General features: G+C 43.4%; 1 protein-coding gene across 1 annotated transcript; it reads right to left on the bottom strand.

Moving 5' to 3' along the window:
• Positions 1–33174: 33174 nt before the first annotated feature.
• Positions 33175–34392, bottom strand: LOC147625591 (mitogen-activated protein kinase kinase kinase 20-like). The gene has a single exon (XM_086817009.1). It carries the CDS (start codon positions 34390–34392, stop codon positions 33175–33177), a length of 1218 nt encoding a protein of 405 aa, XP_086673135.1.
• Positions 34393–72089: the final 37697 nt, after the last annotated feature.

Below are 72089 nucleotides of genomic sequence, written 5' to 3'. Positions count from 1 at the left end.
CTCCAATCTCTGAAAAACTATTTTCTAGAAATGTCTAATAAACTTAAGTCCTTATCGCTCACGATATCAGAACACAACCCATAAAGTTTAAAAAGCTGATCAACGCTAATTCAAAGGGTATTTCTATTTTGCCCATCTTGGTTAGTTGATCAACTACTACCCAAACAGCATCATGTCCTCTCCTGGATCGAGGACTCCATGGAAATACTTTCCCGTTTACCACTCCGGATATCCAAAGGATGTAACAATCCTCTGTTAGAAGTCATCTCCTGTGTTTCTGTAGACACCAGGGCCTTTGTTGTGGGTGTGCCCGACCTTGTAGGTGTTGTTCTCATTTTTCCTCACTCCCCGTATTTTTCCTATTTTTTTTGTGGCTTGGGAGGCAGCCATGAGGTGGCAGGATGTCCTTGTTTGTAGCCAACTGCATCAGTCCTCTTAGTGGTGCTGGCCGACTGTATGTGGACAAGTCGTGGACCTTCTTGGTGCTGGCCGAGACACCCCTATGAGCCAGCTGACTGGTGATTACAGTCGTGGGCACTTCTGGAGTCTTGTCGGCTGCCTACAGCAGGCCGACTGCTGTTTGGGGGCCATATAAAATGGCTCCACAGCCCCTTGCCATTTGTGTATCATATTCGGGATCTTCTTTGTGTATATAGAGCATAGTTACACGCCTCTATCTCTCTCTCTCTCTCTCTCTTTCTTGTGCTGTTTTTCTGCATTGCGTTTGCTCGTGTTCCCAGATTTGGTCATCATCTCCGCTGCGTATTCTGACATGGTATCAGAGCCCTAGGCTCTTGATAGTTCTTGGGATTTGTGTGAGCAAGAGGGGGACTGTTGTGTTGTTGATTGGTGGACTATTCGGGACTGTTCGGGAAGAGGAGAAGCAAGAGGATGACGGGTTGATTTGCTAGACAGCCACTTGCAGGTGTAAGTTCTTCTTTGTTCCCACCCACCCACCCTTTTTCAGAGTACTCCCTGCAATGGCAGATTTGTTAGAGATGGCCGAGAGGCATGTGAAGATCCCTACACTCCCCACGTTCCCGGTGGACCGTCAATTGGACGGGAGTAACTACGCCATATGGAAGGTTATGATGGAATTTATTCTGGAGTCTTACGACCTTGTTGATTTCATCGTTGTTGGGGTTCCACGGCCGGAAGTAGAGGAAGAGGAGTTACCGTCGATCCGAAAGGACCAGGAGGCACAGGCACAGTTGTGGGATTGTGTCAACGCCAGGGTCCGTTCATTTATCTTCCTCAACTGCACACCGCAGGTAATCAATCATGTAAAGCATATGACGCTGGCCAGAGGTATATGGCAGCATTTGGCTTCTCTTTACAACAGGGTATCACCCATGAAGAGGATTTCCTTGGAAGTATAGATGCGGGTTATGAGCCTTGCAAAGTCGTCGACGATGCGGGAGCATATTAACAAGCTGCAGGCTCTTCAACAGGAAGTTCTTCAAGCTGGGAAGGAGATATCGTCAGAGGACATGGCCATAACATTGCTGTCGCACTTGCCCTCTCAATACTCAGCATTTTACTCGTCTTTGATTACTAGTGGCAGGCTCAACACCATCACGTGGGAGGAGCTTGTGCCCATCGTCTTGGACCAGGAGGAACGATTCATGAACCCTCCACAGGGCGAAGGTTTGGAGACCTTAACTGGCCAACGGTCGAAAGACCGTAACACGGGCAAAGGAAAGGTTTCATCGGAGAAGTCTTCTGAGAAGAAGTCCGACGCTGACCGCGAGAAACTAAGGCAGAGAGGACCTGTAATGATTGTGGCGAGAAAGGCCACTATTGAAGGTAGTGTCCCAAGCAGAAGACCGAGAAGGGTGAAGATTCCTTAGCAGCAATCATGAAGACTCCGGCTTTTGTGCACTTGGAGGTGATGGACACCGATGCTTCATTTTCTTCAGGGAGAGTTGGAGGACTCGCCGCAACGGATACTTGAGAGTGGATTCTAGACAGTGGTGCTTCCAGGCACATGACTCCTTCCCGCTCAGATTACAGGATCTCTGTAGGTATTCTGGTCACATTCTTACTGGGGATACATCCACTATCCCAGTTCACAGTGAGGGCAGGTTGGAGATAGTTCCCAATGGCAGAGGGGGGAAGCATTCCTCCCAGGTGTTCTATGTTTTGTCACTTGCTTTTCATCTGTTGTCAGTGCATCAGGTTTGCAAGATTGGCATACGGGTGGAGTTTGATGAGCATTTTGTTGCTCTCCGGGACAAAGCAACAGGCCCGGTGGTTTGGAAAGGCGGAGTGGAGAATGGAGTTTACAAGCTTTTAGCACTCTCTCTCAGATTTGTGATGAGTGGTAGTCTGGTAATGGCCACTTAAGTTTTGATACGCGGCAGGTGCAGGCTTTCCAGGACCAGATGGTGGATAGCTTGCCAGTTGATGGCAGCAGTTGGCAGGAACTTTCCAGTATTGATGTTGGTGGTTCTTGTGTTTGTCAGTCAAAGGAAACTGAACAGGTAACGTATGCTTTGATGTCTCGTAGTATTCGGGACAAAGAAATTCTTGTAGATGAGGATGTTCTTTCCACGGGAACCTCTCAAAAGCCAGGCAGGTGGCAGTTGATTACTTGCAGAAGGAGGTGGATTCTCTAGGCTTTGTGGTTCCGGATTCAGAGGGGGTGGTTGACAGGTTTCAGAAGGCCTTGCATGGTCTTCAGCAGATTTCCAGGACTTGGCTTTCCACCGTAATAGGTGTAGATCCTTGTGAGCAGTGTGAAGCCTCTTTGACTCAGAAGCAGAATGGTTCATTGATTTGGTTGATGGACACCAGATTGGACGTGAGCTTCCTGATGAGGCAGTTGAGGCAGTTGAAGGACTTGGCTTTCCATCGTAATAGGTGTAGATCCTTGTGAGCAGTGTGAAGCCTCTTTGACTCAGAAGCAGAATGGTTCATTGATTTGGTTGATGGACACCAGATTGGACGTGAGCTTCCTGATGAGGCAGTTGAGCTCATGGTTGCAGATGACTCTTTGGGAGGCAAGACTGCGTGTCTTGTGGTTTCTGTGGCATGCGAAGGATCATGGACTCTTTTACACACAGGAGGGGGATTGATGGATGGAGTCCGACTCCACGGTTGGAGTGACTCAGATTGGGGAGGAGATAGAGACACGAGGAGATCTACTTCAAGCCCAGGAGCGGTTTTATGGAGCAGTAAGAGGCAGTCATCTTTTGCCTTGTCATCGACAGAGGCAGAGTACCGGGCTGCTTGTGATGCTGTTTGTGAGGTGGTAAGGTTGCAAAGGTTGCATGGCAGGATTGGGCTTCCACCGGAGGAACCCACGGTCATCCAGAGGCATTTTGTTCGTGAACAGTTCGTTGCTGATGACATCTTGCTAGAGTTTTGTTCGATGGAGGACAGTACGGTGGACCTCCTCACGAAGTCGCTATCTCAGGATTTGCTCAGGCAGCACCCCAGTTCAGGGCCTTTGTTGTGGGTGTGCCCGCCCTTGTAGGTGTTGTTCTCATTTTTCCTCACTCCCCGTATTTTTCTCCCATTTTTTCCATTTTTTTTGTGGCTTGGGAGGCAACCCTGAGGTGGCACGATGTCCTTGTTTGTAGCCGACTGCATCAGTCCTCTTAGTGGTGCTGGCCGACTGTATGTGGACAAGTCGTGGACCTTCTTGGTGCTGGCCGACACCCCTATGAGCTGGCCGACTGGTGATTACAGTTGTGGGCACTTCTGGAGTCCTGTCGGCTGCCTACAGCAGGCCGACTTCTGTTTGGGGGCCATATAAAATGGCCCCACAGCCCCTTGCCATTTGTGTATCATATTCGGGATCTTCTTTGTGTATATAGAGCAGAGTTACACGCCTCTCTCTCTCTCTCTCTCTCTCTCTCTCTCGTGCTGTTTTTCTGCATTGCGTTTGCTCGTGTTCCCAGATTTGGTCATCATCTCCGCTGCGTATTCTGACATCCTCTAGCCCTAAGGCGTTTGTCCTACTTGACACTGAGGATAGGTCCTAGACATACACCTTCATCTCAGGCCAGTAAAACATGATTTTTACTAGATCATAGATCCGTTGTCCCCTGGGATGACCTACTGGTGGAGTATCATGACATTCAATGAGGATCCTTGTAGCAAGCTTGGTTGCCCGGCACACTAAGGTGGTGGTTCTTCTCTGGATAGTATGTTCGTAGTCCTCAATGCTCACAGCACGGCACACACATGAATGGACAGATTAGAATTGAGCATAACACAAATGACAAGATTAGCAAGAGTGACAAGAATACTTGAAAACACTTGTATTACTTGAAGACATTGTTATATGCTCTTCACTCTAACAAAAGTGGTCACAGTGAGTAGGATGACACACAGGCTGAAATATACAATTGACTACAACACTCAAGGTGAAGGATAGGGTGTAGGACAAAGGATGAAGCATGAAGGATGTCCTCAAGGATGAGACGAAGGACCATTTAAAGGATTCCTGCAAGTTATGATAGAGTCAATGGAGTAGTTGGAGTCAGCGGCATCTCCTATCTTTGGTAGATGCAATTGGAGTGACACGCCTTTAGTGGAATCGCAGATGCCTGTTGGAGTGTCGGTGCGGTGCCTTCAATGCCTGCGCATGCACCTCTCATGTATCCGTCGGTGGTGTGCCTCCGTTTCTGGATAGTCCACCGAATGCTCCGGAATGGTTCCTCTAGGGTTGATCCATTGTGGCGGTGTGATGGTGTCACACCCTGAGATGGTCCGGTTGGAAGAATATAGTGTTTGGGCATCCTTGGTGGCTACATGTCACCCACCACTAGAGTGCTCACCGTCCTCGGTGAGGAAGATAAAAAACACTACGAAGGGAGAGATTGTTACGAATGAAAAGATGCACTATGCTGTTTATACGTCATGAAAGATGATGGGTACAAAAAATATAATGCTGACATCATGAAAAGATGGTATATACAATGATAAAATAAAAACTAAAGATTCTCCTCATGATGGGGGAAAGCTTTAAGTGCTGCCCGATGGGTAACCCCAGTGGATGAAGAAGTCTGAGAGCCAGAGAAAAGTGACTGGAGAGGACGGAGGGATTGTTGAAGGGCATCCAAGACGGCTGCTCGGGCCTGTAAAGAAACAAGCTCCCTGGTCTGTTGTGCCACCTGGTCACGTAACTCTATCACCTCCTCTATGCTGTGAGAAGATGACGTACAGAGGCGAGTGACCTCTGATTCTGCTTCTTGCAGGTGTTGCTCCAGACTGGACACCCGAGTCTGAAGACCTTGAATGGTGTCCTCAGCCTGATGAGTGTGATCCCTCTGGCGATAGCGATCCCTGAAAAGCTCAAAGATGTAGTCAGTGAGGTAGGTGGAGTAGATGCAGAGAGGTTGTCCAGACCCCGAACTATGCAACGAGCTCGACGAGGATGAGGCAATGACAGCTGCTCTGGAGGGTCTGGGAACCGCAAGCAAGGGAGATCACCCACAGAGATGTTCAGAGCGCTGTAGGAAAATGGAGAGTCGGAAAGCTCGATGCGCTCGTTGCCATCCTCCTGATCTACACGAAAGGTCACCTCATGTGGAGAACCCAAAGTAGATGTAGGCAAGGAAGGCCCTCTAGATGTGATAGTAAAGGTAACTGCAGGGATGGCGGTGCTCACCATGGTAGTAGGAATGTCGGGAGGGAACCTGATATGACAACCTCTTGCTGCTGGTGGAGAAGTGGGGAGGGTGATGTGGATGGTTGGCGAGGTGGATGGAACCTACTGCTTTCGAGGAAGGAGGGGAGGATACACTACTGTCAAGGATGGGGTGCAGCCAGATGACGCCACACTGCTGATAGTGGAAGAAGACGGGACTGTAGGGGTGGTGGGAGGAGCAGTGCGCTGACGGGATGAGACACGGAGATCCCTTTGCACCTGAGGTCAGATGCCGGATGCCGCCAGGGTTGACTGGCGAGGCAGGTGGGTGGTGGAGAGGTAAGCGGAATAGGAGGTTGCTGCAGAAGGTAGGTGAGGAAGCGTGCAGAGGCCCAAGTGAAGGGGGTGATTTCGGGCTTATTAAGTTGAGGCTGAAATCATAGAGGAGATGATGGAAGGGAATGGGCGGCTGGTGTAGAAGTAGTGGAATGCCTCCATGTAGTGGGTGGAGATGAAGGGTAGTAGTGGCTCTTGGAGCAAGAGAGAGTAATGGAAGAAAATGTAGAGATGGATGGTACGGGGCTGGGTGAGGGGTGGGGGCCAGCAGAGCAATGGTGGTGGCAGAGAGCTCGGCTGGTGGAATTACTAGTGATACGAGTGTCGAGACCGAACTCTCCGCGGGGAGCAATTAGGTGGGCGAGGGAAGCGGAACTGAGGCGCTGGCCATTGGGCATCACTGGAAAGTTGGTAAGGAGGGCAACCAAGCACAAAGGGAGGCATCCATGTCAGGTAAATGTGGAATGGAAGCTAGACCTTGCAAGCCCAAGGTGGTGAGTTCTGCTGGAGTGAATAGAGTGGTAAGCTAAGGAAGGTGGAAGGGGGATGGGTCGATGAAATTAATGGTGAAGGGAGTGGGGCGCGAGGTTGAGGTAGGAGGCAGGTGAAAATGGTGTATATAGACGGGTGGAAGCTGGTGGGGTGCGGGTGTGGTGGCTGTGGTGTGGGTGAGCAAGTAGGACAGGTAAATGGGCAGCAAGTCGGCGACCAAGAGGTGTTCAAGGTGAAGATGGTCAAGGGGGGTGAGCAGCAACCGAGAGGTGATGCAAGGCGAATATGGCCAAGGGAGCGAGCAGTAACCGAGAAAGCGTGCGAGCAGGAACCTCCAAAAAGCATGAAGAAGGGGAGCGAGTATGAGTTGTTTGGAGTGGAGGGAAGCCAGTATGACGTTGAAAGGGAGGGAGGCAAGAAGTTTTTTTTTTTTTTGGGGCCCCAGGGGGAGTATGAAATCTGCAGGGAAGGCGAGTAGGAAAGTTACTAGGGAAGTGTTGGGGGATAGGGTTTCAGAGAAACAAAGACACACACAAAGATGGTACACAACAGCAAGCTCTCAAGAGAGAGATGGTGAATGCTACTCAAAGTAGATGAGATGCAGAGTTCTGTTCAGCGGCTGTTCCACCGCCACTCCGGGCCGGTGGAGATGGCGATCATAGCTTCGCCCGCCACCACTGAGTTCTCTCCAGCCTCCCCTGGGGGGCCCCCGCGAGTGATGGGCTCCCAGTGGATTATGGTTTTTTCAGGTGTCTCCAGCTGGATGCTGGCCCGTTTGAGACACTGGTCGCGCCCTTGCGAGTTTGCGTGGTGTGCCATCGCTCTCGCTCTCCTTCAGTGGTGAGCAGCATTGTAGCCTTCTCCTTTCCTCTCAGTGTTGCCCCAGACACAGCATGGGATTGCAACTCTGTAGAGGAAGTTCTGTGTGATCAAATACTGGAGTTTTCTCACCACTTCAGTGACCTGGGGCTCACGGACATATTGCAGACCCGATTACACTCAGCCCGCATGAGCTTGTTTGGCATAGGAGATTGGCGGGCTGATCCAGTCCACACCTCCGTTGAGGCGGTGCTACTGATTCTCCTCCACGCCGCCCCGAGGGTGCAGCCTACCTTTAGATACATATATGCAGAGGATTGGTCTCACGCCTATGCCCTGGACAGGGCGAAGGCGGAGTGGGGCTGGACACAGAGACAGGTCACCCTTTTTTTGGAGAGACTCCGCACCCGGACTGACAGTGACTATTCTCCCTCCAAGCCGGCGCCCAAGACTCACAGAGTGGAGGGCAGCTCATCCGGGCCGGCTGAGAGGGGTGAGCCAGTGGCGGTTGCTTCACTTGCCATAGCTCATCCATGAGGATCCTCTCATGGAACATCCAGGGTCTTGGTGGACCTCGCTGCTACATTGGTAGGGGCAGACTTCGCCAGGAGATCCAGAGGGCTCTCGTTGGAGGACCCATAGATATCCTTTTCATCCAGGAGCACCACCTTTCTGCCGGGCGCACCCGCACCTGCGGGAAGATCTTGCTAGGCAGGAGTCACACTTTTTGGTCACCGGCATATGGTTCCCAGGGGAACCAGGGTGGAGTATGCATCTCAGTCAGCGACGAGCGGCTTCTATCCGAGGTTGTGGTTTCTGGCACTCTGGTCCAGGGTCGAGCGCAGTGGATCATCCTACGGGTTGGGGAAGACCGCATTGGCTTCCTCAACTTCTACGCCCCTAATGGGGCGACCGGGAGAGCTGAGTTCTGGAGCACCATTAGGCAGTCCCTCCCCATGGCAGACCATTGGTGCCGAGGGGGGGATTGCAACATGCTGGAGGACGCAGAGGACAGGATGGGGGGCAGCCAAGAGACCATTCATGGGCCGGAGCTCGCTGCCTGGGAGGAACTAGTGCTGCAGGTGAGAGGCCAGGATCCGTGGACTCTCTCGGAGTTTGGCAGGTTGCAGGGGAGTTTATCTCTCTCTCGCTCGGATAGACGGGCCACAGGAGTTAACCTTTCCCGCATCGCGACAGGTTTTACATTGATGAGTGGGCTTGCGATAGAGGTGGCACTGTGGGTATACTTGCAGGCTCCTCGTTTTCAGACCACTTTCCCGTGCTTCTCCAGATCGATGACCCCACGAGAGGAGAGCGAGGCCAGAGCGTCCGGATTCCAGATTGTCTCATAGAGGAGCCCGAGATTGCGACCAGAGTTGAGCAGGTCTGGCAGGAGCTTCAGTTCAGGAGAGGATCGGCAGCCAGCGATCTTGACAGGGGTTTGCAGGAGATCAGCGGGATGCTCAGACAGGCTGCCCTGGACCGTCTGGAGGCTTTCAGAGAGCAGGAGAGGAGCCTGCGGAGGAGTCTAGCTTCCCTCCAGAGACTTCAGGAGAGGGAGCCTATGAGCCCTTGGATTTCAGAGCAGATGGAGTCAGCTCGCACAGAGATCAGATCCATCGAGGAGAGGAGGGTGGAGTTCCGATTCCATGCTCGGGTTTCTTTTTGGACACAGGCTGGGACTCAAGACTTCTTTGAGGCGACAGGACCCCGCTTCAGACGAGAGGGTCTCAGGCGTCTTCGGCAGGCTGATGGCCAGGTGGTGGTGGATCCCCCCAGGGTTCGGGCCATCGCCACAGATTTTTACAGGGATCTGCTCTCTGCTGAGCCAGCAGATGACAGGGTGAGAGAGGCTCGGGAGGCAGTCTGGAGCTTCACGAGACCGGTTGTGCCGGCCCATTTGCAGCACTCCCTTCTCTCCCCCTTCTCGGATACAGAACTGGAGGAGGCTCTTCAGGCACTTCCTCGGGGCAAATGCCCTGGTGAGGACGGTCTCTCAGTGGCTTTCTTCCAGAGGTACTGGGGTCTCTTGCATAGGGGCTTCAGATTGGCATTCCAGGAGATCATGGAGTCGGGAGACATGCCGGACAGCATGGCAGAGGGGTTGATTCACCTGATCCCCAAAGAGGGAGGAGACAGACTGGAGATTAGACAGTGGAGACCGATCACCTTGCTAGGCACGGCCTACAAGGTCCTAGCTAAGGCGATCAGCAGGCGGCTTCAGCCTCACCTTCTGGACATCATCCACTCCACGCAGACAGGCTTCATCCAGGATAGGAGCATCCTGGATAACATCTTCTCTTTCTGGGAGGCTACGGCTTTGGCTAGATTTCGGCAGGAGGATCTGGCAATGCTCCTTCTCGACTTCAAGAAGGCATTGATCGGGTGGACTGGGCCTTCTTGGAAGGCACTATGGAGAGGATGGGCTTCCCCCCTCAGTGGATCCGTGGGGTCTCTGCACTCTACACATCGGCCCATAGCCCGGTGCTGATACAGGGCGTGCGCGGAGAGAGGTTCCAGCTCTCGCGCTCGGTGCGGCAGGGGTGCCCCCTGGCGCCCTTTCTTTTTCTTTTTGTGGTGGCGGAGGCCATGAGCACTTTCTTGACGGCACAGGACACAGGTTTGCGGGGCCTCCAGCTCCCCATCCGCACCTCGGAGGAGCTCCTAGACTCGGAGTTTGCGGATGACACTGATGTCTATCTTCAGGGAGGGGAGGAGAACCTCCGCCGCTTCGCCTCAGCCATGGACAGGTTTTGCAGAGCTTCGGGCGCTTTGATCAACTGGCACAAGTCGTGTGGGTTGTGGGTCAGTTCCGTGCCCCCCCCCCCCGACTTGGAGGCCAGTTGATGGGTTTCAGTGGCTGCCCCCCGGCACTACAGTGCGCTATTTGGGATGCTATGTGGGCATTGACATATCTCCGGAGTAGCAGATAGCGCCCCTTCTTCTGAGCATTCGGAAGAACCTTCTGTATTGGAGTACCGCTTGTTTATCCCTGGCTGGCCGAGTGGTTGTGGCCAACTAGGTCCTGCTTGCTACCATGTGGTACATCACTTCTTGCTGGGCCTTCTCGTCGCGGGCGTGTATTGGCCAGGTGCAGAGGCTCATCAGGAACTTTCTTTGGTCCGGTGGCGACGAGCGGCCCGCCAGGGCCAAGGTGGCATGGGCTGTGATCACCCAGCCGAGGGAGAGAGGCGGCCTGGGCATAGTTGATCCTATTTGTCAGAGCCGAGCTTTGCTTGGCAAGTTGGTGGTTCGTGGCCTCCTACCAGGCGCTAAGCCGTGGAAGGAGTTTCTTGTTGCCAGGATTCTCAGCCGCACTCCTTCTCTTAGCGGCCCCTGGATCCCCAGTATCAGGTGGATCTTTACAGAGCAGCGATCCAGAGGAGTGGGCCTTGGCTTCGAGGAGCGTTTTGCAGCTAGCCTTCTGAGGGCCTGGGAGCATCTGAGGCCGTCACTCTTCCAGACTCCCCCGGGCACCGATGAGGAGCGCCTGAGGCAGCCATTGATCTGGAACCCCTTGATCCGACTTCCCAGTGGTCATATGGTTGGATCGCGATCTCACGTGTCGTGGGGCCCTTTGAGCTCTGGCCCAGCCTAGTCCCTAGACGACTGGATATGTTTTCAGCAGCTGCCTCTAGAGGCTCAGGAGAGGAGACTCAGCGGGATGAGGGGCAGAGAGTTGATGAGGCAGGACATTGAGGCGGCCATCCCCCGGGAGTGGCGGACTCCAGTACAGGACCCTCCACCTCCACAGTGGATGGGCGTCTTTACTCGGCATGAGATCCTTCTAGCGGTCTGCGGCTCAGCAGAGAGAGTCGCCCCACTCACCTTCGAGGTGGGAGAGGGAGGCCAGCTTCAGAGGACCCGACTAGTTTTGGATGAGTTCCAGGGTTGTATCTTTCAGAGGGTGCGGGTGGTCGGCTTTCATCAGAGACAGTGGCATGTAGACCCCTCACCGGCCTCGATAGGGGAGGACTATTCTTGGAGATTATGGGCTTGGGACAGCAGGCCCCTTATTCGCCTTCAGTGGGATCCAGGCGAGTGGCTTTGGCGAGATCCCTACTCGGCCCCTACCAGCCCAGGCACCCCCTTTTTTCAGTACACAGCGAGGCGGGTGCGGCGGATCCAGAGGCTTGTTACATTGGTTGTCCATCATGGATGGAAAGTGCATCAATTGGACATAAAATCAGCTTTTCTTAATGGGAATTTGCAGGAAAAAGTGTATATAAATCAGCCCATTGGTTTTGTGTTGCATGGTCGTGAAAACAAAGTATGCAAGCTTCGAAAAGCACTTTATGGTCTCAAACAAGCTCCTCAAGCTTGGTATGAGAAGATCCATACTTATTTGACTACGCAAGGATTTTGCAATAGCCCAACTTAGAGCACCCTGTATGTGAAAGAGGATCATGGTACTTTGATTATGCTCATTCTTTATGTGGATAACATGTTGCTAATTGGGAATGACATGGATAAAATTTCAGCATTTAAAGCTGAATTGCAATCGTCATTTGAGATGACAGATTTGGGATTGTTGCATTATTATTTGGGCATACAATTTGTGCAGACAGATGTTGGAATTTATGTACACTAATCGAAGTATTCAAAAGCTGTTGCACAAATTCGGGTTTCAAGATTGTAAGTCCATCTCTACTTCGATGGAGCGAGGACTGAAATTGAGCATGTATGATGTTGGAGAGTCTTTTGATATGAGTGTTTACAGTCAAGCAGTAGGTTGTCTGATATATTTATGCAACACATGCCCAGATATTCAGTTTGGGGTTTCCCACTGTAGCAAATTTATGCACAACCCAAGTACAAAGCATTGGCAAGCAGTGAAGCGGATCTTCCGCTATCTTCACGGCTCCCTGGATCTTGCGTTGGTATATCCCAGGGGGGGCAATTTGCAGTTACATGCTTACAGTGATTCAGACTAGGCTGGTGACTATGATACACAGTAGTCCACCAGAGGGAATTGTTTCTTTTGGGCATTCATGCATATCATGGCTGAGCAAAAAGCAGCCCATTGTTGCCACATCTACTTGTGAGGCTGAGTACAAGGTAGCCTTTACAGCCACAGTAGATTGTGTATGGCTGAGGAGATTGATGACTAATCTTCGTGAGTGTTAGCGACACCCACCACCATACTCACTGACAGTCAGAGTGCTATAGCTGTGGCACAAAACCCAGTGTTTCATGCACGCACTAAGCACATAGAGATTCATTATCACTATGTCAGAGAGAGAATTCATGCAGGTGAGATCAGATTATCTTACTGCTCTACATAGGACAAAACTGTGGCCATATGAGAAGTGGGTGCAAAAGTCTCATCATAATCAATGCCTTTTTCCTGGGCATATTCTTTGGCCACTAGCTTGGCCTTGTACCTATCAATGGTACCATTAGACTTTCTTTTTAACTTCTAAACCCACTTTGTGCCAATGGGCTTCTCGCCAGCAGGCAAGTCTACGAAATCCCAAGTGATGTTTTTATGGATAGAATCCATCTCATTTTGCATGGCTTGCATTCAATGCTCATCCTCATGAGCCTCTTCAAATGAATCTGGCTTATCTGCATCACAAAGTGTACTCATGCAAGCAACATCTGCGTGTTCTCTTGCATTTGGTGAACCAGCCCGTGTCCTGCTACTAAGTGGAGCTGAAAGTTTGCTCTCCTGTAAAGTACGGAGCACCCAACGAGGCACAACTCTAGCCTCCTCCGTTGCTGTTCGCTCTTGCTCCACTACTTCCTCCACATTTTGAGGTGTAATGAACTCATTCATGGGCTGATTTTGAGCACCCAAACGCTGTCCATTGGGCAAAGTAGATGGCTGATCTGTTTAGCCATCAATTCCCAACGGGACAAGTCCTTCAAAAATGTTATGTGGGCCCGAGGGTGACTGTCCAAAAAATTCAGCCAATGGTTGGTCTGAATTTTCGGCAATACAATATCTTTGCTGTCCAAAATCCTTTGTGTGGAAGGATTAAAGAGACGGTAGCCTTTACTACCACTGCTATAACCCACAAATATGCACTTAGCAGCTTTGTCATCAAGCTTACCTCTCAACTACTGGGGTACATGTGCATATGCTATACATCCAAAAACTTTAAAGTGATCAACTTTAGGTTTCCTTTCGTGCCATGCCTCATATGGTGTGATGGTTTTCAATGCTTTGGTAGGGCATCTATTCAACACGTGTAGCACACATTATTGCCTCCATCCAGAATTTGTGAGGCAATCCTTTGCCTTTAACCATGCATCTAGCCATTTCCATCAAAGACTTGTTCTTTCTCTCAGTAACACCATTTTGCTGAGGAGAATATGGCATCGTGCATTGATGCTTTATGCCTTTTTCTGCCATAAATGCTTTGAAAGCAATGGACATGTATTCCGCCCCTTGATCTATACGGAGGATCTGCATTTTACAACCTGTTTGATTTTCATCTTGAGCCACAAAATGCTGAAAACATGCAAATACATCAAATTTAGCCTTCAAGGGATACACCCATGCAAATTTGGAGTAGTCATCGATAAAGGTTACAAAGTATAGATGCTTTCCAAAAGATGGTGACCGCATAGGACCACAGACATAACTGTGCACAAGCTGTAATTTCTGGACAGCCCTTGTTGATCCATCTTTTGGGAATGCATTTCTGTGCATCTTACCCAATATGCACCCTTCACATACATGTTTTGGTGGCAACTCTACATGAGGCATATCCTGTACCATATTATGCCTTTGCAATAGCATCAAATTGCCATAATTAACATGCCCAAACTTGGCATGCCACAATTCTACCTCGTGCATGGCAGGCGTAAGAGTGGTAACCACGTGAGCATCATGCTCTCTCCTGTCAAACATGTCAAGCTGATATAACCCATGGTACAATGTGCCGAAAGTGACCAATGGATAGCCACCTTCACGGTCTTTCACTGTGCATCTCTCTTCCTCAAAGTTCACTGCATATCCTCTTTTAGCAAAAGATTCATGGCACATACAATACATTTGAAAGACATAAGTCTATGCACCATCTACTGTTGTGATGATCACCTCACCAACACCCTGAACTGGATATTACGAAGAATTGTTTGCACATGTTACCCGCTTGCCTTCTGGGGCAGCCATAAGCTTCTTAAACAAATCCCTCCGAGAGGTGATGTATTTAGAAGCACCACTGTCGAAATACTATGTGTTGTGTGTTTCATTGACATTGAGAGACATATTTCCCAAAGATGCATCATAACTGCAAGTGATGAAAGTCCACTCATCCTGCACAAGATTTACTGATGCATCATCTTTCCCTGCAGGTGATGAAGAAGAATCTACAGCCATGCCGCTTTCCTTTTTCTTCTCCTATGCAAGCCTCGTTCTGCACTCTTTCAAGTAATGACCTGGCTTCTTGTAGTAGTGACATTTTCCCTTCTTTTTGGGCTTGCCTGCATCATTTTTAGCCTTTTGTGAAGGTTGTCCCGAATCAGCCTTTGGCTGAAGTGGACGAAGTCGGCGGACGGAAGCTTCACGGGACGACGATTGGACGGAATCGTCCGTCAAGTGCCACATAAGCCCCAAGTGGGTTTGAGCGCCGTCGGGTCGCTCGCTCTCGTGCGAGCGTTGCTCCTAGGCGGGGTGGTCGTGGAGCCCTCTCCACTATCGCCGCTCAGCTTGGTGGCTAAAGAGGGCGGCGACAAGGAGAAAGGTCGGAAACGTGGACGGACACCGAAATTTTGCAAGCGATGGATAGAAGGCATGACTGTCGGACGGACTGTACAGGCAACAGAAAAATGCACGAACCTCGTTCGAAGTTGGGCGCCAAAAACTGTACTGCAAGAGGGAAGCAACCCAGCTCTGATACCACTGTTGGGGGTTAGGGTTTCAGAGAAACAAAGACACACACACACAAAGATGGTACACAACAGTAAGCTCTCAAAGAGAGAGAGAGACGGTGATTGCTACTCAAAGTAGATGAGATACAAAGATGTGTGGAGCAAGGGAGTTGACTCCATAATATCATAATACAATAAAATAAGTGTGGTGTCCTTTCACACCTAATATCCAAGGGGAAAAACCCAAAGGGAGAAAAGTGCCCTTCGTTAGTCCATGTTCACATGTGGCACTACTCATAGCATATGTGGCATAACTCATAGCATATATGCCAATAGGAGGCGAGTATTAAGTTTGTAAAGAGAGGGCAAGTAGGACAAGGTGGCACTTATGGAGATGAGGGAGTATGAAGCTACTTGGTGGAGAGGAGGTGACTATGAAGAGGAGGATGACGAGCATGAAAATTAGTTAGAAGGCAAGCATCAAGATTTTCTTTTGTCTTTTTTTATTTCAGGAGGAAGGCGAGGATGAAGTTGTGAAACCACTAGGATCATGGAGAGACACACCGTCCAACCAAATACCAAATGATTCATCACTTCAATCAAATTATCATAATCGAAAAATTAATAAATAATCATAAAAGCATAACATAGCATAAAAACACAAGAGAGAATCATTGGGTGCAATCTATCCCCCCTCAAGAAGTGTCGGCTTTCTTCCACTTCTTGAGTATTTATGCTTTATTAATAAAAATAGCCCATAAGCCAAAAATAGATGCACGCTTTTGCATGGGCTTGCCTTTTAAAAAAATAGGGGTTGCTTTTAACACAAGCTTAGGTAAAGTGTTCCTATCTAACTACTAAAGGATAATTACAAAAAGAACCCCAAGGGCTAATTCACGTGCAAATAAATAAGTCCACGTCCAATATAACAAAAGTGGACGGCTCAATAGGTCCACACCCGAATACATCAAAATGGGGCGACCAATTATAATACAAAATCTCATGGTAGACACTACGGTAAAAATATCAAAATGAGAACCATCCCGGTAATAGCTCGCACCATATTGCCGCCATCACGTCCCAGCCATTTTCGGCTTACGACGAGCAAAAGGCTCGTCAATCTCACTAACCTACAAGGTTGTCCATTCAAACACACTACAAGTTAACAACACATGCTACAAGTCCACGACAACACATAAGTAATAAATCCAACACTTAGTTTCAACTATCCCTAATTTCATATGTCCTACACATGGAATATTCGGAATCACCCAAGTGCCATGCTTCAAACCATAGTAGTTAGGAAACGCGTTTCCTACAAGGAAAGAAACTTTGAGACATTTTTGAAACGTTTCCTTGTAGGAAACACATTTTTTTTAAGCAATTTTTTTTTGCCCCAAATCTAACGTCGAAATGTGTGCAACTCTTTTGATAAAGTTTTTTATGTAGTGTCATGTATGTTTTTTTTTTGTGGCATGAAATGATGGATGATTGGATCATGGACCATGGTCTATGAATCATGATCATTTGACATTGATGATGGATGATTATATGGTTTTTGTTATTTGTGATTTAAAGACTGTAGACTTCAAATTGATGTTTCCATGTATTCTATGCATTTAGTGTTATTTTTACATATTTTATACAGTATGTATTTGAAATTTTGTACATGCAAAAACCTGTAGGTAGGAACATTACAGGAAATTTGGATTGATTTTACGAAACCTGTTTGAAACTTTTAGGAAACTCGTTTCAAACAACCCCCTAACTACTATGCCTCACAACCTAAATAATGGGATAAGTATATCCATATTTTACAATTTGCATATAACAACACACCGCATTTATCCACTGGAAAATCACCTTTTGGAATTGTGTATGGAAAACTTTTACCTACTCCTATCACTTGTTTGTCACACTATTGAAGCTGTAAATCAATTCACCATTGATTTCACTTCCATTCATGATCATGTTCGTAAAGCTATTTCTAATGCACTTCCATTCATGATCATTGATTTCACTTTCATTCATGATTATGTTCGTAAAGCTATTTCTAATGCACAAGAGAAATACTCTAAACAAGCTAATAAGAAAAGGAAGCACATGATTTTTCAAGAAGATTAATATGTTTTGCTTCGTATTGAAAAGAGAAGTCTTAAAAGTGTTGAGACTTTTAAGACCGTGACAAGTTGGGAGGGAGGTCGGTATGGAAATTGCAAGGAGGCGAGTATGAAGAGTTGAGGGGGGAGTCAAAAGAAGGTGAGGATGAAGTTGGGAGGGAGGCCAGTATGGAAATTGCAAGGAGGCAGGTATGAAAGTATAAAGATTGGAGGTGGGAGGCGAGTATCAAGATAGAGTGGGCGCATGGGCAAGCAGACGAAATGTGAAGTGTGGAAGGTCAGTAAAGTGTTGAGGGTGGTGTCCGCTTGTAGCTTGTAGGCATCTGACAGGATGGAAGGATGGTTGCCAAGAGGGCGAGTAGAAAGATGGGGAGGCAAACACGGTGGTGGGTCAGAAAATCGGACCACAGGATGGTTGACGGGGAAGCAGTCCGCAAGAAGGTGGTTGAGGGAGGCGTGAGGAGGTGGACATGAAAGAGAAAGCTTCATGAAGGGCGTTGAGTGTAAATGGAAGGGCAACTGTACACGCATTAGGAACTCAATGGAGTCTTTTTGGGCCCTTTAATTTGCCATGAGGTTATGGAAACATTTAACTTTTTGACAAATAGGAGCCCGCCATGTAAGCAAAAACCAATGGTTTGTAAGAGAGGTGTAAGAGTGGTCAAAGGGTGCACTTTTTCCCCCAAAAAGGGGAGGGGGCAATTTTACAATTTTCGGACCTCCATAACTTCTACATACAAGCTCCGATTTGAGCGGAGATTACAGATCCGTGATCTAAGCATCAAGAGCTTTCCATAGATATGTTACATGATATGGTTTTATCCGCTAGATTTTAAATTCCATTTTCCCCCCAAAATTCAAATTCGAATAAAGTATCCGTTTTGAAGCTTCAAATTAGAAAACGTTTCTTCTTAAGAGAAAAGGTTTGACTCCCTTAAACTGCCAAATAAAAGGGCCCAAGAAGACTCCATTGAGTTCCTAATGAAAAATCTTATCAATCATGAAATCTGAAAACACACATAAGCATGCCAGATAAATCAAGATGACAAATCTACATAGTACACCACACTAGGGGCCAGAAGATGGGTTGACCCCCCCTCCCACCCCCCCCCCCTTTATGGTTAAATTACCAAAAAGGAGTCTGCTTCCAATACAACTTTGTAGGTGCCTAGTTCACCACTGGTTGCACTTGTTTCTTTCAATATAATATGAAAACAAGAAAACATAACATAAACTAAATTTGCTGCTAATTCTCAGCACAAGTGAGCATTCTCGGCATCAAGCACATGCAGGACAACTATGGACAGTCCATAGCACTTCCACATCAGCTTGGGACAACTCAACATAATCGTCTTCTTCCTGTCTGGCTCATAGAGCAAGTCGACCAGCCCTCAAAGGCTGTTTTCAGTAGTCAACCAACCCTCACCAGTTGTACACAAGCCTGCAAGTCCCCGGTCAGAAGAAAAATTGTCTAGATGCCCATGACCAGCTCTTCCTCTCTGTTTTTATCCTCTGTCCAGCCTCTGTTCAAAGCTGTAAATCAGTTGGCCCCAGCAGTGGAGAACATGCAAAAGGGGTCGACATACACACACATATATATGCATGTTGGGTGTATGCATGCATGCATGTTTGAATGTGTGTGTGTGTGTGTGTGTGTGGAGTGTACGTAAGTACGTACACATGTATGTAACATTTGGATTTTATATGTACATATGTAGGTAGGTATATATGTATGGACATACATACATACACATATATATGCATGTGGGGCGTATGCACCATAATTCTTGTGGATAATGGGGATAAAAACAGTCTCATCTTAATGGCTTAGTCTAAGACTTGCTCTCTATTTAAAAAACATTATACTATACAACCTTTATAATATGTATGAGCATGTATATATGTACATACGTAGGTGGGTATATATGTATGTACATACATACATATATGTGTATGTACATACATACATACACATATATATGCATGTGGGGTGTATGCATGCGTGCATATTTGAATATATATATGTGTGTGTGTGTGTGTGAGTGTGTATGTATGTATGCATGTGGAGTGTACGTAAGTATGTACACGTATGTAACATTTGCATTTTATATGTACGTATATGTGTACATATGTAAGCGGGTATATATGTATGTCCATATATACATACATACACATATACATACATGTAGGGTGCATGCGCCATAATTCTTACAAATAATGGGGATGAAAATAGTCTCATCTTGATGGCTTAGTCTGAGACTTGCTCTCTATTTAAAAAACATTATACTATAAAACTTTTATAATATGTATGAGTATGGATATATGTATATATATATGTACATACGGAGGTGGGTATATATGTACATCATGTATGCATGTGGAGTGTACGTAAGTACGTTCCAGGAAATAAATTAAAACTTAACATGCTTTTGGAGCTAGCTCATTAGAAAGTCTTTGGACATCTTTTGGGCCCTTTGCTAATGATCCTCATTAGCAATGGACCAATGGGAAGAGAGTAGTGTGCACATTTGGTCTCCTGGGGACTACTAGGCTTGTCTCCATCCATTAATACAAGTATGGGGTTGAAAACGTAGGGGATGGCCTTCAGCAATTGGGGGCATACTAAAAGTAGGGGGCTCCATCACTTTCACCCCCATAAATCTCGTGGGTAAAAAAACCCTATGTTTGTGCCGTATAAGAGCTAAGTATTTTCATGTGTTAATTTTTAAAGCTTGGTTTATGTTGAATTTATAGCTATATCTTAAGTTGAATGGTTAAATAATTATTTTGCTTAGAGCATATGTTGCCTAACACTACTACATGTTAGCCTAATACCGGGGCTGGTACCGGCGCTATTTAACGGGGTGTAAAAAAGCCACGTCATCGGTATAAGCGCCGGTATATGCGCCGGAAACACAGCGTCGGTATAACCGTCGGGCAATACACCCGGCATCTATACCGACCTGTATACCGGTCTCTATACCGGCGTCTATACCAGCGTCTTTACCGACCTTAATACTGGCGAAAATACCAATGAATATAGCGACGTCTGTACCGGGGCATATACCGACGCTGTAGCAGAAATTTTTTTTTGGGCAGAATAGTGCTGCCTGGCTGTTGCCTAGCTGCCTGCAATGAGCAGGATCAACAACAGCAACAGACAGCACCATTCTGTCTACAATAGAGCACAAAAACAACCGTGCTCGTTTGCATATTCTCTCTTCAAGATTGAGAGGCTCCATCTAGCAGGATAACATGTACATGCAGCTCATTAAACACAAATCAGCTTATCTCCTCTCCATACAAAATTAAATAGAATTTGAACAAGGATGGAGAGAGAAGCTATCTCTATTCATAAATAGCTGTTTATAAAGGCCTTATGCAATAATCTAAATGCATATTATAAGTATAAGCTTGCATAATAAGGCTGCAAGACTTATGCATAAGCTCTATGCATAAGCCTTATGCATAAGTCTTATGCATAAGCTCTATGCTATGCATAAGCCATATGCATAAGCCTTATGCACACGCTCTATGCATAAGTCTTATGCATAAGCCATATGCACACGCTCTATGCACAAGTCTTATGCATAAGCCATAAGCTCGGACCTAATCCCAAAAACCCTAGGACTGAATTACGGTTTTGTAAATTCCGCCAGAGTCTCCTTTGTAATTGGAACCAAATCTCATCCTAAACCCTAAACTTCTTAAAACTTGTACGCAATACTCTTTGTATCCCACATTGTCATGAAAGATCATATGCATTTGCAATATCCACACAATATGATGGAAAAGGGGCCCATTGCCCAAATGCATCCACAAAGTCGATGGTGAGGATTGTTGAGGACGCGCGTTGAAGCTTGCCGATCTCCCGGCCAAGCTCTTCTCACCCCTTCACCGAGTTTTCCTCCAAGGTGAAGGTTGAGGCCATTTCTTCACATCGGTGTACCTAATCCCCCTTCGTACCGCTTTACCAAGCAATCACGGCACAAAGAGTTCAAGCCATTCTCCCCTTGGCCTCTCCAACCAATGCCAAGGTACCCTCACACATTGCTAGATTCTATAGAAACTTGAAGTGGTTGCAATGGTGAGTGTAGGTACAAAATGATGTGGATAATATCAAATGATAGAACAAGTTTGTTGGCTTACAAGTATTGAGCATGACTCATGCCCTTTTACAATTTAGAACTCATCAATAAAGCATGGACTCATGCCTCAATCCATCATCCAAAAGCTCCAACACAAACCAACAATTCACAATGCCCTCACCATGGCATTTGCATAAGCATTTGTTAACCACAATCAAAGCATTTGCAATTGCATATCAACAATCCCTTTCACATAAGCCTTATGCACATGCTCTATGCAATTACGCTCTATGCAATTACGCTCTATGCATAAGCCTTATGAACACGCTCTATGCATAAGCCTTATGCATAAGCTCTATGCATAAGCCATATGCATAAGTCTTATGCATACGCTCTATGCATAAGTCTTATGCATACGCTCTATGCAAGACTTATGCATACGCTCTATGCATAAGCCTTATGAACACGCTCTATGCATAAGCCTTATCCATAAGCTCTATGCATAAGCCATATGCATAAGCCATATGCATAAGTCTTATGCATACGCTCTATGCATAAGTCTTATGCATACGCTCTATGCAAGACTTATGCATAAGCTCTATGCTATATGCCTTATGCACTATGCTAACCCTTAATCCCTTTCACATAAGCCTTATGCACACGCTCTATGCAATTACGCTCTATGCAATTACGCTCTATGCAATTACGCTCTATGCATAAGCCTTATGCACACGCTCTATGAAGCTTATTATAGGTTTTATGCATAGATATTAAATTAATCCTATGTGTAAGCTTACAAGAACCCAAAACTAACCCTAAACCATAAAACAGGGATGCAAAAATTCATAGAAAATAGCATAAACAAGAAAAATCGAAAGAGGATCTACCTCTTTTTTGCAAAGCTGAAGGAGAGGATTGGTGAAAGATTGGTGAGGTGAAAGAGCTGCAAAACAAAATATTAAACAAACTAATTAGTAAATTAAACACAAGAAAAAGAACTAATACAAAACCCTAAAATCTCTATGCATGCATTAGGAGATCTATGCATACATAGAGAGCTCTCAACATGCATAGAGAGCCAAAAAAACACAAAACCCTAAACGTCCTAATTCTTGAATTAAAAACTGAAAGCAATTGCAATAACATGTTAGGAGAAGGAGAAGAGGAGAAAAGAAGAAAGAAGGAGAAAAGAGGAGAGAGGAAAAAAGAGGAGAGAGAGAGAAAGAGAAGAGGGAGAGGCTCCACCTTAATTCGACCCTACCTGCGCTTCCTCTGCGAAAAAACCAGGAAATAGGCTCTCGACTGTGAAAAACTTACGAGCGCCGGTATATGCTCCGGAATATGCGTCGGAATATACTACGAAATATGCGTCGGTATAGGCGTCGGAATGAGCGTCGGTATAGGCGTCGGTATAGGTGTCGGGACATGAAAATTTAAAAAAACCCCGCCATGCTTGTCTCCTCCAACATGACGACGGACATACCGACGTTCGACATTTGCGTCGGTATTTTGGCGTCGGTATGTCCTCAAGCTCTTGTAGTGTAACAACCTAGTTCATGGGATAAGTACATTTATCTTCTATAGCCTACATATAATAATACTCCTCATTTGTCTATTGGTCGATCACCGTTCAAGATCATATATGGAAAAGCTTTTCCTATTCCAATTACAAGACTTTCCCACAAAATTAAAGCTATTGATCAATTCACAATTGATTTTAGTCATATTTTGAGTGAGGTAAAAGACTCTATTGCACATGCTTAAGAGCAATATGTTAAGAAAGCAAACAACAAACGTAAAGCTATCTCTTTTGAAATAAAAGATTATGTACTTTTGAGAATTGAGAAATGCAAATTTAAGAGTGTTGAGAAATTCCCACCTATTAAAATTGCCCCAAGATTTTATGGACCTTTTAAAGTGATTTATAAAATTATTGATGTTGGTTATAGATTAGAATTACCTTCTCATTGGTAGATTCATAATTAATTTGATGTTAGTTTTCTTACCCACGCATTCTGTGTATGGAGAAAGAAGTCTTGATTCTAGATACTTTCATTGACCAGCAAATTACATTGATCCGTATTGGTATCAATATAGCAAATATTTGTTGACTTTAAAACGTCATGCTCATGAAGATGCGAGATGAGTTCTCAAGAAATATTTATGTGCATTCCTTGAGATTCTCCATTCTTTTTAACCAATCTGCAATTGAGAGACATTGCAAACTCAAGCAATAGGGAATATTATGAGAATCTATTTTAAGCCCTCTTAAAAGTATTATTTTGCCCTCTTAGATGATTCAGGATGCTTGGATTATCTTTGTGTCATGCCAAATGATGTTAATATTGTGGGTGATGCCATTTTAAATATTAATACATTTGGTGCATATTGTTGACGTATACTTGTAACACTGTTTGCGGACAAAGTAGGTAATATTTCTTGAAAACGAGAAACATTTTGCATCTTTCAAAGATTCCATAAAAAAAGTTTAGTTTTTTTACCTATTTTTAAAAAGTAGTCTGTGTGCGCACAACACTGCCAAAAAACGATAATATTTTGGGCACTTTACACGTTTCTTATAAAAATTGACATGAAAAAAAGACTTCGTTCTGCTTACTTTTTGAGATTATAATTGAAAATCTAACAATAAGTTTTCAAAAAACATGTCAAAATCGAGACAATGTTTATTATTTCCATCTTCAATCCATTAAAAAAATAATACAACTGTAAAAAGAATCTATTTTCTAAACATATAGCTTATGGCATAGGTATGGTTCCTCATAATCATTGCTACACCATCACTAGTTGATGTGCCTTTTCTTGAGAAGGTAGATGAGGCATCCTCTTCTTCACTATCCATAAATATAATTTTTTTCTTCTGTGTGTACACTTGAAGCTTAGACTCCTTGGGTCATCTACCATGTTAGCATGATTGAGGATGCAACTATAAAAAACTATTTGTATAATTATATTACAAAAGCATTATCTTGATACAATTAGTATCTTAATTATAAAACTCTATTTTGTACTTGATGAGAGTAGTATTAAAATCCATTTTGAAGCTCTTGAGTATCAAAATTTCTTAAATAATAAAATATACCTTTTTAAAAAGAGTTCGTTACGTACATAGGAATTTTAAAATATCATGAATAAACTATTTAAAAGTTGTTTAATTTTGAAAAATAATTCCATACTCATTTTTAAAGAAGATGTGTCCTTGACGTGACAAAAAAGAGTTAAATGGTAATTTTAGTTATTAAATGAGTTTAGAAAGTATGAAAAAGCTCTCTTTAAGAAACAAAAGTTTATACTTTCCAAAATACTTTTTTGTAAAATATCAGGCAGGGACTTAGGTTCGAATCCTACTGGTTACTACACATAGTAAGGATGCTTTAACTACAACATTTGTAGCCAACTTAATGCTGAGTCATAGAACTTCTCAGCTAAGAGTTGATGTTTTCCATTAACTTGATAAAAAACATCAACTTTTAGGAAAATTTGATGTAGTGCCTAGACTTGTAGAGATGGTCATGAAGCCTCTTGCTCTTGAGACTGATCGTAAATCGATTGAGGAGTGATAGATCATCTAGTCTTTCATGGAGCTACATCTCATGTGGCAATACTTGGTTCTAGCAATGTAATCCTGCATGCTTTGCCCTCCTCCTCCTACTTGAGGTTATAGATATGTGCAATAGGGCTCCATCTGGCTTCACTAGACAAGAATCGCACTATGGAAGTGTGTCTCAAGACCTCGTAGCTTGCCTTTTCAAGTGGGCTTAGTGACCTAAACCACAAGCTTTCTTTTCCTCTAAGGCAAAGTCCGAATGAGCATCAAGTTGATGTAAAACATTAACTTTATATTTAAAACATTAACTTTCTATACAAAAATCAACTTTTTTACAATACTTGATGTTTTGTATCAACATTATGCAAAACATCACAACTTCCCACAAAACTTGATGTTTTATATCAACTTTGATGCAAAACATCAAGTTTTTTGGAAAAGTTGATGTTTTGCATCAAATCGATGTAAAACGTCAACTTTTTCATAAAACTTAATGTTTTACATCGAGTCGTGTGGAAAAGTTGATGTTTTGCATCAACTCGATGCAAGACATCAACTTTTAGCCTCAACTCGATGCAAAACATCAACTTTTAGTCTCAACTCGATGCAAAACATCGAGTTGATGCAAAACGTCAACTTTTCCACACAACTTGATGTTTTGCATTGAAGTTGATGCAAAACATCAAGTTATCAACTTTTTCATACAACTCAATGTTTTGCATCAAAGTTGATGCAAAACATCAACTCTTCCATAAAACTTGATATTTTGCATTAAGTTTCAGATGCTCCGGAGAAGAAAGTTGGAGGATCAGAGGTCGAATTTTACAAACAGCTAGTTTTAGCGATTCTGTTTGCGGAGGCATGCTGAGACGACCTATTCCATAAATTTTGAGTACCAACATGACTATGTTTCGATGCGATATACAGATGTCACAAAGCGATTTGCTGATGCAAAAAAATGCTTTATGACTCTGTGTATCGCATCGAAACATAGTTGTGTTGGTACTCGAAATTTGTGGAATAGGTTGTTTGAGCATGCCCTTGCAAAACGGAATCGCTAAAGCTAGCCGTTTGTAAAAATCGACCTCCGATCCTCTAACTTTCTTCTTAGAGCATCTGAAACTTGATGTAAAACATCAAGTTTTGTAGTAGAGCTGATGTTTTGCATCAACTTTGATGCAAAACATCAAGTTGTATGGAAAAGTTGATGTTTTGCATCAACTTCGATGCAAAACATCAAGTTGTGCTGATGCAGCAAATCGCTTTGTGATGTCTATATATCGCATCGAAACATAGTTGTGTTGATACTCAAAATTTATGTAATAGGTCGTGTGAGCATGCCTACGTGCACGGAATCGCTAAAACAAGCCGTTTGTGAAAATCAACCTCCGATCCTTAAACTTTCTTCTCCGAAGCATCTGAAACTTGATGCAAAACATCAAGTTTTGTGGTAGAGTTGATGTTTTGCATCAACTTTGATGCAAAACATCGAGTTGTGTGGAAAAGTTGATGTTTTGCATCAACTTTGACGCAAAACATCAACTTTTAGGGGGCTATTTTCTTAACTTTGAAATATTTTTACATTTTTATGAGAATTGTTTAGGTTGACTTAAATCTCTTGAATAGCTCCATCTACATGAAAGAGAAATTTTATGTCATGAGAGAGCTTAAAGCATGAAACAACCATTACAATATGGGAAAACAAAATAAATGGCATTTGAGACAATCAATAGCTGCTAACAACAACAAAAAACACTTGTTTTGGAGAAGCCTCAAATCTGCGAAAGTGCTTTTGGAGTGCTTCTAGCACTTTCAGCAGCAACAATAATAGCACAAAACACTTATGGGCTTCTCGAAAGTGCTTGATTTAAGATGAAAAGTGCCGAGGTTGTACGTATCAAGGTCCACCTTACGTCGCGTGCATATAATGCCCAAGCATTCATCCATTCTCAAGCTAGCTACCTTTTCAAGGTCATGATGAAGAAATAAGTATTCTTCACCTTCCACCAAAATGGTGCTCAAGAGATTGATCTCAAGCTCTGGAAGCACCTTGTTGTCCTCGTGTGTGGAAGATGGTCCCGCACTTCTACTACAGTGGGTTCATGTACAGATTGTGCACCCTCTGGAAAGTACTCTAATGCAAGCTACTCTTCCACACCAGCACACGTATCTAGTGCCTTCACTTCCTTTTTGTCATCCCTCAAATACCCTGCCAATTGCAATGCAGGCATCTCTACCTCCTCATCCGAATTCTCATCGCTGTGAGGAATGCAAAAGTGGAGAGCCACGAGAGGAACCTAGTTCCTAAATTGCCCTTCCCCAACCTCTTCACCTCTTGCTTATTGAAGGTACAGTAAGCTCCTGCGGGGATGCAGATGTCGATGAAGCATTCAAGGCACTAGATGTAGAGGCGGGCATATTGTTGAATGTACTTAAGCAACTCAACAGGCACCCATCGATCATTAGGGCAATGGGGAAAGGAGATGGAGTGGGGAAAGGAGATGGAGTGGGGAGCCAAGTATTGCTCCATGTATGCAATTTGCGTCTCATAATGTTGGGATGACGCAAGGGTGAGCGACTTTTCAAAGTCGACCTCGTGAGCGAACATGACAAAGAGCTTGCTCTTGCCCACCCACGGGGTGGTGGGTGGAGAGGGACTCACAGAAGTTGTCAAAGCCATGTGAATGCAAAGAGGCTCGTGCTTGGTTTCTATCACATGAAAATGAGAAAGAAGGCACCTTTGGAGTTAGAATTTAAAGTTTGGCCTTTTCACACTAGACCGTTAGACCAAAAAATCACAGTTTGCAAAATATTAAGATTTCAATTAAATAAAGATTGGTTAAAAAAGAGCTTGCTACAAAATTACAAGCATGTCATCTAATCTAAAATTGTTATAATGTCTTCATTTTTTGCCTCTCATGTAACATTTACTTCATGTTGATCTCCATCTCCTTGTTGACTTGAAAGCTCGTCATCATTGCCTTCACCTCGATCGTGAAACTCTTGCCCCTCACGTGCATCAGAAACAGAGGCTATTTTTCCATATACCCAGTTCATCTTTAAGCTCTTCTACAGTCCTACTATGTGTTGGTAGGACTATGCATCTTGCTACTGAAAATTCAAGGTACCCCATTTTCCATGATTCTGAGACCATGGTTATCCCCTCCTTACGCTTCCCAATCTGTAAAAATATAGAAAGAGGCACAATAACCAAAAAGTGTAAGGGTTAATTCTAGACATGTAGTGGAATCAGATATAACTTTCTTCTCATCAACTTGAAACTTGACTCTTCCACATTGTCAAAGCCCATGATGCTAAAGTGTTGATGCATGTCTGCTAGGCTCCAATGCTTGCTTGCTGCCACTCAATCAATCCATCCATTTTGCATCATCACAGCTATCTCAATAGGCATAATTTCTTCTTCTAAGGCTTGAAGTGGGATCCATGTTCCGTGCTTTTGCATCCATCTTTGGTAGTGCAGACGCATGTACAAAATAGAGTGTGCCTTCAAGAACGTGAAAAACACTGTAGAATCTACCTCATTGCACTTGTACACATCACCTTGATGTGACCCCTCATTAACATCCCAACCCTCTCCTAGACTGTACCTCCTTACAAATATACATTGTTTTTGTTTGGTGCATTGGCATATGGAATTGAACATGTGCACAAAAACATGTAAAGGACAAAACCAATTTAGCCTTACTGACCTAGATGCCTTTGAAAACTTGAGTGATATCTTGATATCACTTAGCATCTTAAACTTTAAGCATAAGATGGTCCAAGCATCAGGTTTGGGCCATTCGGGATTGTTAAGAGAGGGGTTGGGGATATCTTCTAGCTTGCCAAATAAACTTGGTTTTTTATCTACAAAATATGAGTGAGAAAAGAAAAGGTATTGTTCTGTGCAAGATTACTTGGGCTTTGAGATACAAACATTGCCTCTCCAATGGATGCATGCATAGCATAGAAAACTCCAGTGAGGCTTTGGAGTGGTTGTTTCTCAACATAATTAGAGGGAAAAATATCTGCAGATAGAGACATAAGAAAATGAAGAATCATAAGAAAATTTGAAATAAAAAGTCCAATATTAGCATGTTGTTAATGCTGTGTTTATATTACACTGACAATTTGAAGGAAACCTTGGTCGTTGGCCTTGAATGTACAGGTCTCCAAGGGTATACACATGTTGCATTATGGCCAACCAGTCCTTCCTTCTTAGTATGCTTGAAGTCTTGTAGCCACCCCTTCCAATGATGTAGCATATTCCCCAGTTGACGCACTCGATGTGGTCCCTTAGAGCTTGGCTGCATGTAGACCCAAGCCCCAACCTTGAATCTTGTTGGAGCCCAACCTCCATTCTCATCTCTTGTGTTATGTATCACAAGCTCTTCCACCTTCTCCCTAGGTCTTCTCACATTACTGGAAGAGGCCATGGTGGTAAGAAAAGAGAAGGAGGGAAAAGAAAAGCTTGTTTTACAACAGAGGAATGGAGAGGAGAGAAAGGTCCTAGTTTTCAATGCAACAATGGAAAGCTTAAAAGAGGGTTAGAGTTTGAGAATAGGCTTCCTGAACCTAGAGTAGACTAAAGAGGGATAGAGTTTTTGCAGCCAATGGAGAGGGAGGGAGCTTGAGAGAGAGAGAGAGAGAGAGAGAGAGAGAGGGAGGGAGCTTGAAAAGGAGGGAGAGCTTGAGAGGGATGGAGTTTCTGTAGCAATGGAAAGCGTAGAAAAGGAAGAAAGAGGGAGAGGGAGGTTGAGACTGAGGGAGCTTGAGAAGGAGGGAGAGCTTTAGAGGTATGGAGTTTTTGCAGCAATGGAGAGCTTAGAAGAGGAAGAAAGAGGTTCAAAATGAGCTTTCCACACCTAGAGTATCTTGGGAGGAAGTTTGAGAGGGAAAACACACTTTTGGGAAAAAATTAAAAATATTCAATTTTTAGGGTTTTTAATCTATGCGATTCTAGGTGGGGAGATCTCTAAGTTTGGGCCCAGGAGGTAGGGGAACAAGATTAGTAATTAGGTCCCATTAGAAAACCAAAGTCTAGGTCCCCTAGGGTCAAAGAAGTAAAAAATGTGCACCCAACCCTCTTCCTATTGGTCCATTCCTAATCAAAAGTTAATCCAAGAGGCCCTCTTTGGGTCCAAAAAATTCCTAATGTTACTCAACTTTTCCACTGTTTTCTAATGATCCTCACCTTTTAATGCAACACCCACCCACTCAATTTTCAACGTAACACACATTTACTCTTAATTTTTAACTTTTTCTAATGGTTCTCACCTTTTAATGTAACACCTATGCACTCAATTTTATTTCCTACCATTTCTAATGGTTCTCACCTTTCTTGATGCAACAAAAACAACAAAAAAAACAAAAAACCAAAAACTTTCAACAAACAATAAAACCTTTCTTTTCCAATTCATGCACTCCACAATGTAGTACCATGTTCAAATGAACACAAGAAAATGTCCCTCCAAGAGCTACCTAATAGGAAATGAAAGGAAATCGAGTAGATTTTACCTAGCTCCCACTCCAACCTTGTTTAAGATGAGATTGCAACTATCATGGAAAAACCTACCATTTATCCTTGGTTACCCATGTCGAGCCAAGCTGTGAGAGCCCATAGTGCTGCGTACCAAGCATTAAGGTTTGCAAAATACGAGTTACTAAAATAGGACACTATTGCCATAAATGCAATCTTGCCCATAGTTTATAAAAAGGTACCCTAGATGGCGATGCATCAGTCTGCATCATGAACAAATATTGTTGAGAACAATGGGGTAAACAACAAAGCTAGTTTGGTGGTAAAATTGGCAGATATAGAACAACCTCAAAACCCTCGGGTATTGTTGAAGACCTCAAAGCTTCATACAAATTTTTGTGGTACTGAACTTTAGGCAACAACTGTGTTTATAAGGATGTTCTGACATGCGTGAGTCTCAAGACTAGGCTTCACTACCACATCTATACAACACGACAATCAACATACATCTCATCATGGCCATTCCCCTGGCATGTGGCTATGACCTCGGAATTTTTATTGTCGTTTACTAGACGACATATATCTCATCATGACGCCATTCCTTTGGCCTACAACGAGCGTGTATCTAACTCTCTCTCACTCACAAGAAAATGTACGCAATCAAGAGGCACAATACACAACAAGATCTCTCTCAAGCACTCTCTCTCTCTCTCTCTCTCTCTCACACACACACGCACACACACACACACACACACACGAGTTTGCGAAGAGCTTCCTTCATAATGTGTAAAACCTTTCTATCACCCAATGTGTGGTAGATTGGTTAGCTCATGGAGTTGTTATTCAACACGTCTTGTGTTCGAATCTTACTCCCGATGGATAGATCATATTTGGTCTCTTGGGATTGTTCCTACAACGTTAAAAGAGCTTCTTCATCGGGTGTGTGGGTAAACTAAACAAAATGGGCTAACCTTTCTATCACCCAATGTGTAGTAGATTGGTTAGCTCATGGAGTTGTTATTCAACACGTCTTGTGTTCGAATCTCACTCCCGTCGGATAGATCATATTTGGTCTCTTGGGATTGTTCCTACGACGTTAAAAGAGCTTCTTCATCGGAAACTAAACAGAATGGGCTAACCTTTCTATCACCCAATGTGTGGTAGATTGGTTAGCTCATGGAGTTGTTATTCAACATGTCTTGTGTTGGAATATCACTCCCGTCGGGTAGATCATATTTGGTCTCTTTGGGATTGTTCCTACGATGTTAAAAGAGCTTCTTCTTCTTCTTCTTCTCTCTCTCTCTCTCTCACACACGAGTTTGCCAAGAGCTTCTTTCATAATGTGTAAAAGTATCTACAATAAGTGCCATAAGACGTCACTTATATCGCAAGGCCATGTGTTCACACTAGGCCGACTACTACATGGACTAGTTACACAATGACTCGTTGTTAATTGCCCAGCATGCATGCAAGCTTATTACATCAAAGTACTTCATGGACAAAAAAAATTATTACAAAACTTGGAGTTAAAATGGCACTAACATTTTTGAATACTAATGCAAGATCAACATTTACAATCACTAGCGCCGAGACCAAGAAGAGAGAAACTAGAGGCCGTCCCGCCTTGTAATAAGCCAAATAACTAGAGAGACTAGAGCTCCCCTCTATCTGGCACTGCGAGAAGCCCTGGGCCACATTATGGTTGTTGCTACCTTAAGATTTCAAGGACTGCACAGCCCACCAAAGAGGTGCGACCAGATAAAAGAGGTGCCACACTCACCACCTGCTGCTGCAGGGGAACTCACTACCACCTCCGACTACTCTTTGTCCATCATCAATATCCTTCAAATTTTCTTTTATGTAAGTGGACTGGAAGGATGGTGGTGGGGTGTCCGGCTATCTCAAAGAGATGATGATGATAAGGTGCTGCTCTGCTGCTACGTTGTTGGTGCTCAAATTGATCATCTCTGCAAGGCTTGGTTCAGTCAAATCATCAGTGTTGTTTCTGCTGTCAGAACTGGATAGCTCCAGTGTTTCACAGCAGCCTAGCAGAGAGATGCCCACACTCCATCCACCACCAAAGACGTTCATGAACCACCTCGACTAATTATTCTATCTAGCCTCGACTTTGTTAAAACTTTTAGGGCTTGAAGCTACATAATTCTGAACGTAGCCGGCTCGCACGCAGTATATAGTATTATATGGACAGACGTCACACTGATCATGTCTATGAATAAGTTCGCGTGCGGCTGAGGCACACTGATCATCATGACATGATGAAGCTTCTAGGTAGCTCCACCACCATCAGATTATGATTTTCATGAAAATTGATGTTGTCTAGTAAAAGCATGATTAAAGACACATATTATAAAGTTTGCGAAACAGATTCAATAAAATCAGTTGGTTGATTAAGGCTGCAAGAGACGTACACAAGCCAACCAGAACTTCATACTGATTGATTCACAAATATACAGAGCCTTAATTGAGGCATTCCAATTACAAGGCAGAAGAATTACGGCTTCCGGTGGAGAACTTATTTTCCAAATGATCATGATCATGGAGGTTAATTCTTTTGCCAGCCCCTGCAATATCCATAATCCCCCTCCCTCCTGCCGCCCATGATGGACAACCGCGTCTCGATCGCTCCATGTGCAGCATGAGAGGCCGGGATCTTCCCTTTTCACACCTAATCACATGAATTTGGGCTGATCAGCTTGAGTACGTCTGTTGACCTAATCACATGCGTTAGGATCGGCTTGAGTACGTTACTTGACCTAATCACATGAATTTGTGCGGATAAGCTTGTTCGAGAGCCCGAGCTTGACAAGAAGAGAGGAACACCCATTAATTTTGCCTCACACACGCTTTCTTTTCTTCATGGACGAGGGCACAACAGAGTCCTCCGGCCCTAGTAGTCTCATGTTGGACGATCTATCTGCGTCTGGTATACTCCGCTTGATATTGTCCTGGGCGGGCCTCGATGTTGGTGCAGAACAATTAGGTCTAGCCGGATGAGTTGATCGCCGCTGCACCAATATAGCCTGCAAGCGCTTCTGTAGGGGCTCATGCTCCAGGACGGAATCATGCTCCGTCGTAGAGTGTTCCTCTTCCTGCACCCAACCCAGGACGCTCTTAGGAGAGCTGGGTATGCGTACTTCATGACCATGGCACTTGTCCGCCATAGGCTGCTTAATGTTTAGGTTGCAGCAAACAAAGGGGTGCTGGAGAAGCTGGGCAGCTGTGGAGCGAGCTCCAGGATCCCTTTGCAGACATTGATGCAAGAAATCCCTGGCCTCTGCAGAGAGACACTCTGGTAGGGGTGGCTCCTCCCTCCTGCAGCCGACCTTGTAAAGCACTGCTGCTACGTCCGTCAGGTAGCCCCACGGAGGCCGTCCTTGCAGCATCTGCACCACCGTGCACCCTAAGGACCAAATATCACAAGCGGGCCCCTGCTCCACCCGTCGCACAACCTCAGGGGCCATCCACATGGGCGTTCCTCTCAATGCAGTACCCGCTCCGCCAGGCGCCTCCTCGGCTGTCCTCTGCGCACACCCGAAATCCCCAATTTTCACGGTTCCCGACGACCCCAGCAGGATGTTCTCCGCCTTGATGTCGCAGTGGACGACGCCGTTGTCATGCAAGTAGCTCAGCCCTTCCAGGATGCAGCGGGTGTAGTGTCGGACCTGCTGCTCGCCCAATCTGTTGCCAGATTTCTTGATGAGGTCGGCGAGGCTGCCTCCGTCCATGTATTCGAGGAAGAGGTTGCGGGAGACGGACCCGTTCTTCTCCGTAGAGTAGTCTGAGCCGAAGCAGCGGAGAACGGTGGGGGAGTCGAGGCTCTGCAGGATTTGTAGCTCCTTCTCCATGGCCCGAAACTGGGGGCAGTTAGCTGCTGCCGCTGAAAGAGAGGAGGAGGAGATGATGGACGTGGTGGACTTGACGGCGAAAAGGGTGCTGTTGTCGAGATTGATGGCGAGGGAGACATGGCCGAAAGCGCCAGAACCCAACAGGGTGGCGGTGCGAAGCCAATGGCGGATCATGGTGGTGGGGGCAGAGGCAGGAGCCGTAGTCATATGAATTCATGTTTGCGTTTCTGGCGGCTAAAAAGCCCGCGCCGCCGCGTCGCTGCTTTTCACCGCGTGGATACTGCTTTTCGCCTGGAAGGGCCCCGACGCAACGCGTCAAAACAAAGGCATTGTAAGGGAAAAATGCTGAAATATCTATTGCCCTTCAAAACTAAGGGCTGGACGAGACCTTAAAGCTTGGCAAACGTTGAATTAAGGTGAATAAGGACTCAAAGTTTGTAGAAAATGGTAATTCGTTAGATCAATTGTGATGGTTTGTTGAGTAACTTTTTCTTTTAAGTGATACATCTAGTAACAGAAAGGTTGCAACCCTTAGTTTTTTTATAACAAAAACTTTGGCATTTCTCTCTCATCACAATGCCCGCCATGGATCGTCAGCGTTTGGAGCCTCTTAGTTTCTTTCCACCTTCCACGTGTCGCCGTGCCGAGTCCACGCACCGTCAGTCATTGCAGGTTGCAAAGCCACCTCCTGTCGCATGTTTCAGAGCTACCTCCTGTTGTTGCTCGCAAGTTCCAGAGCTCACAATCCGCATGCAGCCAGCCTATGCAAGCGTGCATTCTCGAATTCATGAAGGCATGTGGCAAGCTGGTGAGCATCATCGTCCTCCTCCTCATTCGAGCATCGTCATCCTCATGCTCCTCAAGCTGCGCAAGGTTGTAAGCATCATTGTTCTCCTCCTCCTCAACCTGCTGGACCCTCGTAGCCACATGGTCCAAGGAAAAACAACCAACAATAGTGGTGCATGCACACCTAATGGCAATCACACAAGCTACCAGGTCCGTGGATCTCACGTCCCCAGAGAATCCTACAACACGGGGAACGACCACACTGCGAAGCTAGAGGATCCTCAAAGCCCACCAGAGTGACCTTCAGCGCCTTCGAAGATGATGTAGATGATGAAGAAGACTGGCAAAAAATCGCCTAAAAGGCCAGGAGAGAAAGCTCAGGGTAGACCAAGTGCTATTGCCTGACCCGGACAAGCTAAAGAAGCAAAAAGCAGAAGAAGAAAGAAAAAGACAACTAGAAGAGAGACATAACTAGGAAGCCACTGCATAAGCAAAAAACAGGGATTTCATATTCACGTGATCACAGCCTTTTTTCTTGTGATCACAGCTATTGTTCACAAATCTCAATGTTCACAAAATTCACAGTTCTCAAATCCTAGAGGGTGGGATGACCTGGTAACCCACAATTGGCCCGCCGGGCTACAAGTCTGGACCGCCGGGCCCGCCGGGCGCGCAGAAGCCCGCCGGGCCCGCCTCCCGGCCCGGCGGGCTATATTGTAGTATAAAAGGGTGGTCCAGGGGGTCACTGTTCACAGAATCTTCCTTGTACTTGGTGTCAGTGGTGCTAGTGTGATCAATTTGAGGTAATTTTTAAGTTGAAAGTGTTGGTGTCATTTAATTTTTTGCATACGCTTAAGTTTAACGTTGTTTGTGATGCATGTGCATGTGTCGTTAAATGTTAAGAGGCCCGCTGCAGATGGCCGAGCGATTGGCTAGGTTTGCTGATGTGCACTCTTAATATTTAACTTATGTAGAAGTTTTCGTTGTGGCACGGTATCTGCAAATGGTCGGTTTACTGACTAGGTTTGCAGTTACCAAGTTACAATGCGGCTTTGTTTTTGTTAAATGCTTTGAGAGCCCGCTGCAGATGGCCGGTTTACTGGCTAGGTCTGCTGATGTGCGCTCGTAGCATTTGACATGTGTGATGCTTTGCTACTTAGTACGGTATCTGCAGATGGTCGGTTTACTGACTAGGTCTGCTGACACCAAGCTATGTGGTGAAGTTTGTTTTTGTTATTTGGTTTGATAGTCATCTGCAGATGGTTGGTATATTGACTAGGTCTGCTGACGATGTGTCAAAGCATTTAACTTGTGCCATAGTTTTCATCTTAATGCGATATTTGCAGATGGTCGGTATACTGACTAGGTCTGCTGACGTCAAGTTAAGTCGTAAACTTGTGTTTTGTGTTTGTTTTTGACGATGAATGTGATTATTTAGTTTGCATGACATGAGTCATAAGCGTGTTGGATGTAGAAATCTCTTAGTTAGCTTACAAATAGCATTTTTTGTGGTTATAAATGTTGCAACTATTTGTCAATTATATTGTGCAGATTGATGGCGACGCTTGCACTTACTCTTGAAATCAAGAAATCAATTCGTATCAAACTCGTTACCCTCATTAGTTGCTTGTCACCTAATCACATCGAGGGTATTGTGTCTGGTAGGAATCGATTTGAGCAAATATTAGGTGAGGTTGTCCGCGCAGTGAAAAATATCCATGTGGGTGCTGATGGAGCAGCCATCAAGCATTTTGTTACTAGCATTGTGGGCAACATGCCTAGATGCGCTGTTGACCTAGGTGACGACAGACCAGCGGAAACAAATGAATCCAAGCTGGAGCACTTCCACACAAAATGGAAGGTTGTCCGCGCAGTGAAAAATATCCATGTGGGTGCTGATGGAGCAGCCATCAAGCATTTTGTCACTAGCATTGTGGGCAACATGCCTAGATGCGCTGTTGACCTAGGTGACGACAGACCAGCGGAAACAAATGAATCCAAGCTAGAGCACTTCCACACAAAATGGAAGGTAGAGAAAGAGAGGTCCAAGCGTGCAAAGGCCATAGACACCCAAGCTATCCTGAGCAAGAGAGCTCGCAAAGAGTTGGACCGGCCTGCTGATGAACAAGAAGATTTATCATCTGGTGCACGTGAGGTCTCTAAAGGCACCCACTTGCAGCGCACAAAGCATAATACTAACTGCAGCATGACAATTGGGTTGCCTGCAGAGGCCATCATCACAGAAAAGAAGATGGGCTCTAGATCGTACGGCGTTGTACATAAATGCCATATTCAAGGTGTCTCCTGGTTTCCAGAAGGCATTTCTTATTGTGCAAAGCAATTCCTTGGTAGCCGAAGGGCTCAATTGAAGTCTTTTGCTCAGGAGGCTTCAATCGACCTAACCCACAGGGGCATAGTGCGCGCCATTGGGCACACAAGGAAGGAGCCATGGATACTGCTCTTCCCCCTCTTTAATGGGGGAAGTCTTGGAGATATAATGGAGTGTGTTCCGCCTCCTAAGGGGACCCTCAGTTCCATGCTTGCTGCAGGCAAAGGCAACAGATACAAGAAAAAACAAGTGGCTCCTCATGAAATGGAGCGATACAAGTCTTTGATTTTTCATGCTCCCGAGCTTATCTGTGCCCTTGTGAATACCATGGCCTTTGCACATGCTGAAGGGATCATCCACAATGATTGCCACCCCTGGAATATAATGATAGATTTCACCAAAGAAGGGGTGCCACGGGTAGGCATCATTGACTGGGGTCTTGCATTGAGGGATGGGATTGAGTTCAAACCCACAAATATCGCCAACAAAGCAGAGCACGATCAACGCCCCTGGAGAGCCCCTGAGCTCGCAGATGTAAGGTCCCCTTGTCCATGGAGCAATGCATCAGCAGATGTCTTCTGCTTGGCTTGGGTGATTGAAAAGTTTACATTATTTTGTGCTGAGTTTGCAGAAATGACCAAAGTGCCGTGGGTGGGTAAAACTGCCATCCACACAAATTTGATTAAGGAATGGACGGCTGCCTATATGACGCCATCAAAGGAAGATAGGAAGACCATGGCAGATTTTGAGGAGCAATTGAAGAATTTGGAAGTGTCACCTGCTGCATGCTTACGTCCACTATCTGAGATGACACCACACTTATTATAAAGCCTCTTGTAAATGATATGTTTTGGTTGGCTATCTATTCCATGACCTGCCTTTAATCGACTGACACTATTTTGGTCCCAATTGTTAAATATTATTTTGATCCCAATTCTCTCTCTCTCTCTCTCTCTCTCTCTCTCTCTCTCTCTCTCTCTCTCTCTCTCTCTCTCTCTCTCTCTGAGTATTTGAAAATAACAAGTTTGCAGTAAATAAACATTGATTTTATAAACTCATACCTAACATCTGAAAATAACTTTAAAGCTATTCCTAAATTAACATTGATTCTATAAACTTAAAGTGTATACATACTTTTTCTCAGATGGCTGATAATAATGAAGCCGCAAAGAAGGCATTTGAACGCTTAAAGCAAATCTCGGGCACTGGCACTGTGAATGATGCGGCACGTATTGCCGGACGCACCTCCAAATGGGCACCGGCCCATGGATTACAGTATGTTCAAGTAAATAAGAATGTGTCCAAAGAGATGGTCAAGAGCATCTGGCCTGACGTCTCCAATGATGCCATAAAAAAAGGGCGCTTGAAGCTAACACAATGTAGTGTTCCTTTAATTATCGAGCATGCGGAGCGCATTTTTGTGGATGTCATGGCCCAACCCATGCATCACGGTGACTGTCCCCTCTGGTTTGCTAAAATGCTATATGCACAATTTGTGCAGAATTCAGTTGTAGACTTTAGCTCTCGACCTCCTCATCTACATGTGGAAGACATTCGGAGTGAGTCAATCACTATGCCTCGAGATGAGTTGCAAAACTGGCCATTCTTGGAGCCTCAATGGAAGTTCATCACACGGTTGATGAGCTTCAAACTCAAATCAACCAAATTAGAGGCACCCAAGGCCCTCAACAGACGGAAGCAGCACCAGAGCGCGGGCAAGCACCTGAAAGTTCAAGCGCTAGAGATATACTAAGAGAGAACAAGCTCTTGAAGAGATGCATAACGCAAATGGAGGAGCAAGGCCATGCAAACTCTCCTATGACGGCATTTGAACACCCGAATAGTTTGGAGCAACCACCTCTACATGTTCACGAAAGTGGCGGACCATGCCCTATTTGTTATAGTTTCTTTCACTCATGGTCTGGCCACTACACTGTCCCATGTGGGCACATGTACCACTTGACCTGTCTTTTGCAACACATGGTCAACAGTACTACGTGTGCTTTGTGCGGCAAAGAATTTCACAAAAATTTGTATATATGTTTTAAATTGGGTGCCGACTATGATCGGTTGACCAATGCACGACACATGGACGAGTTAGAGCCGCATTTAAACTTATCTCTCTCTTAAATGCAACCCTGGAATTTAACAAGATTCGGCAACTTTGTTCAAAAGATTTCCAATGCTCTCTCTCTATCTCTCTCTCTCTCTCTCTCTCTCGCACACACACAAACACATGCACACACACAATGAGACGATATAATGTCATTTTTCTTTTGCAGATGGAAAATTGTCAATCTAAAGAGGAAGTGGTATTGCAAGTGGTAATAAACCATTTGCGTGGGACAAGATGGCAAATAAAAGTGGCTACAATAAAGAAAGTTGGTGACACCCTCTTTGTCCCAGAAGAAAATAGGCATGCCAACAATATATGGTTGACCAAACAGTCTATGACGCGTGTGACTGTTTGGGGACACCGTCAATTCTTAAATAATATCAAACTGGCAATGATTAAGGAAGGGTTGGGAATGGGTCCAAAATATTATTGTATTGTTCGCTCAGAAGTTGAAAACTTTGCCAGTAAAATTCTGTTGTTAACTAGATATTTACCTCATGAGAAAATGTGTATATACCCAATTACTCTCACTCCTTTGCAAACTCCATTTCCTAGAGCTCGCTGGCAAGAAATAGGCAAGGGTATAGCATCTCGGAGTCCCTCTATGGGAACCCCTCCTCCTTTTTGTGATCGGTGCTATACTTGGTGGTGTTCTTGCAAATCTGGCATTACATTAGTACCTCAAGAAAATGTTTAGGAGTACAAAATTCCCACCGGCTTGAATTCTTGTAACCGTCTAAAATTCTTGTGGGTTAAACTAACTTGATTCGGCATTTATGGCGATGGCAAAATCCAAACGTTTCTCTCTCTGCCTCTCTCTCTCTCTCTCTCTAATATGTTTGATGTCCAATTGTTGTAAGACATAATGCATTGGAGTGTGGGCAAAACTAACATGGTTTTGTAGGAAGACACTTATATATGTAACTTTGCCTAGCTCTTACTGAGCTCTTTTGAAAGTCTCTTACTAGTTTAACATGACATCTCTAAAACCATTTTCTCTCGAGTCTCCATGACATGACTAAAAATTATTCTCTCTAAGTTGACACTAAAATGTTTGATATTCCTTCGGATAGCAAGATGTAATACATTGGAGTGTGGGCATGAATAAAATGATTACACATTGAATTTAAAGTCTTATCTGCTAAGTTTAACGACATGACTAAAAACCATTCTCTATAAATTGACACTAACATTTTGTGGATGTCGAATTGTTGCAAGATGGAATACTTTGGAGTATGAGCAAAATTAACGTGATTTAAAAGTCTCCATGACATGACTAAAAACCATACTCTCTAAATTGACACTAACATGTTTGATATCCAGTTGTTGCAAGACAGATTACTTTGGAGTGTGTCAAAACTAACATGATTTCGTATTCTAAGTTTAACATGACATGACTAAAAACCATACTCTCTAAATTGACACTAACATGTTAGATATCCAGTTGTTGCAAGACGGATTACTTTGGAGTGTCTCAAAACTAACATGATTTCGTATTCTAAGTTTAACATGACATGACTAAAAACCATACTCTCTAAATTGATCACCAACATGTTTGATATCCAGTTGTTGCAAGACGGATTACATTGGAGTGTGTCAAAACTAACATGATTTCGTATTCTAAGTTTAACATGACATGACTAAAAACCATTCTCTCTAAATTGATCACCAACATGTTTGATATCCAGTTGTTGCAAGACGGATTACATTGGAGTGTGTCAAAACTAACATGATTTCGTATTCTAAGTTTAACATGACATGACTAAAAACCATTCTCTCTAAAATGTTCACCAACATGTTTGATATCCAGTTGTTGCAAGACGGATTACATTGGACTGTGTCAAAACTAACATGATTACATCAAACGTGAGGAGCGTCTGCGGGTGGCTTTACTTACACCAAAATCGGGTTGCAAGTTTTCTTCTATCTCTTCAATAAAGCACAAGTTATCGCTCGTATGTGGGACATTAGGCTCTACATCTCCATTCTCTTCTGCATCATACTCATCCTGAGTAATGTCATATGTCCACTTAGGCATCTCTTCGTTGTAATCATCTGACTCAATTGACTTCACCAATTTATCATTACAATACATATACACCAACTTCTCAGCTCTATCACTCAATAAACGATTTCTGCTAATAGAATGCACATACTTGTAACTGCTCCAATTACGTCAGAACTAGAATTTGAAGCACATTGGGCAAGCACTCTCACAGCTAAGCGTCGCAAAGTTGGAACACTTCCCCCATTCAACATCCACCATTTCCAAGCAGGCTGTTCCTTAGCAAGCTTTTGCACAAACTCCAAGGCAAATCTACCTTCTTTCAATTTATACTTGGTTAGCTCAATTACCGCTGTTGCTTGCTCATCTGGATCTTCATAAAATCGCTCCACAACATCATAGAAATCATCGATTACCTCCTCATCTAGGGCATTCATGTCCATATGCCAGTATTCTGGGTCAAGACAATATGCAACACTATGCAATGGACTATGTGCTCCTACCCACCGAGCGCTTACATACTTGGCCAAGATATTTCTCCTTGCTCTGGTGAATGGAGGACTCCAATGCTTGACAACAGTTTTAGTGGGCTCCTCTGGGTTTGGGAGGCTTTCTTGAATGGACCACCACGCCCCACCACGCCATCCAAACCTTCCCGATATTTGGCAATCTAGAATCCAACTGGCGCAAATCAAGCATAACTGGCATCATAACATGATAACAATCTGCGGCTTCCTCCCATAAACTACGATCCGATATCAAAGATCGCATGTACCTCACCTTTTCTTTAACCTTTTCGGACTGGTCAGCCTCCCACTCAGAGAAGCCAGCACACACAAAGGTTTCCATGACTGCATTCCTATTTCTTAGGAGAGATTGAAGCATATAAAAATTAGTGCAAAATCTGGTTTCACAAGGCAACTTTAGTAAAGTTTTTGGCGCAAAAAAAAAGGCCCGGGGGCCCGCCGGGCTAGATAAGTATCCCGTCGGGCTAAACAGTGGCCCGCCGGGCCAAGCTAGTAGCCCGCCGGGAAAACCGGGATAGCAAGTTTCTCCCGGTTGTGTGAATATCTATGATATTAACAAGTGTGTGAGAGTGTTATTAACTAGTGTTATTACCACTTCGCGGTTAACGTGATCACGTGAATGAAATCCCTGGCAAAAAAGAAGCAAAATATGGAAGAAGAGAAAAGGAAAAAGGAGGAAAAAAAAAGAAGGAAGGAGGAGGAAGAAGATAAGAGAAGAAAGGAGGAGGAAGAGACAGAGGAAAGAAGGGGAACAACAGAAAAAGAGACAAGAAGAAGTTCAAAAGGGGAAGCTATTTGCTGCTGCAGGAGCTGAGCTGCCCATACCACTGGAACTGCAGCCTTGGATGGCAGCTTTAGTACAGAAGATGCAGGAAGGACCAAAGCCACAGCCCCAAGCTACCTGGAGAACTGGAGGCACAACTCCCCACCCAATAGTTGTACATGAACAAAGGGCTGATGATCGTGGCCTAGAACATTCTCTCTCATGCCCTCGCTTCCATGGAGGAATATGAGTCAAAGGCCCGAAGCACCATCAATCAGATGTTCTCTCTAAATCAGCATAGCAACATGGATTGCTCAAAAATGCTGTAGCTAAAGCTAGGGACCTAGAGAGAAAAGCAAATATAATGGCTCATCACAGTGCTAAAGTGCAGAATAAGCTCGTTCTAGCGGAGAAGGCCTTAGTCCAGCAGAAAGAGCTAAGTGAAGGGAAGATCAGAACCCTCACCAGCAAGAAAAACATTCTCAAAGCTCAAGTGGACAGGCTCACAGTAGAGTTAGTGGAAGCACAAAAGCCAGCCAAGGTCTAGGGCGATGCCATCCAAAGGGATGAAAGAAGAAGTGTTGGAGAGCACAATAGCATTGGCAGTCACCCACCACAGACAAACGTCCAAGCCCTGAATACTTTTAGGAGGAAGAAGAGATCATGTGCCTTCCACTTGATGCTAAAGTGGCGATCATTAAAACAACGAAGGCCAGACTTAGCAAGGTCTTGGACCAAGCCCTGGAAGCCCTCTACTCAAAATTCAGGAACAAATGGCTTATAAGGCTCAAAAAGTCATCCATGACCTAGATGAAGATGATGACACGACAAAGAGCAACAACAACAATAGCATTGGTGGTTGCCGAGACAGAGGTCCAAGCCCTGAAGACCTAGGAGGAAGAAGATATCATGTGCCTTTCGCTTGATGCTAAAGCGGTAATCATTAAAACAATGAGGCCAGACTCAGCAATGTCTGGGACCAAGCCCTGGAAGCTATTAAAACCCTAAGATCTCTCTAGATAATTGTTATGCATAAACATGCATAAATTAGGCATAAACTCAACCACCCAACCACCCAACCACCCCCGAGCCCAAGGGATGCACACATGAATCATAAATGAAATACATCATACCTCTACCTTGATGTCCCATACCATCAAGAGGTATAACTCCAAGGGATGAATCATAAATGAAATACATCATACCTCTACCTTGATGTCCCATACCATCAAGAGGTATAACTCCAATCCAATAGCATGTAGCTAAAATGTGAAATGGTAGGTGAGTAGATATGGACCTCTACACAAGAGACCATAGCATAAGCCTCCAAGCCTCCAAGCCCCCCTTGAGTGTGCCCCATGCCCCTATTATATAGGAGGGCCCTCAAGTGACTCTTGACTTTCCATTTCCCATGTGTGACCCTTGGATGCCTGACCCTATGCTCCACTAGAGCTTGTTCCCATGCTCCCATGCTCACAAGCCTAATGTGGGTTAGCCTCCTAATATATGCACACATAATGTGTATATAACATAGCACACATAATGTACATATAAGATACTTCCCCTCTCTCAAAACATTGCACTCTTGCAATGAAAAGAAGGAGAACTGCGCTGAACAATCTCAACCGACTCCCAAGTCGAATTCTCAATTTCCTTATCTTTCCACCTAATTTTAACCTCAGGGATAAGTCAACTACAAAGTTTCCTTTCCCTGAATTCATGTACCATATCAAGTTCATGTGGAACATAGGATAAATCTTCAACTTCAACGAGTTCTTGAGGAGTAACTGTGTTATCCTCACCTCCCAGTTTCCCTTTCAATCTATTGATATAAAAGACTGGATGAACTCTAACATGTGGAGGTAGTTTTAAGTTCAAACGCAACCGTGCCAATCCGATGTATAACTCGAAATGAACCACAATATCTAGGAGATAAATTCGAGCATTTTCCTATTGACAAAGTCTGAGAATCTTTAGGAACATTAAAATAAACCAACGCTCCTGGTTCAAAAGACCGAGATAAGTGTCCCCTATCAGCATAAAACCGTACCCTATCATGAGCACTCCTGATAGAATCCCGAGCTTCGGTCAGCATTTCCTTTATGTCTCACACAAGAAATCCCTCGATGCATCAAGCTCGATGTCCTTAAGATTGCACGGACTAAAAAATAATAGCCGTAAATTTAAAACTGTTATAAGCAAATTCCATCATTGGAAGATATTTTTTCCAATATGATGATTTCCTAGAGACATATGCACGAAGCATATACTCTACAATCTGATTTCCTAGAGACATATGCACGAAGCATATACTCTACAATCTGATTGCAGATGATCAGAGCAATTCACATTCAAAGTAACTTCCTCGTTGTAAACCTTTCGGAATAAAGTAGGAAAGCATGGCATTATAACAGCAGAAACCAGGGATTCATCCGCACCCCGACATACCCACATCTGCATATGGAATAATCGACGTCTCGAGTTACCCATATCAACATAGAGAGTCATCAGCGTCTCGATGAGTTACATATGTCCATCCATAAACCTATCAGGTTGATTGTGTAAATCACCTAAAGTACGAAACTAGAGAAAGAAATGCCAACAAAGGAAGAATCCAAATTTCCTTATCCGAACACAACAAGATAAACTTGTTTAAACTCTAAAGAAAGAGATTTCAACAAGTGAAAATGCCGATGAGATTGCCCTCATCAAAACATGCAGGCTATAGATAAAAGAAGTTTATCTAGAGAATGCCCACAATATAACTTCTAGTGAATTTAGAAAATAAGATTGTCTTTGAATGTTGAGGTCAACATGCTAAGTGATGTAAGCAAAGCAACAATATTGAGCCCAAATTATCCCATAAGATAATATATGTGAGGGATCACTAGCGTCCCATTCCACCATGATACCACCCATACATACCTTAACAATTTGAAACTCCCTAGTATGCTGTCCAGGAAAATATGAATAAAATCCTGTATAAAACGAATAAGATGGCCTTATCCAGACTTTCACATATTAAACCTGTCTCTATATACTTGAGACTACATCAAGGAATAAATCCTTCTGAGTACATCATTTAGAAAAGAAATTGAATTATTGGCACCGTTCTAATGATAACTACCCAAAACACAATAAAGTTAGGGTAGAAAAATAACTCACCTAAGTAACTAGGTATCCGAGTTGGAATATGTACAAGAGTACAAAAAATATACTCCAAAATTACGTGCAAAAAAAAAAACGAAGGCAAATGCTACCTTCAAAGCACATGTAATTATTCAAAAGATCAAAAGATCCTTATAGAACCATGGATAAAAGCATAGAAGCTCCTCTAATCCATAAAAACCATAGTTGATCATAAAAATCAATGCATATCATCTAATGGACATTAAATATGCCAAAAGAAGCATTAAAATTGGTGGCCAACTCATCAATCCGGAGTATATGAACGTTGTGTTGTTCAAATAAAACTCCAAAGTAAGAAAGTGAAACACATGTGTGTAACACTCAATAAAAAACCCCTAGACACAAGTGATCTAGGTAGAACCTGATGAGTCCATATAAAACTTGGAAAACATCCAATAATATCCACCAAAACAAATCGATCAACTGACCTATGATAGAATTTGTCTTAGGCTTAAGATATTAAGCACAATCCACACTTTAATAAGTGCCAAAATAAATTATCATGGAAAAGTGTCGAAGGTGAAACACACTTTAAACGTAAATTATAGCCATCAAAAGAAATTAAGGAACATGTCCAAAAAGAATGGCTAAACAATGGTAAAAAATCATGAATACATCGTTTAGAATTAATCCAAACATAAATATCCATTAATACGAGGTATAATCGTATTACTAATATGCGAATAACTCGCATCTATCTAATGTCAGCACGAGAAAACGTACTTCAACATTAAATAACCCTCGAAAATATTAAATTCTTGAGAAAAAGAATTATCATGATTTTTTCATTCCAAACCTATATTTTAAAATTTAATAATTTAATTTACCAAAATACCATTGATATTTTAAAAATACCAATTTTTAGGATTTTTAAAAATAATATCTAGAATATTCCTAATTTTTTATGAGAATCCCATCGTTCACGAAATTTCCAATTCCGCCCGACAATTCTCAAATCCAATGAAAATTTACAATTTTAATGGATTTTTCTAATTTTCTAGGTCAAAAAATATATTTTTAAAGGAATTTGAATGGTCACGGGTGCCCGAATGGACACACCACATGCCAAACACCAACCCCACATTTTCCCGAAGTTTAAAATAACCTTTGTCTAATTTTTCACTAATTTTTAGAAATTTTTAAAAAATTTTAAATGACCCCGAACGCATTTAGAATATGAACGGTCAAAAAATTTCAGAATTCCAATGGTTTTCCCGGAATACGGAAAGCCAAAAGTTTTGGGAAAATGAAAAGACAAAAAAAATCAAGATGTGAAAGGTCAAAGGTTTCCGGAATACGGAAGGTCAAAAGTTTTTTCAGAATTCGGAAAGCCAAAAGGTTTTGGGAAAACGGAAAGCCAAAGGTTTTCCGGAAGATGAAAAGCCAAAAATTTTCAAGAAGAAATTTCCAGAGATTTTTTTACTCAAATTAAGTAATTTCCCACTATTTTCCAGGCTTTTTTCAAGCTTTTTTTGAAATAAATTCAAAAGCTTTTTTAAAATAAAAAACTCATTTTTAAAATAAATAAATAAATAAATAAGCTTATTTAGTGATTTTGATTTTTTACGGGGGGCGTTTTTTTCCGCCGACTGCCTGCTGTGCGCAGCCCCCCCCTCCTGTCGCTTGCGTGTAGAAGAGTGAGAAGAGAGGGGAGAAGAGAGAGTCCCTCTCTCCCCCCCTTTCCTCTCCATTTCCATCTTTCTCCTCCAATCTCTTCTCTCTCTCTCTCTCTCTCTCTCTCTCTCTCTCTCTCTGTTAATCAGAGAGATTAACTTAATCCATGATTAAGTTTTTAATTAAACTTTTTAATCATAATTATCATTAATTATGATTAATGTTTAAAAAATCATTTTAAAGAGATTTTCTCTCGAAAAAAAGAAGAAAAAATCAGATTTGAGAGGCAGAGAGAGTCCCATGCACACGAGAGAGCATCTCATGCATCAACACGCTGTCCCCTACTGAATTTCAGTAGAAATTGACAGAAATTTGATCGCATTCCCACGGAAAAAACCCGTAAAAAATGTATAAAAATACATTTTAAATCAAAAAAATGCTCAAAAAATTCCTAAAAAATAAAAAAAAATTTCTAAAAACTCTAGAAATTCAGGGAATCCATTGTAACAAAAATAACCACCATAAACTCTATGGTATTTTTGTAAAAAAATTTCATTAATGCTCGATTTTAACCATAAAAAATAGGAAAAAATAGCATCACTACTAGAAGTTTAGGGCATACCGACGTTAGAATACCGACGCAAATGTCGAACATCGGTATGCCCGTCATAAACTTGGAGGCAAAAAGTCGGGCGGGCAATTTTTAAAATTTCATATACCGACGCGTATACCGAGACGAATATACCGACGAATATACCGATGCTCGTAAGTTTTTTACAGCCAAGAACCTATTGTTCTTTGTTTTGCGCAGCGTCGAACTGCATCCAGAGAAGGTATGCGTCCGTCCATCTCCTTCAAGCTTTCGTCTTTTTACATTCAACCCACTCTTGTTGTTGTGTGTTTTTCTCCTCTTCTCCTTCTCCACTTTAACTTATCCTCTTGCTTTTACTAATATACTCTTGCTTTTGCTTTTTAGGATATAGGGCATTTAGGGTTTTGTGATTTTTTTGGCTCTCTATGCATGTTGAGAGCTCTCTATGTATGCATAGATCTCCTAATGCATGCATAGAGATTTTAGGGTTTTGTATTACTTGTGTATTAGTTCTTATTCTTATGTTTAATTTACTAATTACTTTGTTTAATATTTTATTTTGCAGGTCTTTCACCAATCTTTCACCAATGCTCTCCTTCAGCTTCGCAAAAAAGAGGTAGTCCCTCTTTTGATTTTCCTTGTTTATGCTTTTTTCTACGTATTATTGCATCCTTGGGTGCCAGGTTTAGGGTTAGTTTAGGGTTCTTGCAAGCTTATACATAGGATTATTGCAAGATCTATGCATAAAACCTATCTATAAGCTTGCAATCTCTTTGCATAGCCTTCTTGCAAGCTTTATGCATAGGCTTGTATGCATAGAGCTTGCGAGCTTATAAAATCTCTATGCATAAGCTCTATGCATAGCCTTCTTTCAAGATCTTTGCATAGCCTTCTTCAATGCATAAGCTCTATGCATTAAGCTTACAAGAAGGCTATGCATAGAGCTTGCATAGCCTTCTTTCAAGATCTTTGCATAGCCTTCTTGTTGAAAGCTCTATGCATCGCCTTCTTGTAAGCTTAATGCATAAGCTCTATGTATAGGCTTTATACATAGCGATTGTAAGATTATGAAAGCTCTATACATAGGGCTTGTAAGCTTATGCAAGATCTATACATAGAGTTTATGCATAGAGCTATATGAATCTAGCTGAATGCATGAATTAAGATCTATGCATAAAGCTTAATACATAATGTTTTATGTATAAATCTTATGGATGAGCTTTATGCATAAGGCTTCATGCGTTATGTTTTTATGCATAAAGCTTTTTTTGATGTAGAGTGCCTAGCATGGATGGAGAGCATAAGCTTTTTGGATGTTTATACTCTCTTATACATATAACATATATTTCTTATGCTCTGTTTTTCTATGCATAAGGTATTCTCTTTATTCATAGAGTTTATATATGTTATCAAGGTAAGATCTCTTATCCATGTAAGACAAGATCATGTTTATTACACCCTTGGGTGATGGGTTTAAGGGTTAGCATAGTGCATAAGGCTTACAACATAGAGCTTATGCATAAGACTTATGCATAAGGCTTATGCATAGAGCTTATGCATAAGTCTTGCAGCCTTATTATGTAAGCTTATACTTAAGGCTTGCAAGCCTTACTATGCATACGATTGCATAAACCTTATTCATAAAGCTTGCATAAGACTTACATAAAATCTCCCTCAAACGGCTGGGGAAAAGAAGCCCGTTTGACGCTTTTTTTAATATTTTTAAAATCTCCCTCAACGGCCGGGAAAAAGAAGCCCGTTTGACGCTTTAAATGTTATTTTTTAATTCTCTCTCACGACTGGGAAAAAGAAGCCCTGTTTTATGGTTTACATAATGCTTTGTGTAATGCATAATGATTTGCATTTAATGAGCTACATATACATGTTATCCTGCTAGATGGAGCCTCTCAATCTTGAAGAGAGAATAGCGTGTCCATGCATGCGATGTAAGTACCAAATCTTTCGAAAACGAAGGATTTGCAACCAGCATATTCATGACGCTGGCATATTTTCAATGGAGCCCTTGCAAAATTTACAGTTTCAATCGTACAACCAAGCAAGTGTGCAGCCGCATCTTGATAACATTGCGCTTATGAATTCTTGTCCCCAACAAAGGATGAGAATATCGAAGGAGGGAGTGACAGATGGAGCTCAATTAACAGCACTCGAGGGAATGGAAGAAGGTCAGGAAATCAAAGAAGGTCCAATGGAGGAAATGTTGGATGCCTTCATCGAGCAACAAGAAGCTCTCTTCGAGGAGCATGAACATGAAGATCATCAACCACGACATTCTCAACGGTCAAATTATGAACCAGAGGAAGAGGCCATGCGTAAACTTGCACGCCTTCCACTATACAATGGTGCCAAGATATCTGTATTACGTGCATCTCTTACGATGCTAAATTTATAGTTAATTTTTGGATGGTCTAATACAAGTGTCACTGAACTCTTTAAGTAAGGATTTTTTTGGAGATTACACCTAATGTTGAAATGATAAATTTTCAACCTGTATTTGACTAAATCTTAATAGTAACGATCAGATATTGCCATACTTGTAGGCTTTTGAAAGACCAGATATTGCCCCTCGGCAATATCAACGAGATGCCTCCATCTCGTGCAGATGCCAAGAAGTTATTGAAATCCATAGGCATGGATTACAATAATATTCATGCTTGTAGCAATGATTATTACCTCTTCCGCCATGAATATGAGCATTTGCAAGAATATCCCCATTGTGGCTCTAACAGATACAGAGAAGATGTTCAGGGGGAAGCTGTCCCGGTAAAGGTTCTTAGGCACTTTCCAATCATCCCAACAATAAAAAGCATGTTCAGGTGCAAATCTATAGCAAGCTTGATGACATGGCATGCCACAACTCGATCCACAGATGAAGTGATGCGTGTGCCTGCTGATTCACCCGCATGGAGACACATTGAAGAGAAATCGCCGGCTTTTAGGGAAGATCCTCGTAACCTCCGTCTTGGCCTAGCAATGGATGGTGTAAACCCTTTTGGTTTAAGGAGCTCTTCATGGAGCACATGCCTTGTGAATTATAATCTTCCGCCATGGTTAGCAATAAAGAAAGGTCATTTGTTGCTCTCATTAATAGTTCCAGGAAAGTACAAGGTGAAGAACATGGATGTATATTTGGCACCACTTATTGATGAGTTACGCACCTTGTGGAACGGAATTGAAGTGAAGGACATGTCAAAGCAGCAGAGTGGCCAAAGACTTACAACTGTGCAAGGTAATCTCATGTGGACAATGCATGATTGGCCTGGCTCTAGAGAATGCTCAGGTTTGTCTATATTGGGTTACAATGTATGTCCTATATGTGGTCCTCGACTTGATTCAAGATACTCAAAAGCATTACGAAAGAATGTCTACCAAGGACATGTTAGGTATCTTCCAGAAAATCATGAATTGCGGGATGGTAATCTAGGAAGACCTCCTCCAAGTGCACTGAAGGCAAGCGATTGGAAGATCAAATGGGAGGAATGTGGCAACTTGGCATGTCCTGGGATGAAGAGGCTCTCTATCTTTCACCAACGATCTCCTTATAAACCATTTGCTTGACCCGATGCATATTTTCAAGAATGTAGCTAACATTCTGTGGAAGACCATGACAGGAAAAAAGGAGACTAAAGGCCAAAGGGACAACTTGGAAGAGATAGGTTGCATGCAAGAGTTGTGGGCTCGCACTAGACCCAATGGAAAGGTGCTACTTCCAAGATCCCCATGGGTTTTGAGTAAGATGGAGGTACTTCTATGCCTATCATCTTTCCTAGGGATCATGAGGATACCCTAGTTGATCATGGTGACATTCTAGAGGATAGTGTGTATTTGATTAGTGATGTATCCATTAGCACACTTGAGAATAGTGATGTATCCATTAGCACACTTGAGGATAGTGCATCCATTAACACACTTGAGAATAGTGATACTCTTTATATGAGTAATAGAATACTAGTATTCATAGCATTCGTGCCAACGTTTGTGTGGATAGAGCTCATGTATTTGAGCAGTCAAGTATAGTGCATGAGAGTAGTGATGATTTTTCTTGGGTTAGACCTCGTAGTAGGAGAGGTAGGATTGTGCATATGGATCTAGCGTGGAAGCATGGTTAGGTGGTACCAAGAAGTGGTGTCATTGTTGACACTTCTTTTCTACTAGTTTTGAGGGTGGTTTGAGGATACTTTTCAAGATTATTGTATTTGTATTTTTCCTCCCACGTCTTCTTATCCCATAATAGCTTGACGAGACAACGTCCCACGTCGTTCTCTCCTTTCCCGCTTGTGATTCGAATGACATGCTCTCTGAAAAAAGTTATTGTCTTTGTGTTTTCCCTCCCATGTCTTCTTGTCCCATAACAACTTCACTAGCCACTCCTCTCCTTTCACACTTGTGATTCGAATGACATGATGCTCTCTCTCTCTCTCTCTCTCTCTCTCTCTCTCTCACACACACACACACACACACACACACACACACACACACACACACACACACACACACCCAAAGCACACATTGAGGCTTTGGACAATAGGTTGCCTCGAAAACATTCTCTGATCACCTCTTTCTAGGCCGATACTTTGTGGAGATGGATTTTCAGCTACTTAGGGAGCATCCTAGCCAAGATGAAAGTTCCAACACGATGTTGAAATTTACCAACATGAAGCTGAAAAATGTTTGACATGAAAGGGGACATGAGTAGATTTTTCAGCTGGATGCACATCCAATAGTCAGTTCAAATGACATTAGGCAAGAAGGTCTAAGAGCAATCAGAGAATACTGGGCTGTGAGGCAAAGGGAGCATCAACAGAGAGCAAAGAGCAATGTCAAGGGGCTATTGAACCATCATAAATTGATGATAGGAGGAAAAAGAAGATTTCCAAAGTTGTGGCTAGCTATTGGCTTCGAGAAACGGAGGGCATTAACACAGAAACTCGAAAAGAGATCTTCAAGGAGCTCCTACAACATTCCAAATTGAGGGATTTGCAGCCTGATGCATTAAACTATGATCAAGGATTTATGGCAAACATTCAAAGCACATTGTCACAGGTGAAAAGACCTAGATAAAAGTATGAACTTTTCTTGAAGAGATCGATGCTATTGACCCTGCTTTATGGTGAAGGATTCAATGGTGACAGTAGTAGGCAAAAATCTGTAAGCATGGGAAAGGCAACAAAATTTCTGGGTGTCCATAAGAGAAATCTAAGTGCAGCAAATTCTCGACTACAATTGGAAGATGGTGTTGCCCTTGGAAACATGCCAAAGACATCTACCCCTGAGTAACATAATCACACATGAGATCAAAGACATGGTGTTTGAATTTTGGGCATCAGAGACACATGTATCTCAAAACAAAAAAGATGTTTGTCGCAAGAGGATTGGGCAACAAGCTATTCTCAAGCATTCAATCCACTTGCTGGATGAGCCTCAGGTACCTATCACTTTCTTTAATGGTTTTTATTAGCATTGGAGAAGTTGGCCTCAGTTGAATGACAACTTTTGCCTTCCTCAACGTCATCTAGTTTCTTCTCCATGTTTTATTTTCTACCGTGCTTTCTATCGTTATGTTTTTGCTTTTAGTACACTCAATGCTCTAGTGCTCCCTACATCTCTTGTTCTTATTACAATCTAGACTACTCAAAATTACTTACATAATTATTGTTCTTACAATCTAGACTCTCCACAAGCACTTTTGAGAAGCACATCGGTGTCTTTTTAGTGTGTTTATATGCCTAAAGCTATAAAAGAGCCCTTAAGAGTTTGATAAATAGCTTTCGTGGAGCACAAAAGTCTTTTTTGCTATTGTTATTGTAATTATAGCAGTCCAAAAGCACTTTTGGACTCAAAAGAAGTCAACAAGCACTTTTTAGTTTGAAAAGTGCTTTTGAGAAGCACACAAGTGTTTTTTGCTATTGTTATATACTAAAAGCAATCCAAAAACACTTATTGAGATTGTAGAAGTGTTGTTCAAAAATCATAAGTGGTTTTCAAAAGTCATAAGTGGTTTTCAAAAGTCATTAGTGGTTTTGAGATTGGAAAAGCGCTTATCAAAAGTCATAAGTGGTTTTTATTATGTTTATCTTGCAGGAGAAAAGCACTTTTGAGAAGCACATAAGTGTTAAATCAGTTCATTGACCATTATGCATGACGCTGCATTCAGATAATGCCAAGTGCATAGTGGAGTGAGCCAGATGTTCTAGAAATTTGGAGGTATGATCGAGTACCTTCCAAGAAAGGCCAACCTAGTGGCCGATGCTTTGAGCAGGAAGGGATACGTGACTTTGATTCAGACCACTAGATCGACCTCGCTTGTACGGGACTAGATGACATGAAGCACAAGTACGTAGATTCTGAGGAATTTGGTATACAATGGGAATAGGCATTGGATGCCACAGGACCATGCCACCTTTTGATACGCAATGGTTGGCTTTTCTACAAAGGCCGACTCTGTGTCATGAAGTTGTTCACGGTAGCTCTTCTCCATGATGCCCATGATGCCATCATTGGTGGTCATCAAGGCATCAATTCGACTCTGGAGAAGTTAGAACGGTAGTATTATTGGCCAAGAATGATGCGAGATGTGTTTGCACATGTGGAATAGTGTGACATTTGTTAGAAAGTGAAAGCTCCTTGTGGGAAGAAGGTAGAATTGTTATAGCCTTTACCGATTCCTGAAGGACCTTTCCAAGATATGTCCATGGCTTTTGTCACGAATCTGCCTCCCAGTCCAGGTTAGCGTAATACTCAATGCTGGCCTATTGTTGGTAGATTTAGCAAATTTGTTATGCTTATCCCTTGTGTAGGGCCAATGTGACCGCCGAAGATGTTGCCCATTCGTTCATTCGACATTGGTACCTGATTGGTAGGATCCCTCGGACCATAGTTTCAGAGAGAGATGCCAAATTTACTAGTCATTTTTGGAGGGCATTGTTTGACAACTTTGGAAATAAATTGACTTTTTCCAATCCATTTCACCCATAGACTGATGGCCAGACAGAAATCTATAGCCAGTTGGCCTTTGATGTGCTGAAGTGTTATGTCCACGATCAGCAAGGTAAGTGGGAATCTTATTTGCCTTTAGTTCAAGTTGTTTTCAACAACAATTCCTTTTCTTTAGCTTATTGGTAGGACTCCATATGAAGCAATGTTTGGAAGACCATTCTTGTTGCTATTGACCAGAACCTTGTCTTTAGTACTTGAAGAGAACAGAATGACGGGGTCTTACTAGGAGATTTTGGAGTCAGTGAAAGACAGGTTGGCTAAAGCATAGGAGGCCTACACTCGACAGGCCAAAAAAGATCTAAGGGATATGCAGTTCTTAGAAGGAGATTGGGTTTAACTTCGGATCATGAAAGCAAAGATTGAAACAGGTGGGCAAGCGATGCCCAAAGCTATCATTTAGGAGCTTTGGACTTTTTACCATCTAGAGAAAGATTAACAAGGTTTCAATGAAGTTGAAGCTACCTCCAAGCTGGACTATGCAAGATGTGTCCCATGTCAGTTGGCTAAAACCGTATGCAAGTTCAATCCCTTCAGAAGTGAAAGACGAAGTGGAACCATATATAGTTGATGAAGCTGAAGTGATGGTTCCAGAATAGATCCTTTTGCACTACTTCAAGCATGGCTCCAACTGAAGCAAAGATAGTTCCTCATGAAGTTTCAAGATCGAGGGACCCACGAAGAGGTATGGCTTGACAAAGAGTTCTTTGACGACTATCCAGCCTTATTGATGGACTATTTGGAGATTATGCATCTTCTATCAATTTAAGCAGAAAGGGATGTCACATGCATCCCACACTTGGATGCCACGTGGACACACAAAGAGGTATGACTTGAGAAAGAGTTCTTTGACGATGACTATCCGGCTTTATTGAAGGACTATTTGGAGATTATGCAGCTTCTATCAATTTAAGTAGAAGGGGATGTCACATGCATCTCACACTTGGATACCATGTGGACATATCTAAACAAAAAGGTGCAAGACCTGGAGTGGAGACTGGTCCCATGTGAGTCGAGTCCGAGACGAGTTAGCTAAGGTTCCACTCTATGCATCCGAGGTATTGTCAAATGGCCGATTGGATGCAGTAGGGGGTATAATGATGGAATTTACTCATTCATCTCATTGTTCACAAAGTGTTGAAGGTACTCAAGGGGCTCAGATAGCCAAGGAGGAGTTAACGCGCAAGGTGAATTTTGAAGGTCAAGAGCAGAAGTTTACCTCAGCCAAGAAGGTCAAGATTCAGTCTTTATTTTGTGATTTGCATCATTCTAATAAAGCAAATACACCATTCATGGTGGGGGTGCCCTACAGAGGGTATTTGTGACCCGATACCGTGTCCTCTTCTTCCCTCCTCTCTCTCTCTCTCTCTCTCTCTCTATATATATATATATATATATATATATTACACATCTACTTCAATTTTGTGCGTTATATTTGTCATGAAAGATTGTTGAATTCTGAGCAGTGAGGTTACCGATTTGACTACGAAGCTTCTTCATGTTACAGACGTGACACTCATTGGGGATGACACATCCAAATATTAACTCTTATTTTCCTTAAGCTAGGCTAATTCTAACATGTTATCCTCAAATTTAATGGCCAACTTGCAACACACACCCAACGTGACTAGTTTTGACAAAAGCAGATAGTCATGAATTCTAGGGTCTCATACTCCTTATATGAATAAAAACACGACAATACTTATTCATCGATGAGACTCTCTTGAATCTTAAAACAAACATTTAAATGTTTAATATGAGGGACATAATCTCTCATCTTAACTCCTGATCTTGTTGCTTAATGTTGTTAAGTTGTGTCACGTGGCTTTAGCGGTGGTCACCGCTTCTAGGAAAGCTCAACATAAAGACATTCTTAAGTTGAGTAAAATTAAGCTTATCCTCCAGTGCTTAAGCATCCTATACCATTGATGTGCCTTCCCACCTAACATTAGGAAAAAAGAATGGATCTTTGGGAACTCATCGATGTGCGCACATGTTCTACAAATGGACTCAAAGATTTCCATGTGCCCATGATGGATGTATAAGGATAAAAGGAGATGTTTGAAAACATAATAACAATTATCCATTCCCTAATGAAGAGTTTCAAACCTTGGCTTTGAATTATTTCCTCCTTTTTTAGCTCCTCTCTAAGAACATTGATTTCACCACTCAGATCATTCTGATGAGAAGTGGCCATTCTTCTCTCAAGCTCTCTAAGACGAGAGTATTTGCTGTTCTGTCTATGGGCATGGGCTTTGGTCACCTCTTTTTTAACAAATTCTAGGAAGTTTTGAGTTTCACTCACATTGATTGAGTCTAGGATCTAGCGGGGGCACGAATGGAAGAGAAGGACTTCTCCAATATTTGTTTGATTCCCTGCTGAACTGAAGGCAATTGAAACAGTTTAGGGTCAGTGTGAAACCATCCAGATTTCATCCTTACCCTCGATGATTTAATAGATGCAATAATAGGGTAGTGATCTGAAAGCACAATGTTCTTCATGACTTTTACCGATGATGAGCTCAGATATTTTTGACTAAGGGCATCTGATTTATATCATCTATCAAGCCGAGTCTTCCTTGTCAGCACATATGACCTTCCATTGCTCCAAGTGAAGTCATTAGAGGATGACATATCATGAAGGGACTGGGCCAGTTTGCATTCTTCCCAACTTTTCTTTTCCCATTTGTTTGTATCTGTCTGACTGAGCTTCCACCATGTTAAAGTCTCCTAGGAGGAGAATTGGTGGCTGAATTCCCATTAAGGATGTCCACAATTCTAGTCTGGACCCTACAGGATGTTGAGATATCGAGCTCTAGTGAGGCGGTGGCCACTGATGACCTGCCTGGGGGATAGGCCCCACACTTACACCACTGGCATGGTTGGTGAGATTATGGGAGATATGCGGCCAGTGGAATGACAGGCTGTGTGACAGCCATTCTAGAGACTGGCATAGTTATAGCGCCAGCTCATTTAGTCAGGTTCACATTATAGAGAACCCGTGTATGTATTTGGTTGAGTACCTTTCATATTGTGTGTACTCTTATTCTTGTATATGGTGTGTTGAGTGTTGAGTAGAGAAGAAGAATATTTTCAGCCTCTCACCTTGTGTGTTCTCTATTAGGGTTTTGTGAGTGTGTGTGTGTGTGCTTGCAAGAGCTCAAGCTCTCTTCCCCCCTGCATCTTTTCATGGTATCAGAGCCTGGTTCGTGCTAAGGGCTGAGCTGCAAGCAAGAGAACCACAGGAAGTGATACGAGGGTAAGATCTTCAACTACTCTTCCCTATTGTGTTGGTGACTACACCCTTGTCGGGAGCTCTACGGGAGGCACCGGCAAACGATCTCTAATTGAGGAGCTTTCTTCGCGGGAGTAAAGCTATAGGGCAACTATTTAGTCCTTTGGACTGAAATTTTTGGGCCAAAAATGTGTTTCGGGCGCGTCTGGACCTCTGTTTTTCAGAAAGTAGGCGATTTGGAGCACTGCGGGTAAGTCACCGATTCTCTGCAGAACTCTATTTTAAGAACTGCAGGAAGACAGATTGACTATGCAGACACTGTGGGTGCTGCAAAGAGGTCTACAATTGCCATTGGGTGTATGTATGCACATTGAAGTCACTGTTGGTGACATTTGAGAGTACTACAGTACCGCAGTGCAAAAAATACAGCAGTTTGTGCAGAAAAACCAGAGTGCAGTTTCTGGTAAAATTGTGTGTTTGGCAAGATGTCTAATGATGGCATAACACAGATTGTGGCTGAGAAGCTGGATAAGAATAACTTCCATGCTTGGAGGTTCAGGTTAACGAATTTCCTGATGGGAAAAGGCTATTGGGACTACATAGAAGGTGAGCATGAAGAGGCACCGGAGATACCGGATATAAATCTGACTGCTGCAGATGTGAAAGAGTTTAAAGGCTGGAACCAAGGAGCCAGGAAGGTTATGTATTGGCTATCCATTAGTATACAGGACACCATGATTGGGCACATTCAGGATGCCAAGTCCCCCAAGGAGGCGTGGAACACCTTGGTAAAGCTCTATGAAACAAATACCAAGGCACGTAAGATACAGTTGAAGAATGAACTTCATACTGTGGAGAAAAAGAGCATGTCTGTGAATGACTATGCGCTGAAGATAAAGGGTATTGTGGAATCCCTTGCATCTTTTGGTGTGTCAGTAGATGATGATGACAAGGTGGAAGTCTATCTACGTGGTCTCGGGCCACAATACAAGGCGTTCAAGATGTCTATTCAGACTCGGGAAAACATTCCCAAATTTACAGATTTGGTGTCTATGCTGATTATCGAAGAGAAGAACTTGGGTAAAGACCAACAGTCTTCACAAAAAGTAAAAACAGTTCAGAGCAACAGGCCTTCTACATGAGTTCCGGAAGAGGACGAGGTAGAGGAGGCCGTGGACGCGGTCAAGGAGGTGGCCGAACAGGTAATCAGAATTATGGCCAGCAGCAGCAGCAGCAACAACAACAGTCCCAGAATCAACAACAACAACACGCAGGTGGAAGAGGCAAATTCAGAGGTAGGGGGAGTCAAAGAGGCCGTGGAAATTGGCAAAGGCAATATAATGATGCACGTGAATGCTATTATTATGGTAAGCCTGGACATGTGCAGTCAGAATGTTATAAGAAGCAGGCTGACATGCAAAATGGGAAAGTGCAGCAAAACAACTATGCATCCTCAAGCAGAAATAATGAGGATAATGAAAGGTTGTTTGTTATGCAGCATGTTGTGAATGCCATGTCTGAAAATGTTGATGCAGCACAAAAAGATAATGTATGGTATGTGGATTCAGGCGCTTCGAACCACATGACAAGTCATGGGGAGTGGTTCAAGGAGATGAAAAACCCGGAAAGACCAGGTTTTGTGGAAACAGGGGATGACACTGCTCATCCAATTGCCCACATTGAGATGTGCCATTGTCTATGCAGGATGGCAAAGTGAAGTACCTTGCAGATGTACTTCATGTACCGAACATAACAAAGAATCTGGTTTCAGTTGGCTAGATGATTGAGCAGGGTTTGTAGGTTCGGTTTAATCCTGATGGATGTTATGTTGAAGATTTTAAAGACAAGTGCAGATTGGTTGCAAAAGGCAACAGAGTGGGCAGAATGTTTACGTTGGATGTAGACATGCCTAAGATGAGTGCTGCGATGTTTGCAAATGGTTCAAGAATTGTTGCAGACACAGACATATGGCATAAAAGAATTGGACATGTGAATGTGCAGAGATTGAAGTCTATGCAGACAAAAGGAATTGTGACAGGGCTGCCAAAATTTAAAGTGGAAGGTATGCATAAAATCTGTGAAGCATGCCAATTTGGGAAGCAAACAAAGCATGTGTTTCCATGTAATAGATATGTGAGCAGAAATGCACTAGATGTTGTGCATTCAGATGTATGGGGTCCTTACGAAGACCATATCTATGGGAGGCTGCAGGTATTATGTGACTTTCATTGATGACCACACAAGGAAAGTGTGGGTATATTTCATGAAGGAGAAGAGTGAGGTGTTCACTCACTTTCAGAATTTCAGAGTTTTGGTTGAAAAGCAAACAGGGAAATATGTAAAGTGCCTAAGGTTAGATGGAGGGGGAGAGTACTGCTCCAATGAGTTCTCTGAATATTTGAAGAAGAATGGTATTTGGAGACAGTATACATGCAGATACACTCCGCAGCAAAATGGAGTTGCTGAGCGAAAAAACAGGCACATTGCTGAGATTGCGCGAGCATTGATGGAAGAGAAGAATATGCCGCATTGCTATTGGGCTGAGGCTGTTTCTACAGCAGTATACATTATGAACAGGACTCCAACTGCAGCCATACATGATGTAACTCCAGAGGAGAGGTTTACTGGTAGAAAACCAGATTTGTCTCATCTGAAAGTCTTTGGATGCATTGCATATGTGCATGTGCCAGATGAGCTGAGAACTAAGCTGGACCCGAAAGCTGAAAAATGTGTGTTTATTGGATATTCCCTTGAGCAAAAGGGATACAGGTGTTATAACCCTGCTACACGTGAGCTGAGGGTAAGCAGAGATGTTGTGTTTGATGAGATGAGTAGCTGGTATGTTGCTGAAAAAGAAGCTATTGGGGCTGATGTGAGTGGAAGTGTGGTTGCACAGAATGCAGGTCAGCAATCACAGTCTTTGAGTGGACCAGGAGAGTCCTCATCTAGTGGGTTTGTTGATAGACCATGGAGTGGCAGGCTGCGTCATAATACCAGCCCTGCAAATGTGATTAGTACATCACGTAAAGGAAAAGAGAAAGTGGTTGAGCCCCTTGGTATGCCTGACATTTCTGCAGGGCATTCTCATGTTGATGGAGAGTCTAGTGGCTCAGATATGAGCCTTGATGAGGAGCTTGGGATCCCAGCTATGAGAACACTTGGTGTAAAGAAGGCTATGGAAGCCATGAATGAGAAGCTGCGAAGATCTGGGAGAGTGAGAAATCCTGTGCAGAGATTTACCTATGATGGTTATGTGGCACATCACTATGCATATATGGCAAAGGTTGTGCAGGTTGTTGAGCCCACATGCATTGATGAGGCTGTTGGAAATGTGTGTTGGGAGAAAGCTATGGATGAGGAGATGGATGCACTATATTGAAATGAAACTTGGGATTTAGTGCAATTGCCAGAAGGCAAGAAAGCCATTGGATGCAAGTGGGTGTACAAAGTTAAACATAACAGTGATGGAAGCATAAACAGGTACAAGGCTAGATTGGTAGCCAAAGGATATGCGCAGACATATGGGATTGATTATGAGGAAACTTTCAGCCCAGTTGCCAAGATGGCAACGGTGAGAGTTGTGATAGCAGTGGCTGCGTCAAAGCAATGGTCTTTACATCAGATGGATGTAAAGAATGCATTCTTGCATGGGGATTTGCAAGAAGAGGTGTATATGTTGCAGCCACCTGGTTATGAGGATGTGGGTCACCCCGAGCATGTTTGCAGGTTGAAGAAAGCCTTGTCTGGCTTAAAGCAAGCACCAAGAGCATGGTCTGACAAGATTTCTGAATATCTTGTCACTATTGGCTTTCATGTAGCCAATGCAGATTTCTCATTGTATGTGAGACATGGTGATAGAGGGGTTGTGCTTGTTGTCATCTATGTAGATGACTCATTACAGGGGACCATGATGCAGAGATCTTTGATGTAAAGATCTTGCTTAGACAAAAGTTCGAGATGAAGGATCTGGGGGAGCTCAGATATTTCTTGGGCATTGAGGTGATTAGGTCACCACATGGTATTGGATTACTGCAGAGACAGTATGGCTTGGACATGTTGTCCAAGTATGGTATGACAGGCTGTAAGCCTATTTCTGTGCCATTGGATCAGAATGGCAAGTTGAGTGCAGATTCAGGAGAGATCTTGGAGGATCCTACTATGTACAGGAGCATAGTAGGAAGTTTGATCTACATGACGATCACCAGACCAGATTTGAGCTATGCTGTTGGGTTGGTGAGTTAGTTTATGCAGGTTTCACGGAAACCGCATTTGGATGCAGTGAGACGCATATTGAGGTATGTGAAGTCTACTTTACATTGTGGACTATTCTATGAGACTGGGACAGAGATATGTGTACATGGGTACACAGATGCTGATTGGGCTGGTAGTATCTCAGACAAAAGATCTACCAGTGGATTCATGTTTTCTTTGGGGAGTGCTGCTGTGACTTGGAGCAACAAGAAGCAGCCTACGGTTGCTCTATCGAGTACAGAGGCCGAGTACAGAGGAGCTGCTATGGCAGCATGTGAGGTAGCTTGGTTGAGAAAGCTACTTGCAGATTTGGGTCTATCAGTGGATAGACAAGTTGTCATTTTCTGTGACAACATTAGCAGTATACAATTGGCCAGGAACCCAGTCTTTCATGCTCGTACGAAGCACATAGAGGTCCACTACCACTTCGTCAGAGAGAAGGTCTTGGCAGGAGAACTTGACCTTGTTTATGTCAGCATAGAGGATCAGGTCGCTGACATCTTCACCAAAGCATTGGGTACAGAGAAGCTCCGCAGATTCAGGGCTTCGCTTGGTGTACATGAGATGGAGTTGAGCTCGAGGGGGAGTGTTGAGATATCGAGCTCTAGTGAGGCGGTGGCCACTGATGACCCTCCTGGGGGATAGGCCCCACACTTACACCACTGGCATGGTTGGTGAGATTATGGGAGATATGCGGCCAGTGGGATGACAGGCTGTGTGACAGCCATTCTAGAGACTGGCATAGTTATAGCGCCAGCTCATTTAGTCGGGTTCACATTATAGAGAACCCGTGTATGTATTTGGTTGAGTATCTTTCATATTGTGTGTACTCTTATTCTTGTATATGGTGTGTTGAGTGTTGAGTAGAGAAGAAGAAGATTTTCAGCCTCTCACCTTGTGTGTTCTCTATTAGGGTTTTGTGAGTGTGTGTGTGTGCTTGCAAGAGCTCAAGCTCTCTTCCCCCCTGCATCTTTTCACAGGACTTGAGGCATATATTGATACAACAGTAAATACATCTTCACCTATGTCAATTCTTACAGCAATCCATATGTGTTTAGGGTCAATGCTGACCTCTTTAATGCGTGCAACTAGAGAATTATCTATACCCATGACTGTGCCCCCGCTGCCCTGCTTATGTTCTGTCACAAACCATTGGTGGCTATTGGAGACTGTGAGAAGATTTTTCTGCAGAAGATCTCCCACTACCTTGATTTCCTAAAGGCATATAATGGTAGGCTTCAATCCTGACTGCCATAACTAGTCTTTTGTCACTCTGGGTCTAGTTTCATAGTGAGTCCTTTAGTATTGAAGGACATGACTGTAAGGTTGACAAGCATCATGTTCTGGGGGATTTGGAAGGAGGTTTCCTACAAGTCTTGGGGGTCTTCTCATTGGGGGCTGGGGAATGCATCGCTCCCACTTGAGATTGTCTTCTTTTGGAGGTACCTATATCATTGAGGTTACCATTCCTTATCCCTTGTTTAATTGTAGCTAAAGAGAGATTTTTCCTCCTTCTCCAGGAAGGGATTCTTCATCTGCTTGCATAGGGAGGAGTTGCTCTCTGCATGGAACTCCTCCTGGAAGTCCATATCATCTACTTCCTTAGCAAATGACTCTTGTCTATTTGCTATGTGTAGTAACTCAGAACAAACTACACCACCTCACTTGATGACTCCTCCTCAGGTTGGGAAGGATCAGCAAGGTCCATGAGAAGAGGGGCGAATCTATTATTATGTTTGACTTTGGGGTTTGGGGTTTCCCTTGGGGTGCCAGCTCCGCGCAAGGGGTTTGTTTCTCCTTCCTACATTCTGGAAACCTTGGTTATCTGGCTCTGGGACTGTTTGTTCTTCTTGCTTAGGAGGAGGAGGGGAAAATTTGATAGGACAATTTGTGATGTAATGATCCTCAGCTCCACAATGGAAGTAAGTATTAGGGATATTGTTATAAATAATTTGCTGGTCTATAGAGTACCCACTAGCTGCGGAGATGTTTAAACTCACTAGAAGTTCTTGAGTAATATCTATCTCAAGGGGATGCCACTTAGGGTTGAGGTCATCTATAGGTCTAGTACCTAGAAGCCTTCCCAAAGGGTTGACAATAAGCTTTAGCAACAACGGGTAAAGTTGCATCCGCAAATTTGGGAGCTCTACCCAGATAGGGACTATGGAGGGTTTGGGACCCAAGGGAGAGAAGTCTACAAACCATTTAAAGACAGATAAAGGAGAGTTTTTAATCATCCATTGTCCTGCACCAAGTAAATTGAGAGCCATTTGCTCATTTTTAAAAAGGAAACAATAATAATTATTGGAAAGAAACTGGGTTTTCTCGACTTCCCATCCCCTTATTGTCCAGTTATTTCTGATCCATGTATGGAGAAATTCAACTGGTGGACGAGGCCAAAACATAGACACACTATTTCCCTTTCCTGGTAAGATGAACTCTATTCATTAACCATATTTTCAAGTAATGAAACATGCATAGACTCACCAGCTCCAGATTGCTTATCTTTGCTTCTATCATGATAGTCGCCTCTTGCTTTGTGCGAGCATGAAAAACTGGGTTTCTCGCAACTGCCAATGCACTTTGACTGTCAGTGAAGATAGAGGTGGCAGACTCCTGTCCAACACCCAAGTCAGCCATAAGCCATCTGAGCCACACACACTCAACCGTAGCTATGAAAGCTGCCCTGTACTCAGCTTCACAACTAGAAGTGGCCACAGTAGGTTGCTTCTTGCTCAACCAAGATATGCATGAGCTACCGAGCATGAAACAAAAACCACTTGTGGACACTCTTGTGTCATAGCAACCAGCCCAATCTGAGTCCGAAAAGCATGTAAATCTGGCGGCAACGATCCCCCCTTGGGATAAAACAACCCAAGATGTATGGTGCCACTCAAGTAGCGAAAGATGCGTTTAACTGCCTTCCAATGCTGAGACCCTGGGCTATGCATAAACCTGCTCACCTATGAGACTGCAAACTGAATGTCCGGCCTCGTAATGCATACATAAATGAGGCAACCAAGAGCTGTCTGATAGAGTGTGACATCAAAGTGATCTCCAGCATCATGAAGACTCAACTTCAAACCTGTCTCCATTGGAGTAGCAATAGGCTTGCAGTCTTCAAGGCCAAATCTCCGCAACAATGTCTCAATATACTTTGTCTGACACAAAGCAATACCTCCATCACACTGCTTAAATTGTATCCCCAAATAATGATGCAAATGCCCCAAATCTGACATTTCAAAAGAGGCATTCAAGTCAGCCTTAAAATCAGCAATATGACTCATTTGGTCCTGTGAGCAGCATGTCATCGACATAGAGAGCAATGATTAGATGTACATCATCCACACGTTTAACATACAAAGTTCTTTCTGTTGGACTATTCTGAAAACCATGTGCAGTCAAATATGCATGTATCTTTTCATACCAAGCTCGTGGAGCTTGCTTTAAAGCATATAAAGCCTTTTTCAACCTGCACACTTTGTTTTCCTGCCCTCTTTGAACAACCACGAGGCTGCGATACATACACCTCCTCATGCAAATCTCCATTCAAGAATGCAGTTTTTATGTCCAACTGATGTACATTCCAACCATTATGAGCTGCCAATGCACAAATGCTACGAATGGTAGTCATACGACAAGTGGGAGCAAAGGTCTCATCAAAATCAATGCCCTTTTCTTGAGCATAACCCTTTGCAACAAGTCTAGCCTTATAGCGATCAACACTACCATCTGGCTTTCGTTCCAATTTAAAAACCCACTTACATCCAATGGCCTTTTTACCAATAGGCAAATCACACAAAGACCATGTACCATTCTTCATTATAGCATCATATTCACTTTGCATTGCAGCCAACCAATTTTCTGAATTTTGTGCCTCATCAAATGAAAGAGGTTCTTCCTCTTCACACATACTAGACACAGCCAAAGCATAACAATCTGATGCATAAGAGGCATGCTGAAAACCTGAACGAGTACGACTAGTCATAGGTGCATCAATCTTACTATCACGCAAGGTTTGCACCAGCCATTTAGGCATACCTCTAGCTTGCTCATTTTCAGCCCTATCCTCATGAATTACATCTTGTAAATCTGAATAAGAAATAGGCTGATCTATGATGTCGTTTAAAATCTGCATAGGCTGAATATTTACCTCATTAGGACTTACATTTGAATTCCCACCTGTAAAGAGAGGCAACAACGTATCAAATACATCCCGTGAGCTCTCACATGTCTCTTTGGTACATGATAATAAGGGCTGCACATCATCTTCCACAAAAACAACATCTCGACTAATCAAGATACGCTTTGACTGCGGATGATACAATCTGTAACCCTTGCTTTCAGCACTGTAACCAACAAAAATGCATTTGACAGCCTTATCATCCAATTTTTTGCGTTGTTGCACAGGCACTAAAGCATAGGCCAAGCAACCAAAGACACGCAAGTGACCAATAGAAGGCTTCCTGCCATGCCAAGCTTCGTATGGAGTAATAGACTGCAAGGCCTTGAGTACATATGCAGCACACATGATGACAGCCTCAAGCCAAAATGCATGTGCCAAAGCTTGGCTCTTGACCATACATCGTGCCATCTCCATAAGTGACCTATTTTTCCTCTCAGCAACACCATTTTGCTGAGGGGTATACAGCACTATACATTGGTGTTTTATCCCACGACTACCAAAAATGCATCAAACTCTTTAGACAAGTACTCCCCCCTCGATCAGAACGGAGGGTGCCCACAGTACAATTGGATACGTTTTCAACCATAAGAAAAAACTGTTTGAAGCACAAAAACACTTCAAACTTTGCCTTCAGTGGATATACCCATGCATGCCTTGAGTAATCATCAATGAAAGTCACGAAGTACAAGTGTTTACCAAATGACGGAGTTTAGGCCCACATACATCACTATGTACAAGCTGCAATTTGCGAGTGGCCCGCACAGAACCATCCTTTGGAAACGCAGAACGCTGCATTTTGCCCAAAATACAGCCTTCCCAAACATGTTTCAATGGTGCCTCAAGAGGGGGCAATGAAGCAACCATGTCAAATTTCTGCAAACGCAGCAAACTAGCAAAGTTCAGATGACCAAAACGAGCATGCCATAGTTTTGCATCTAAAACTACCTTTTCATCAGAAACTGCATTTGCTGAATCTTCCACACACTTGTCATAAGAATTGAGCCTATACAGCCCACGAAACAAGGTGCCAGATGCAATAATCGTATCACCAGAAGTCAAATCATGAACAGTACATTTGTCATCCACAAATTTGACTACAAATCCAAGTCTAGCAAGCGCAGAGACAGACAATAGATTCTTCTTTATCCCTGGCACATACAAAGCATCTGAAAGTGTGAAAGCGCTGCCATTTGCAGCAGCAGTAAGCATAATTTTACCAATGCCCTTCACTGGGTAAGAAGCATTATTGGCACATGTGACAGTATTCCCATTAGAGACAGCCTCAAGACAAGTGAACATATCACGATGTGAGGTAATGTGCTTTGTAGCACCACTGTCAAAATACCAAACATGAGAGTCAACAGAAACTGCCAAACATGCATCATGTACAGATGGGTCATATTGGCAATACACGCTAAACGCCCATTCTGTATCCTGCACAACATTTGCAGAATCTACATTTGTAGAAGCATCCGCTATTGTGGCTGCATTTGACTCTTTCTTCTTTGCCTCTTTAGCCTTTAGCTTAGGGCAATTCTTAATGACATGATCATTTGCCTTACAATAGTTGCACCTGGTCTTTTTCTTATCTTTATCAAGAGCCTTCTGAGACTTATTGTTGCTACCTGTGGAAGGAGAAGAAGTTGCAGACCTACTAATAGGAGAAGAAACAGTGGAAGGGGCTGCCTTACCACTTCTTCTCTGCTGTTGGGCGCAATAAATGCTTGATCAACTGCACGCTGCCTGGCCCTGTTTTGCCTGGACTGCACTTCTTGGAAGAGCTTGTTGACTAAAGTATCATACTTGACAGCATCAGGTCTGTCCTCATTAAGAAGTCTCCACGTGGAAGCAAAAGTCTGATATGTCTCAGGTAAAGCATCAAGAACAGTCTGCACAAGAGAATGATCAGGAATAATCTCACCTGCAGAAATCAACTGTTCTTTGAGATCTTTAATCTCAGCAATAAAAACATTCATGTCATCATCTTCTTGCATAATCTTCAATTCTAGCTCTTTACGCAGGTAAGCGATTTTTGCCTCGTTACGACCTGCATACAAACCAGCTAGAATATCCCAAGCCTGTTTTGCTGTTTTAGCTGAACGAATATGTGGGGTGATGTTATGTTTGACAGAAAGTGCAATCAAGGCATGAGCTTGCACATCTTTACCATCCCAACGAGCTTGTTCAGCAGTGGGTAAAACAGCAGCAACAGTAGAGCTGCTAGAACCTTCAACATCCTCAACAGATCCTACATCCACAGAACCTAGACGTACATCCATACCCTGCAAAATGTTCCACACTCCTTTTGCAACCAAAACATGTTGCATCATGTATGCCCAAAGTGGGTAGTTGCTGTCTCCATCCAGTTTGTCTTCAGCAGGCAGACAACATGCGAAATACATCATTGCTGTTATCAGCCATGGCCACTGACTGAAACTGATGTAAAAGCTACCTGTAATGAAGCAAAGACTGAAGAGAAGACAACTTGTGCTATGTAGCATGGTCCACAATAGAACACGTATGCCTGTTTTGCAGAAAACTGCACTGTCAAAATTTCTGCAGAAAATGGCGAAAACACCTGTGCAGAACTTGAAATGCAAAAACGGAGCCCGAAATGACCTCAGATGTAAATTCTGAGAACGCTAAGCCCTTCGGGCAGATTTGCAGAGTATAGGAACCTGCAAGCGCTCGTGAAAACTCACCTCAATTGGAGAATGTGAGTCGGAGGGTGCTGGCGGCGTAGCCCTAGGAGCCGATCGCTGCTCTGATACTAATTGTTGGAATTAGGGTTGCAGGAAAGCACACAAAGCTTGGAGAAGAAGGATCAAGAATGCACACAACACAAAGTGTATTAGATTGTGTCAATGTACAAAAGATAAGTTAGCCCTAGAAGGATGGGCGTATATACAAGCCGGGGGAAAAAACCTCCTAAAGAGGGAAAAAGTGCCCCGGCGGTCCTAAGTGTGTTCACACACATCACTGCCTATATATATATATGGCAACATGAATACGCTTCCTAGGAGCTTAAGTTGCCTGCATGTTCCCATCTTGTGCTAGGAGGAGGCAGGGAGGAAGTGCCTGCTTCAGAGAAGGGAGGAGGGGGTGGAGAGGATACATGAGGAGGGGGTGTTTCATAGAGGTTTTGTTTGAAGAACTGTGTTGTGTGGTGCAGCTTCTTCTCTTTGGCAGTTTTGCAGTGGGCTTCATCATTCTAGGCCTCTGTATCTATTCCAGTCGAGGCTTGGTCAGGGTGATGGCGCTTGGGTGGAGAGGCTGGAGAAGGGTGAGGTGGAGGCAGAGGGGTGGGAATGGCAGTGGCACCCTCCAGTTGGACGGCCGGTCCAGCCTATAGCATGATAAATAACCTTGGTGAGGAGTGAGGTTGCGGGAGCTTGCTCTATGGGTTCGTTCAAACCTCATGGATCTCTTTGTGTAGGTACTCAACCCCGTTCACAGGAACTCCTTACTGGACATGGGCGAGGTTAGAGAGATGGCACCGATGTAAACGATTGGTCCAGCGCGGGTGGTGTCGAGGAAGGAGAGGGCATGGGTGGGCATGACCAGCTCTTGCTGGGAGATATTTTTCCACTCGATCTCGTCCTTGGTGGTGGAGCCCTAGTAAGTGCTGCGGATGTGGCGCAGCACATTGGCGAGGTGAACATACAGTTGCTCCACGTGTGGGAGATGGAGTGACTCCCAGAATAAGGTCTAGACTGAGGTGGACTGTTTGGGGATTGCCCTCATTGTCTAGCACCTGTCCTATAGCCTCATTAGAATCATAGGTCTCTGTGAAGTACAAGAAATTGAGGAGGTTCGGCCCCTAGGGCTCCAAGGTGGGCAGGCCGCCGAGTGCGATCTGCTCTAGGTGGGCCACAATTGTAGGATCAATGATAGCCCTATAGCATGGCCCTGTGTAATAGAGGAGCTTGTGCTCCACCTTATGAGGGTTCTTTATGAAGCTATGGACGGTGTGGCTGCTAACATAGTGCAGTAGGTTTTCGCCCAGATGAGATAGTTGGGTGGAGTGCTTGTTGCCGGACTCCTCAAATCAGCTCTCGATCGGGCGCTTCTTCTTATGGGGTTTGTACGAGGGAGGACCTCATAGGAGGAGTCAGAGTGTGCAGCCATGCTGCTAAGAATAGGAGGCTAGAAGGCAAGGGTGAGAGCTCGAGAGAAAAAACTACAATAGTTTAGCTAGGAAGAGAAAAGAGAGTGAAATGGAAGTGGTGGGCCCCCTTTTATAGATTTCCAAGAAGGGTACATCCGTGGCTTTAGGAAAGTATGTCCGTGTCTTTTGGAAGGTACGACTGTGGGCTGAGTCTGCTGCTAAGAAAAGTACAGTCATGAGGCTGAGTTTGCTGAGAAGAGTACGACTGTGGTTGAGTCTACTGAGAAGAGTGGTTTTATGGCATCAGAATGTATGGGCCTACAGTAGATTTGTGACCAGAGAATGGCTGTGTCTTAGCAAAGGAAAAGGGTATGGTCATGGTGGCTTGGTGAAGGTATGATTGTATCTTCACGATGGTATAGTCGTGTCTTCATGAGTGAACAGTATGGCTTAAGGAAGGTACAACCATGGCTTAGTGAAGGTATGACTGTCTTTTGGATGGTATGGTATGACTTCAGGAGTAAACAGTGGTGGCTTAAGGATGGTACGACCATGTCTTTTTTTGGGCACCATGTAAATAGGTTTTGTACCCTAAGGCTATGTAGCTAGCACCCTGGTGTGGGTTTTGTACCGACACCTTGCCCAGTTTGCCAGAGTGAGAAAGCAGCTACAAATTGGTTTGGGTGAGGTGGGTATCTCCATCCGAAGTTTGGAGGATTCCATGGAAGGAGTAGCTGGGGTTGGAGATGCAAGGGGTTGAGGGAGTCAGATGATAAGTGGTGGGGGAGTAGCCGAAGTTGAAGGTATATCATTGTCAGGAAACAGTGGACTACGGTTGGAGTGTCAAGGGTTCTTCTTGAAGTTTTTCTTTCCCTTTGTCTCGTCGTGCAGTGGTAGTGATGGTAGTTGTGGAGGCTTTCTTGGTGTTTCTCGCCAATTTCCCTCTTAATGGAATGGCAAGACAGCGGGTTGAAGTAACAGGCCAATCAGGCAATGCCATGGGAGGCATGTAGCCACCTGCCAGAGCTTCTCGATTCAAACACAAACTCTACAGTAGTCATGGGGACACTCAGAACACTGTTCCACTTTAGAACTTCACACACTCTCACTCTGCTCTCCCTTTGCTACATAACTCTCTCACTCTCTTTCAAGTGCACATCATGTTTATTAAAACAGAGATACATCACTCTTA

Source organism: Cibotium barometz, chromosome 23 (genome assembly GCF_041138505.1).
Source record: "Cibotium barometz isolate CiBa-2024 chromosome 23, ASM4113850v1, whole genome shotgun sequence".
NCBI lineage: Eukaryota > Viridiplantae > Streptophyta > Polypodiopsida > Cyatheales > Cibotiaceae > Cibotium > Cibotium barometz.
This window is presented reverse-complemented; position numbering and strand designations above follow the sequence as displayed.

What these genes read in the sequence shown, in the direction of transcription:
- LOC147625591 (XM_086817009.1), bottom strand. Translation starts at nt 34,392, where the DNA reads ATGACTACGGCTCCTGCCTCTGCCCCCACCACCATGATCCGCCATTGG.